The 52,462-nt window shown below is 57.0% G+C and overlaps 1 protein-coding gene and 1 long non-coding RNA gene across 4 annotated transcripts; both read left to right on the top strand.

Annotated features, from left to right (window-relative positions):
* Nucleotides 1-5,570: 5,570 nt before the first annotated feature.
* Nucleotides 5,571-10,516, top strand: LOC131416631 (uncharacterized). The gene is made up of 3 exons (XR_009222624.1): nucleotides 5,571-5,847; nucleotides 7,871-7,947; nucleotides 10,206-10,516. It is a non-coding gene; the product is annotated as an uncharacterized LOC131416631 (long non-coding RNA).
* Nucleotides 10,517-13,988: 3,472 nt separating this feature from the next.
* Nucleotides 13,989-48,310, top strand: ATP2A3 (ATPase sarcoplasmic/endoplasmic reticulum Ca2+ transporting 3). Of its 3 annotated transcripts, XM_058560034.1 has the most exons (22): nucleotides 13,989-14,224; nucleotides 24,450-24,467; nucleotides 24,723-24,805; nucleotides 26,270-26,374; nucleotides 26,556-26,694; nucleotides 26,983-27,063; nucleotides 27,155-27,240; nucleotides 28,855-29,319; nucleotides 30,952-31,040; nucleotides 31,193-31,295; nucleotides 32,126-32,257; nucleotides 32,626-32,751; nucleotides 33,754-33,972; nucleotides 34,141-34,476; nucleotides 36,490-36,710; nucleotides 37,628-37,830; nucleotides 38,439-38,524; nucleotides 42,486-42,619; nucleotides 43,184-43,301; nucleotides 43,738-43,855; nucleotides 44,190-44,289; nucleotides 46,819-48,310. In XM_058560034.1, exons 1-22 carry the CDS (start codon nucleotides 14,107-14,109, stop codon nucleotides 46,880-46,882), a joined length of 3,144 nt encoding a protein of 1,047 aa, XP_058416017.1. In that variant the 5' UTR covers nucleotides 13,989-14,106; the 3' UTR covers nucleotides 46,883-48,310. The 3 variants fall into 3 exon arrangements, with proteins under 3 accessions (XP_058416017.1, XP_058416015.1, XP_058416016.1); XM_058560032.1 differs by lacking the exon at nucleotides 44,190-44,289 and having other exon boundaries at nucleotides 13,991-14,224; XM_058560033.1 differs by lacking the exon at nucleotides 44,190-44,289 and having other exon boundaries at nucleotides 13,991-14,224; nucleotides 46,822-48,310.
* The last annotated feature ends 4,152 nt before the right edge of the window (nucleotides 48,311-52,462 follow it).

The following is a 52,462-nucleotide window of genomic DNA, read 5'->3' on the forward strand; positions in this document are numbered from 1 at the left end:
TAAGGCGTTTGGAGCCACCCTTCCGGGCAGGCCCCGTGCTCTGTGCTGACGCCTCACCGCGCAGAGCCGCACGCACCTTATTCCCATTTCTCAGACAGTGGGATGGACAGCAGAGCCTGTGCCCTTCACCTCCAGGCCACCCTGCCTCCTGTTCAAAACAGAAAACAACCGAGCCAGCCCTGATGGTCTAGTGGCTAAAGTTCGGGGGCTCCGCTTCGGCGGCCCAGGTTCAGTTCCCAGGTGCAGAACCACACCACCTGTCTGTCAGTAGCCATGCTGTGGTGGTGGCTCACAAAGAAGAACTAGAAGAATTCACAACTATACACAGCTATGTACTCGGGCTTTAGGGGAGAAAAGGAAGAAAAAAGGAGGAAGATTGGCAACAGACATTAGCTTAGGGCGAATCTTCCATAAAAAAAAATAATAAATCCAATTCGGAATATTTTCAACTCAGGAAGCTAACCAGAAAGCCTTGGGGCCGAGACCCCGAATGGATTCATCTTGCTTGGGCGCCATGTTGATCACAGGTCCCAGACCCTACCTGTCTGCCCGACAGTCAGTGTATTCCGCGGCCAGCTCCTGAGACGTCGGGTTGTCTCACCCAGGCCCGTGTTAACTCCGGGCTGGGAGGTCCATGAAGTCACAGGCAGGCCTGTTGTGGGGAACCACGTTTGTTCATAAATTAAGGCTGCAATTAATCCCTTGGTTTCTAAGCGAGCTGTGCTTCTCTCTTTTCCTTTCTTTGTTCTCCCTGGGAAACCTCCGGTGGGGGTCAGCCCCTCGGTCTGCTGGCTTCCCTCCAGCTGGGGCAACGGCACCTCCAGCAGTCCTGAGTCAAACACAACGCCCAGGTTTGCTTCTTCCACTATTCCAAAGTCAAAGCAAAAGGCAGAAACTGAGGATGAGCAAAATTACCCTCGAAAGCCTCCAGGAAGGGGTGGGGAGCCAGAAGCCATCACCTGTCGGTGGTTCCAGCCAGGCCTGGGGCAGCCTTGGTTTCTCCAGTGGAGCCTGCACGCAAGGCCGTCTTTACACCTTGAGGCCCTGAGAGATGCTCAGGGACGGCAGATTCACCCATTGAGTGGAAAGGCAAGTGGAGTCACCCACACCACATACACCCTTCCTTCCTCTTTCCCTCTCCGTCTACATGGCACATGTAGATGAATGTGGAATGTGCTGTGACTTCTCTGTAAGGTCATAGCCTGCATTTACTGAGCACTTACTGTGTGCTAAGCATGGTGCTAAGGGCCTGTATCACGGGGTGCATTCAGCTGAAAGGGGGAGACAATCCATCTCCTAGTTGCTTTGAATAAAGGCTCTTAAAATCATGTCTCAGAACAAGAAGTCTGGATGTAGGTAATCTCAGGCTGTCCCGCAGCTCAGCAATGCCTCCCTGCCCCAACCTCCTTCCACTCGGCCGTCCTCAGTATGTGGGCTTCATATCCTTAAGTTGGATGCCATGTGGCCACAAAATAGCTGCTGCAGCTCCAGACATCATAACTCTTCATGGGCAGGAAGCAAGGAAAGCAAAGGCTTCATCCCCTGTATGTTAGTCAGGCAACCCCCAGCAGACTTCCCCTTACACCTCATTGGCCATAAGTGGTCACATGGCTGTTCTCAGCTGCCAGGGAACTAGGAAAGCCAGTATCTGGCAAAGAAGAAGGACATCGCCGAGACTGGCTTAAACCATTCAGGATTCACGCACTGGGCTGGGGCCCTTTGCTACCTGGAGCAAAGTCAGGGCTCTGTTAGCAAAACGGGGGCAGCTTTGTCGTGTAGCCAGCTAACAATGCCATGTATTTTCTCAAATAAACTCACAGCAGTCACTGAGGTGGGCTTGTTATTATTCCTGTTTCACAAATGATGAAACCGGAACTCAGGGCCATTTAGTAACTTGCCCAAGATCACAGACCGGTAACTAGTAGGGGTTTAATCCCAGGTCTGTCTCCCGAGAGTGTATCTTAACCACCATATACCCTTGGGTCCCTGCTTCCTGGGTACAGCTGCCCCAGGCTGCGACCCTCTCGCGGGAAGGGCCACATCTTCTTCATCTTTGTATTTCACCAATTCACAGAAGCCCAATCAAATTGATTTAAACACAAAATCATTTTGTTCTGTTACTTGCTGCTTTGTAATATGTTTTAAAACCAAGAGTGCAAACTTGCCAACGCTATCTTTAAAAAATACACCTCTCTCTTCTTCTGTATTGTTTTCCACTTACCCGTGCTGGGTTCCTGCAGTCCTGGGATGAATTCCAATGTAAATATCACCAATGAAGGAAATTCGGGGGAAGGAGAGGAGGGTGAAAGGCTAATTGAGGCCCCAAAGACTGTCAGTTTCTCGTTAACTGTGGAGCCATGGAAAATTCTTTGTTCCCGCCTATTGGCTTCTTGCCTCCAGGATCTGGGTGGATATTGCCCTTGGCCAGCTTCCTGGTCAGGTCACAGACAGTCTAACAGAGGGGGAGTGTCCTGGCGAACAGAGGGCAGAACCAGGCTGGGGCTTTGGAAGTGGGTGCAAGAAAAAGACGGGCCTTGCACATCTGCCACCCAGTAGGCCCATGCTGGCCACTCTACACGCACTAGCTCATTTAGCACTCATAATGACCTGTGGGATTGGGACTACTGTGTTTCCCATTTTACAGCTGAGAAAACTGAGGCTCAGAGAGGTGAAGTCACTTGTCCAAGGTCACACAGCAGAGCTAAGATGAAAACTAAAGCCACGGACTTCTCCAGTGGGGCTCTTTCCCCAGTCAGGGGTGACTACTATCTCAGTGACCTTGAAGAGGGTGCTGAGGGCATGTTGGGGGCCAGGGAGTTCCCTGGCCCATCCTCAGAGCTTTCACCGGGCTGTATAACTCAGTGGTCACGGGCAGGGGCTTTGTGTCAGAGCCAGGTTAGGAGCCCAGCCCTGCACTTCCTAGGGACCCAGGACAAGCCATGTAGCTCTCTTGTCTTGTTGCCCACAGCACAGTGGGCTCTGGGGTTAGATGGCCTGGGTCTGACGGTCCAGACAGTCAGGAGGCGGACCCCCCTTCTGGCCCCCAACCTTCCCTCCCCGCCAGCAGCTGGCTTTGTGAATGAAGGACCCGGGAGGGCCCGTGATGATTTGGGTACCCAAACCAGGGGGGTGTGACTCCAGGGAATTAAAGGCAAATGGAACCCAACTTGCAAATCTGGGCATTTTCATGGAGTGTGGTGTTGGAGGCCAGGAGACGGAGCCCAACTGAACTCCACCTCCCACCGTGGTACAGGGGGGCCCGCCTGCCTGCCCGCTCACCCGAGGGCCTGCAAGTGCAGCCAGCATACCCGGCCATTCGGGAGTGACCACACTCACCGATCATACAAATTTCCTTGGTCTGCTGGGCCTGGGCTGGGACTGCCATAGGTCATGGCCTGAGAGAGGGAGCCCAGAGAAGTAGGGGACACACCAAGGTCACTCACAGGGCCAGTGACAGGGCAGAGAGCCCTGCCCGTGCGTCTGCCCAGAGGCTGGCCACAGCCCAGGCGTCAGGTGTCTTGGGCATAGGGCCCGGCCCTGCCACGCTGGGGATCTGGGTGCCTCTGCCAACTTCCCTAACCTCCCTGGGCTCCGGGCCCCACCTGGGGACCTGGAAAGGACCCGGAGCACTGGGGCCAACCTGGCAAGAGGCAGCGCCTCGGCTCTGGGCCACAACGACAGGATATCCCCGGAGAGCTGGGCTGGCAGCCACGCAGGGAACACCGGGGCGGAGACCTGGCACCGCCGATGAGAAGCCCAAAAGGCACCGAGGAGGGAAAATCAGGACAGCCAGGACCTGAGAGGGTGAGGAACAGGCCAGGGTTGTCCTGGAAACCACGACCACAAGCAGTGAGGGGCCCACAAGCAGAGACCTGAGTTTTTTCCTCTGCCCCCAGCCTGGGAGCCAAGGGCAGGCCTGCGTCTCCTGTCACTTTGTCCTGATTTTGCTCCTGGGTGGGGAGTGTGAGCAGGTTCCCCACCAGGGATCCTGTGAGCCCCAGATACCATCTGTCCCACCCCCACTGCACAGAGACCCTGCATCCAGAGGGGAGGGGCTTTCTAAGACTCCCATGGCCAGAGTGGTGCCCAGTAGGGCCCAGCCTTGCTGAGGACTTGACCAGCCCCCCTAGCCCAGCCTCAGGCCGAGGGCCCCCCTCTGGGTGAGGCTTAACCAGCAGTCCCTGCTCTCCACACACAAGAGGGAGGGGTGGCCCTCCAGGCTCAGGAACTGACCAAGACAAGCCCTGCCCTCAGGTACCTCCAGGCCAAGGGGCTTTCCCCATAGCAGGGAGCGAGTCCCAGGTTTCAAATTCCATTTCAAGTTGTGTCTCGGGCTTACAGGCCTGGTCAGGTGTAACAATTTACAAGGCAAATAGGGGTTTTGTATTTTATCTTCTTACAACCCACTACCAGCTGAGGCCCGACAGGTAGGCTGGTCATGCATGGCCTGGAACGGCGCCACCTCCCTGCCAGGCAGGGCCTCTCGCCTCACTGGCCAAGGTGCTGATAGGCACAGCCCAAGACCAGCTGAGAGTATGCATTCCTGCCAGACACTGTGGCAGAGAAAGCAGCACAGAGCTAGGAGGGCAACCTGCTGTGTGACCCTGGGCAAATTCCAGCCCTTGCTGGGCCTCAAATCCCTGTCCATACAATGGGAGTGCTAGCTCTGTTGTATCCCACAGCGAGAATGTCACAGCTCATGGACGTGGGTATACTCATTCATTCTTTCACTTTACAGTGTTGGCACCTCATTTCCTTTTCTTCTCTCACTGCATTGGCTAGAACCTTGTTCATTGAACCAATATCCTTGAGAGCCTAGCAAGTGCCAGATCAGGTGTTCGGCACCCAGAAGCAGTGAGGATTTCTATGGACACGGTTTTGGCCTAGGAGGTTCCCAATCTAGGGGGCAACTTTATAATGACCTTCACACACGGGGCCACCCTGTAGAGACCTTGCAGTGATTCAGAGGCAGCTCCTGTCCTGGAAGGACACACAGCCTGCATGCTGCAGACGAGAATTCAGGCAAATATGGAGGAGCACACTAACGCTGGGCCGCTCAGGAGGCACAGGTCACGGGCTCCCAAGGGGTCAAGGAGGACTTCTTGGAGAAAGCAGCATTTGAGCTCAGCTTTGAAGAGGGAGGAGGGTTTAGACAGGTAAAGATGAGAAGAACTAATTTCCCAGCACAAGGCAGAGGCAGGGAAGGAGGAAATCTTGGAGTAGGGATGGAGAAGACAGGCCAAAGTGATCACAGTCTAAGGTGCTGAGGGAGCAGGGGCACCAGATAAGGCTGGCAAGCTGAGGAGTTTATCTTAATTGGGGAGGACATAGAGAGCCATGGAAGGCACTTGAGCAGGAGAATAGCAGCATGGCTGCTTTGGGAAGAGGAATCTGGTAGCAGCAGCATAGGAGGCAGGTCTGGAAGGAGCAGGCACAGCCTCACATGATACGCTCCCCCTTCCTGAGGTCTAGGGGGTGGGAAGAAGAGGACAACTTTCTCTCCTCTGCCTGGTCGGGGAGATAAGGGGGCAAGGACAGGAAGTTGCCTCAAGTTGCTGAGGAGCGAGCAGCCTGGCCCAAGGCCCCCACCCCCACCCTGTGCAGGCACTCTTGTAGAGGTGGATGCACGGGAAGGAGGCCAGGCCCCTCGGGTCAAAATGCAATGATCCAGGTGTCCTGGGCCAGTCGAGGGGCCCTGGGTGCCTGCTCTGTCCTGCTGCTGACAAATCCCCACTTCCCCAGGTCCTGGAAGGCCAGGTGTGCTCCCTTCCCAGGAAGAGGCTCCGGAGTTTTCCTGCCTTAACTCAGTCATTCAAACACCCTCCCTGATACGTCCTGGGAACCGAGGTGAGTCCGACCAGGTGCCTGCCCTCAAGGGTGTCTGCAGACAGGTGAGCAGAGCAGGGAAGCCCAGGGGGCTGTGAGCTTGATGGGGTCATGCAGGCTACGGGAGCCCTGTTGGCCTCGGGGATGAGGGGCGGCTTCCGGGCCTTAAGGACTAGCAGGAATGAGCACTGAAAGATGGAGGGTGTTTCAAGCAGAGGGAACAGCATGAGCAAAGATCCAGAGGCAAGAACCTTCCTATTGTGTGCAGGGAACTAGACATAGCCCCAGTGTGGCAACCATGGGGGCAGGAAGTGGGGAGGATGAACGGCAGGCTTAAGCAGCGGGGCACCCTGAGGCGCAGGGCTGAGGGGAGGTGAGAGGGTGGGGGTCCCCATCTTAGAGCTGAGGGAGAGGCTGGAGGCGCAGGGTGTGCGGGTGGTTCCAGGACATGTGGGGCCCCGGACCCAGGGGACTGGTGGGGGTGCAGCAGGGACTTGCACAGGGGTCCCTAAGCCCTAAAGATGGAAATAAAAGAACTTGGGATCAGGGAGAGGTACAGACAGGAGGGTCTCCCACTCTGAACAGCTGGGAGTCAGTCTTCCCTGCCCCTCTGCAGAGGGGCCTGTCCAAGTGGGCTGGGGCGGAGGGGCTAAGGCAGTGAACTTGTGTCGATGGTCAGAGCAGGGTCTTAGGGAGCCTGGGACACCTGCCTGCTGGACCCCGTGACCCTGGGAAGAGGAAGCGAGGTTCCCAGGTCTCCAGGGCTGTCTGCATTTCCAGTCAAACCCATTTACAAAGCAAAGTGGGGCAGTGCCAGGGAAACCCCAGCCTCCGCCTTCTCTAAGCACAGCCACTGCCTCAGCCACTCCACTGCCAGCAGTGATGCCACAGCCAGGGAGACTGAGGCCCAGAAACGGGCATGGACCTCCAAGTCCTCATGGCCAAGTCACTTTTGCACAGGCTGTTCCCTAGGCCTGGAACACCTTTCCCTCCCCTGATCCTTCAGATTTCAGCAGAAGTGTCACTTCCTCCAGATCGCCCCTGATCTCCCTGACTGGGAGAAATGCCTCTCCCCGCCATGTTCTCAAGGCCCCACTGGCCCCCCTGCGTCTGCTTCTGTGTGTGGTTACTTGGCATTAGTGACTTGCTCCCTCCTCGCGTGTGAGCTCAGAGAGAACAAGGACCGTCTCTCCAGGGCCTGGCTCTGTGCCTGGTGCATGCTGCGTCCTTGAAAAATATTAGCAAGGAAGGAGGGAAAGAAGGAAGGAGGGAAGGGAGGGAGAGAGGAAAGAAAGGCAGGAGGAGGGAGAGAGCAAGCTGGGACGACAGCAAGGTCAGAACCCAGTCCCCCTGCCTCCATCCCTCCAGAACTCTGGCCCGGCACCTTCCCCTGAACTATTGCTCCAGACCCTTCCCCAGGGCGGTGTGGACCCCTCATGAGGCCAGGCTGTCCCAGGGTCACCGCCTGGCCTTGGAGGAGACCTCCTTGGCGCTGGCCCAGCAGAAGCATCCCAGTGGCTGAACGCTGAGGACAGCCATCAGCACGTGAAGGACAGCATGCCTGGCCTGGGGGCTCCAGCTGAGGCTCTGCCTTGGCCTCCCGGGCTCCATGTCCGTGTTTGAGTCCCATCCTCTCCCTGGGCCTCAGTGTCCCTTGTACACAACGGGGAAATAGGCGTTGGTCTGTGGGGCCTGGCTCACAGCTAGTCGAAGTGTGCAGGGAAGAGTGTGAACACACAGGGTTGGGTCAGCCAAGGAAATGAGTTTCCAAAGTGGGGAGAGATTTTAGGGAGGGGAGCTGGAAGACCAGTCCAGGCCAGGGAACAGCACGAACAAAGGGGCAGAGATAGAAAGGGCAAGGCCAGTTTGGGGAATTTTGAGGAAACCAGTTTGCCTGGATATGAGTGGGGCCATAAGGGGCTGTGATTGCAGGGTTGAAGAGTTTGGACTTTATCCCATCAGCAATAGGGAGCTAAGGAAAGTTTTTGAGCAGAGGGATGACATAATGAAAGCACCAGCTCAATCAGACAATCTTAATACACAGGTAACTCTGGAGGCAGGGAGGCCAGGGAGCAGGCTACTGGAGAGGTCCAGCTTGAGAGAAGCTGGGGCCTGAGCTTGGTAAGTGATAATAAGGTGGGTGCAGGGAGGCAGAGGGCACGGAGCATGCGGGGGAACACCGTTCTCCACTCAGGCAAATCTCCGTTGACCCAGTCCTCTGGGAGGTGGCTCCGGGCAGGCAGGCTGGTGGGGGCGCTTAGGAGCCTGGGCTCCAGAGCCAGACTAGTCCAGGTCTAAATCCCAGCTGAGTGCCCTTGGGCAAGTCACCGAGGCTGTCAGAGCCTCTCAGAGCCTTTCTTCATCTATGAAATGAGAACAGGGCTGGCTACATAATTTGCAGGGCCCAGTGCAAAATGAAATGAAAATGTGTCCCTATCTTAAAAAAGAGGGAAAAAAGAAGTGCCATTCAAGGTGCTAGAATACAAAGCTTTTCCTTTCCTCTGCAGTCTCTCCTTTACTGGCACGGTGTATTTTTTTGTTTGTTTGTTTGCTATTTAATCTTCTAAGTAAAGAAAAATTCAAAATCTGAATTATTAGCATGTATTTTACCATTCACTTCATTTTGTGCAATGCCAGTTTTAAACGCAAAATTAGGTGCATGTCACTCATACGTGTAATCGCCAAAATTACACACACTGCACTTCAGTGCTCATACGCACATGTATAGTTAGGTTTGACCAGGACAATGGGAAGGCTACACGGCTGCTTTGATTTCCCTTCTTGACGTGCGCACATTCTCCTCCACTCTCTGCCCTGGGCTCCCTGATGAGTAAGGAAGGACTGAGAGGAAGGGGGACCCTGGGCCGCCCTGTCTGTCCCTTTCCTCCCAGGGCACGAATTTTAATATGAGTGGTTGGCGAATGCAGGAAAATAATGTGAGTGAGAAAGATATGAAAGGGTTCCTTGATCTTTGTCTTTCTTAGAACACTACGGCCTTCCTTCTGCATTTGAAGCAAGTTCTGGCGCAAAGGGAAAGCACGGCCTCTCCAGGCTGTCAGCACCCCCACTCACTCAGTTGTAGACAAGAAACATCTTGAACTCGATTTGAGAATCACTGAACTCCCACACTTCAGGAGTCCACCAGAATTCTATGCTCATGGAGCATTGCCAACTCTGAACTTGAGTGTGACAGCATATCACGCATGTCCCTTCTGCTCACACGCATGCTCCGTTGACTTCACTTACGAGCACAAGTTCAGAGATAAAACTATGAAGAGTTTCAAGACAGTGATAGCAGAGCAATAAACCGAGCGCAGGGCCCTTCTGACCACTGGGCCCTGTGTGACTGCACAGTCTGGGCGCCCACGACGCCAGCCCTGCTTGGGGGTAATAGCAGAACTGACCCCAGCACCATCATGAGGATTCAATGAGACGATGTGTGAAAAGAACCTAGCACAAGGCCTGGAACACGGCAAGTGCTCAACCCAGGGGACAGGCAGATCAGGGTGCATGGCCCTTGTGCCAGCCAGTGGGGCTCTGGGACGAGGCCCAGAGCAGAGATATCTGGGAAACCTTCCTCTCTTGGCCCCACATCCTCCCCACTCCTCTCTGGCTGCTCCTCCTCGCTCTCCACTGCAGGTCCCTGCCCCAGTCCCATAATGATAAGAACAATACCAGAAACCATTAGTGAGCATCTACTACTTCCAGACACTATGCTTCACCAACACCAATCAGTTAGTTCCCACAACAGCTCTTTAAGGCCCAACTCTCATTTTCAAATGGCAGAAACCCAACTAAAAAGGGAATTTACTGAAAAAAATTTTCATATAACTGAAAAAACTAGGGATGGACTGATTTCAGGTAGGTAGTGTCAGAAACCTGCCTCTCTCTCTCTCTCTCTCGGCTTCTCTTTGTGGTAGCTTCATTGGCAGTCAAATTCTACCCTCAAGGTGGCAAGATGGCTGCCAGCAGCACCAAGTTTACACTGCACTGGTTTCACCACCACTTTAGAGACAGAGTAAGAATATTTTCCCCAATATTCTAACAAAAATCCAAGTTGATGGCTCTGATTGGCTGATTTCTGGTCACATGCTCATCCTGAACCAATCCATCTCTATGGCAAGGGAGTTGTAGACCCCTCATTGGCTGGGAAAGAGTCATAGGCCCACCCCTGGATCTAGGAGATAGGATCCATTCTATGGGAACCACAAGGATTGAGAGAGGGGCAGGGAAGATTCTCATCAAGAAAACCAAGCAACGAGGATGGATGCTGGCTGTGTGACCCACTTCATCAACCCTGAAAGCAGACTATTATTATCTCCATATATGGCTAAGATTACCTGTTCACCAAACCTGTTTCCTCTTCTTTCTGAGCACAGCTAGACTACATTTCCCAGCTTCCCTTGCAGTTAGATGTGGCCATGTGACTGAATTCTAACCAATGGAATTTGAGAGGAAATGATGTCATCACCTCCTGGACTGGCTGCTATACCAATGGCTGCTCTCCATGCTCTTTCTCCTTCTGCTGGCTTGATGCAGACCAGTGTGGTGACCTTGGAACCATGTTGAAGATGGCAGAGCCACAAAACGGAAGGAGCCTGGGTCTCAGCATCACCACTCCACCATGTAGAACACCTGCTTCAGAATTTCCGTGACCAAGAAATAAACTTCTATGATGCTTAAGTCCTTACACATTTTTGGGTGACCTTGTTACAGCAATTGGCTTACCCTAACGAATAACTACAGATGAGCAAGGTGAGGCTCAGAGGGGTGAAGTGCCCTGCCAGAGGCCACATAGCCTGTAAGAGGCAGAGACCAGACTCAAAGCTGGGCCTGACTGACTCTTCCTAGTCACAGCCCCTTGGCTGCAAAAGACAGGAAACAGCTCAAACTGTAACCAATAAAGGCAGGTCTATGGGAAGGATGGAATTGTGCCCTGTAGAATCCTGGGAGCTGAGGGCAGAAGTACAGTAGAGGCTCTGAGGACCTTGGGCACCGTTAGGCAGTCTCTGTCTTGGCCTCTCTCTCTGTCTCTCTGTCTCTCTCTGACACCACGTGGTATTTTGTCTCAATTTCTTGCTTCACGTGGACTTGGTTTCCCCTCTGCACTCCCACTGCTGTACTTTAGATGATGTCAACTTGGGTCCAGCATCCATGGACCTCTGGATACAATCTCTGGCTCAACACTTAAACTCTCCAGAGAGTTTGATTGGCTTAGCTCACCTGCCAATGGCTGAGCGGCTCCTGGGCCAGGGCCCTCCCCCATCCACTCAGCTGGGGCAGGGGCTACCTCTCAGGTATCCCCCTTCAGCCCCAAACGTGTGGTTGCCCTTAGTCCCCTCCCCCTGGCATCCCCCAGGCCCCTCATGCCCCACTTGGCCCCACAATGCACTCCTTGACTCCTCTCCCCACCTCAGCCTGCTGCTCCCCACTCGGAGCTGAACCTCCCACCCGCCCAGCTGCTAAAGCCAGACACTTGGCAGATCGCGGTGGCTCTGCACTCTCTCTCCCCCCTGAATCTAATCCATCACCAGGTCCTGTCCAGTGCAGCCCCACTCTGCCTCGGTCCAGACCTCCTCATTTTTCTTCAGAATGATTCAGCCTCTGCTCTCCTCTTCGATTCCTTCCCCACACAAGCTTCCAGGGGGAAGCTCTTCTAGAAGGCAAATCTGACCCCATTTCTTCATTGCTTAAAAATACTTCGGTACAAAATCCAGGCCATTATATGGGCAGTTAAGGTTCTCAGTATCCTAGCCCTGCCTCTCTCATCTACCCTCCTGATCCTGGGGCTCATGCTTTTTATGATCCATCCATGCTAAGGGATTGCATTACTGTCCCTGGCACACCTTCAACTCAGGCTGTTTTTTCTGCCTGCAATACGCTCTTCTTCATGTGTCCAAATCCTGCCAGGGAAGACCCACCTTTCCCCCATGCTCCAGCCTGGCCCCCTCAGGTGAGGCGGGAAGGCATGCCTCCTGCCAGAGAGGTGGTAAGTTCTGCCATCACCTGTCTGGGGAGGAGTTAGAAAGAGCTGGGACTGGGTGCCAGGCCTGGAGCTCTCAGTACATGGGAGCTGGGCAGTGGGGAGACCTGCCCTTTGGACAGCATTCCTGTGACCATGTAACCCTGGCCACCAGCTGCTTGTCTAGGTGCAGATAGAGGGTATAATGAGGGGCACATAAGCAACTGGACAGGCAGTTGGAGTGGAAATGACCGTGTGTGATTCTGTGGGAGCCTGGAGGGAGGCCTGGAAGTCATCATGCGGGCAACCGAGCAGCTGGGCATGCTGACAGGTATGTGAGCCTGCCAGGTGGAGGCCACAGTTGCTGGCAGCTGTTTGCCCTGCCTGGGGCAGTTTGGACCCAGGGTGGGGTGGGGTGGGCTGGAGAAAAGGAACATAGGCCAGGCTGCCAGAGCAAACAGGGAGGCCTTCTAGCCCTACCTTCTAGCAAACACCAACTGACAGCTGAGGGCGTGGTGGAGTGGGAGAAGCTTAGGCTTAAAGTGCCTGGGGCTGGCAAAGGGGAGTCAGACCCCAGGATGTGTATGTGGGCCAGAGGAGTAGGGGTTACCAGCTGCTTGAAGGCCTAGGGCTTCAGGTCTCTGGGAGAGAGGTCTCTAGAAGGAAGCTGTAGGGCTCTGTCCCCCACCTAGCCCTGGCTAACATTTTTCCTGGCAACTTAGGGATACAGGTGGGGCTGTCTTTGTGGACAGTAGTGGTGGGGGAAGAAAGGGACAGGGTGGACATACCACGGATATTGGACTTGAGATCTAAAATGTCAGGCTGGAAGGAGCCACAGACAGAAAACCAGCATTCCCCTACCTCCACAGCAGCAGGCTGAGCCCAGCTGATGCCCCGGGAGTCAGTCTGGATGACCCATCAAAAGCAGAGAAGCACTGGACCATTCGGTCCAGCCAGTCCTTACTGAGGGTCTCTATGCTCCAGGAGGCATAGCGAAGGGGAGACAGAGGAGGGCCACAGCACTGTCCTGGGAAGAGAAGATCAGGAGCTGAGGGTACACATGGTCTCGCTAGGGGTCAGTAGGCCGGGGCCAGGCTGGAAGCTGGGGCTGATGTGTGTTGGCGGGTGTGCGTGCAGGGCAGTATCTGGGAAGGCTTTCTGGCTTCAGAGGCACTGGAGGGACCGGAGTTTGAACAGCCTGCTGGGTGGGCTCAATCCTGGAATCTGTGACCCTGTACAGCCAAGGTAGATCCCAGAGGCTGAAGCTCTGGACAGCAGAGTCCAGCTTGGTGGGGGTAAGATGGTGGGTGGAGTATCCGACCGGGTCTCTCCAGCTGGAGGGGGACCCCAGCAGACTGTTCTTTTGGCGAGGTGCCTGGCTTCTGCCCTCCCACAGCTCGCTTCCCTGACCTGCGGCCTCTTCTGGCACCCCTGGCGCGGCTGGAGCTACCCCCTCCCTGGGCCTGAGCTGCTCTCCCTGCGTGCCCTGGCCAGAGGCCTCCACCCCACCCCTGAGGCCTCTCTAGGGAGCCCCACCCCCGCCCCGGCAGTTACATTTCCTGCTGGGGTGAGGGTGTGAGTCTCTGGTAACGAGACTGGTTTACTTTCTCACATACTGCCTCATTGTTAGAGGTTCTGGTTGTATGCGGAATAACTGCTCATCGCTGGACGTCTGGAAAGGAATAAAGAAAGCACAAACATCAAAAGAAAAAACATCGAGTAATCTCTGGAGGAGACACCTATTCTCAGGCTTTTGGGTTCCCTCTAGACCCGGGGTCATACTTTGCAGAATTCGAATTGGGGGTAGGAAGCCCTCCTATGGACACCTCCATTTCGCAACTTTCCAGGACCCAGGAGGCTCAAAAGAAGGCAACTCAGAGACCCGTGCTCCGCAGCCCTCCCCAGCTCTCGGCCCCTGGGGGCGCCCCGAGCTCCAGGCCCCACGCCTTCGGCTCCCCCAGGCTCGGCGCGCGCCCCGCAGGCAGCCTCAGTTCCTCCTTCTGCAGAATGGGCGGGCAGCCCGGCCTCTGCGCCCCGGGGCGCTGCGGGGGCGGGGCGGCGGCGGGCTCCGAGGGCGGCCGGAAGGGGTGTGAGTGCGGGGGCGGGCCCCGCGCCGCCCCGCCCCGGGGAGGGAGCCCGGGGCGCAGCATCCTGGCGCGGGCCTCGGCCGCCGCCGCCACTGCCGTCGGGGAAGGTCCCAGCGCGGACATGGCCTCGCGCGGCGCCCGCCCGGGCCCGAGCACCCCGCGCCCCGCGCAGTAGCCCCGCGAAGAGGCGGCCTTGACGGTGCCGACGGCGCAGACGGCCGGGCGGGCGGCATGGAGGCGGCGCACCTGCTCCCGGCCGCCGACGTGCTGCGCGGCTTCTCGGTGACGGCCGAGGGCGGTCTGAGCCCGGAGCAGGTGACCGGCGCGCGGGAGCGCTACGGCCTCAACGGTGAGAGCGCGGGCCGGGCCGGGGAAGCGGGGGCCGCGCGCGCCGCAGTCTCAGTTTCCCCTCCTGCACCGCGGCCGCGGAGCCGTCCTCTCCTCCCAGCTCTCGGCCCCCGCGGGCGGGCAGGAAGCGAGGGCTCCGGAAACCTCTGCAGATGCTCTTGGGGCACCCGGCGGGGCTGCGGGGCCACCTTCGCGGGCGGGGAGGCGGGGCCCGTGTTCCGGGTTCGGAGACCGGACGCCTGGTTCCCCCTCCCCGCTCTCCTTCCTCCTGGCCCAGGGACCTGTGCGGTCCTTCCGGGCTTCCCACCTCCACCCCCGTCCCCATCCACTCATGCAAGCCTTAGCCCACCCCATCAGCGGTCAGCGCCGGATCCCCGCGCCGCGCTGCAACCTGCCCGCATCATCGTGCAGGTGCGCGCTCTGAGATGGCTGGCAAGGGACCAGCCAGGGACTCTGAGGCCCAGCCTCCCAGCTGGCCCCGAGGACTCAATAAAACGCCCAGAAGATGCAGCTTGTCAGCTGGCAGCCTTGGTGCCCCCACCCCCACCCCCACCCCCAGGTCTTCCTCTTTCTGCAACCCGGGGCGGATGTGGCTGGCCTAGTCGGTGGGGGCTTTGAACTGCTGAGGCGGGAGACCCACCTCCCTGGGGGTGGCAGATTCAAGGCCTCACTCGGGTTGCCTGGGGAGGCCTTTCCCTCCTGGGTGACCTGGAGCAAGGCAGGGAGGGAGCCTTCACGCTGTTGCTGTTTGGGTGGGAGAGGTATCACTTCTTCCTCATCTTCAGAGGAGTCCGGGATTCTCCATCTGCCAAAGGGCACAGCAAGTGCCGGGAACTGTCCAGATGTGGCCCTGGCACATTTGGAGGCCCTGTGAGAGTAGAAGATGTAGAGGTCCCCTCCCCAAGTCGCTTCCAGGCAGGACTTGCCACTCCCTTGCTCCCCAGGGCACTGGGCCCAGTGTTAGGGCCCCGAGAGAAATGTCCCTTCCATCCCCAGAGTGCAGCCTGGACCCGCATCCCTTCAGGACTTGGGGGCTCCCCCTTCAGGGTTCCCAGGCAGCCAGGGGGGAAGGTGCTCTGGCCTGAGTGTCACTGCTCAGGGCTGGCTTGAAAATTACTAAGGGCTGTCAGAAAGGCAGCTTCGGGTTTGCATTGGTTTATGACAACCACCTCTTATATAAATATTATCTTTCTGGAGCAGAAATCCTTTTTTGAAAAAATTAGTTGCTATATTTAGTTGAGCTGTGGGAGGAACTAGGAGATAAATATTATTTAATATCCCCTGTTAGTGACTTGGCAGGGAGGGTGTCGCTGCAGGAGAGCAGGGCAGCGGGGCCTGTCCCCCAACCCTGGGGTGGGGGTCAGGTCAGGGCAGCAGATCTGGGCTTCCACAGGTCCTCTGTGCCACTGTGGCCTCCAGCCTGGGAGTCCTGATTCCCCAGGGAAGATGGAGACCCAGCCCTTGGTTCTGCCTCCGGAATCACACAGATTCTGCCTCGTATGACGCTGGCCAACATCCCATCCTTTCTGGCCCCCATGTCTTCATTGGTCCAGCAGAGGAGGGGCTGAGGGGAAGGAGGGAGGCCCTAGTTCTCCCTCATGTTGTTTTGTCTGGGCAAGGGGGTGTTAGGGTGCCCTGACCACTGAGGATCTCTGTGAGGTGATGGATAAGGATGTCAGTGTGATGTGTAGGTCCACAGAAAGGTGGATGTGCATTGGGGGAGGTGGTAGGAAAAGTTAGGGGGCCACTGATGGGCTCGCCTGGTTCCTCTGTGCTTCGATAGTAGTAATAATAAAAGGTAATGTTCATGGAGCACTCACTATGTGCCAGGCACTGTTCTTAGCGCTTTTCATCTCTTATCTCATTTCTTCCCCAAAACAACTCTGTGGAAACAGCTGTTGTCATCCCCATTTTACAGAGGAGGTAACTGAGGCATCAGCAGGTTAGACAACTTGCCCAAGGTTACACAGTGAGTGGTGGAGCAGGTCCTGGGTGCCTGCCCCTCCCTGGGCCTCGCTTTCCCTGTCTGTACAAGGGGGTCCCAGTTTCTACAGGCTCTGGACCCCGATGTTGGTGCCTGTGCTAGAAGTTGGGGTCAGCTAGGCAGGAGCTATCCCAGCTTTGCCCCCAGCCCCTGCGGGGCCCCAGAGGGCTCCCTTCTCCTGTGAAGGGAGATCACAGATCGGCTTCTTCCTCAGGAAGCATTCCAGGGCTCTGGAAGTCGTCAGGTGAGGAGAGGGGAGCCAGCTGCCCCTTCCTGCCTCAGCTCTCCCCGCCCAGCCCAGCCTGAGGAGGAGACATGGGTCTCCTGCAGTTTCTCCTGGCACAGCCTCTGGTGTGCGGCTGGTGGGGTTTTGAACCCTAGCTCTGCCCCTTCATAGCTGTGTGATCCTGGATAAGCCACTTTGCCTCTCTGTGCCTCAGTTTCTTCATCTTAAGTGCGGCTACGCTAGGACCCATGTCATAGGGTTGTTTGTGAGTGTAGCAGAAGGGGCTGGGCCGTGGTCTGGGACAGAAGCTGGGGGGTGGGGTGGGCGGGACCTGCAGATGGAGGGAACACCCCAGGGACTGGTGCCATCCCCACCCCAGGAGTCTGTGCACCTGCAAGGTCGTTAGCACTAGAAACCACAAGGAAGTCATTTGCTTAAGTCCTGAAGTTTGCAAATTCTGCTGGGGGGAGAGAGGAAGGGAGGCAGGGGCTGGGGATCCCGCCCTCCCCCTTCTCATCCTCCTCCCTACTCAGAGCTGGGGAGAGGACCTCAGCAGTGCCTTCAGTGAGTAAGCCAGCCGGAAGTCCCCCATACACACAAAACACCGGGCGTAGAGATGTGTCCTCTGAGGCCCCAACAGGGCGGTGAGCAGGACGCTCCCGGCCCAGCGTCTCTCGTGAGCCCACCTTTCTCTGCAGGTCCCAGAGGTGCCCGGGACTCAGCTTCCTCAGAGGGCTTTCTACATCCTTTTAATTTATTTTTTGAATAAAAATGTGCACATAGTACAACATTCAAAAGGTACAAAGGTATACAGTAGTATCCCCAGCCCTGTCACCAACCCCCCACTCCGTGTCTCTAGCATCTTGTGTCTCCTTCCCAAGATACTCTGTGCAAATACACATCTGGATCTGGGATCGACGATCTTTTTTACACGAAAGGGAGTGAATTGCCAGTGCTTTTTTGCCCCTGTCTTCCACATGACAATCACTGTTGGAGACGGTGCCATGTGGAGCATCCTTGGGCTTCCTAGTGGCTACGCAGGGTTTCATCCTGTGGCTGTTCCAGCATTTCTTCACCCCGGCTTTTTTTGTTTTGTTTTGTTTTTTTGATGAGGAAGATTAGCCCTGGGCTGACATCTGTTGCCAGTCTTCCTCTTTTTACTGAGGAAGATTGGCCCTGGGCTAACATCCGTGCCCATCCTCCTCTACTTTATATGTAGGATGCCTGCCACAGCATGGCTTGATAAGCGGTGCGTAGGTCCGCGCCCGGGATCCGAACCTGCAAACCCCAGGCTGCTGAAGCGGAGCACACAAATTTAACCACTATGCCACCAGGCCAGCCTGTTTTCACCCCGGCTTTTGATGGACATTCGAGTTGTTCGCAGCCTCTGCTGTCACACACAAGTTACAAGGCGTATCCTTGTCCCCGCACTTGTGCATATCACCAAAGGATAAATTCCTAGAAGTGGAGTTGCTGGGTCAAGGGTGTGTGTGTTTTAAATATTGACGGCTGTTGCTGAATTGTTCTCCGTAAAGTTGCACCAACTGACCTGCCTCTGTCCCCACCACCTCTCCAACGCGGTGCAGTATAGGTCATTTTAATCTGCACCAATCTGATAGGAAAGTGTCCTCTCATAGTTTTACTTTGCATTTCTCTGTTTACAAGTGAGCTTGGGCATTTTTTGGTATATTTAGGAGCCATTTGATTTCCTTGTGTCTGTGTAGGCGCTGCCCATCGCCTTTGCTGGACGTGAGCCAAAGCAGGAGACAGGACTGGGTTGGGCATGTCCTGCCAAGCGGGCCAACACCTAAAGGCCCCGGAGAGCCCCGTGATGTGGGGGTCAGGCGAGATCCCAGGAGGTCTCTGGGGGTGGTCTCTGTTCAGGAGAGCTGGAGCCTGCCTTCCTGGGCCTCATGCTGCCCATCTGTGAAGTGGGTGCAAAGGCCCCAGGGCTGCCAGGTGGGAGGGATGGTCTGGATTTAGATTCCTGCCAGTGGAGTCTTGGCTGTGGCCGTATCTCCTGCCCTCAGCCCAGGCTCCTGGTGGCCGGTGGAACTCAGAAACCCACATGTGTGGCCCATGGAAACCAGGCCAAGAGCGATGGGGCCGGGAGGAGGGGGTGAGATCTGAGTGGCCTGACTCGCTAGGTGGCCTGGGGCAGCTCTCTGCCCTCCTCAGTGGAGCAGAGATGGGACCCTGAGATCCCCTAAGGGCCCTGTGGGTGTGAAATGACTCTTGGATCTGAGTGGGTAATGCTTGCCTGCAGGGGTTTAGAAGCACTGGGTCTTTCAGGCTTCACTCTAGTTTTCCTGCCCTTGTTGGGCAGCCTTAGCGCCCCCTCCCAGGAACAGCATCAGGCCCGCCCCCGCGGAACCCTGTCCCCCTTACACCAGGAGCTCCCTGCGGCAGGACCATGTCTGCCCCCAGCGCGGCTGGGCACACAGGTGCTAAGCAAACCTTTCGCCAGGGATTCTAGTGCCAGGTCAGCCAGGTAGACCGTAGGCCCCTGCAGAGCAGGGAGCCGCTTCCCCAGGTCCCCTGCAGGGCAGGGCCAGGTTGTCCACTCCAGGTGGACCCTGGAGACCCAGGCAGGGCCAGGTGGGCTGGGCGGGGTCTGCCCAGCCTCGGCCTCTGCCTGACTCTGCAAGTGAGGATTTAATTACTTTGTAAATTTACCTTTGAGGAAGACCTTGGTAAGCACTTGCCTCTCCCTGCTGGAACCAACATTTAGAAGCCGAAATACCAGTTTCCAGTGTTGTAGAAGGAAGGAGTCAAGGGGGGGATTAGAGGTACGTGGAGCCTGGGGGCAGCCCTGGCCCTGCACCCACTTCTCTCCAGCTCCGGGCTGTGAGCCCAGGGCCCTGGCCTCAGGGCAACTGAGTAAACAGTTCTGTGTGGACCCAGGGATGACTCAGCCCTTCTCCGCCCTGGAGGTGCTCCAGGCAGGTGGGGGCAGCCCCAGTACTGACGACTGGTAAGAGAAGGGCAGGGTGATAGGGCCAGGGCCCTTTTCCGGGAAGGCTGGGGTGTAGATGAGGAAATGGGGAAGGGTACCCAGCACAGAAGGAAGGGCCCAAGCAAAATCTTGGAGGGGGAAAAGCTTGAGGAAAATGGGAGGTAGCAGCCATCCTGAGGTGTCTTGCTTGGCTGGCAGATGAACGGACGTATGTCTAAGATGTGAGAGTAATTCTGGAAGGGCAGGTTGGGGCAGATCCAGGAAGGCCTTGAAGGCTGTGCTAAGGTTGGTCTTTATTCTGCAGGCCGAGGAGAGCCACTGAAGGTCTGAGCGGGGCAGAGGCAGGCCATTCACTCCTTCACAAGTCTTTATTGAGCATCTATCTACCATGTGCCAGGCACTGTTCCCAGTGCTGGGGACCCTGCACTTCACAAAGTCCTGGAACTTGTGTTCTCGTAACTATTATTACGGCTGACGTTTATGGAGCATTCCCCGTGTGCCACGCATATCCCAAGCGCTTTATGTGTAGCACGTCATTCGATCTTCACAGGAAGTTTAATCTTATGAGGTAGTTACTCTTATTATCCCCATTTTTCAGATGGGGAAACTGAGGCACAGAGGAGATTAAGTGACTTGTCCGTAGCCACAGAATTACCAGGAGATAGAGCAGGATTTGACCTCAAGCCCTGTGGATCAGACTCCTTGCTCTAAGCCACGAAGCTTCTCTGATCACATCCCCTTCTGCCCCCCAGGACCCACAGGCTCCCTCCCAGGCCAGCCCCACGTCGGGTATCTGGGGGCATGGGCCAGCTCAGTCTGGCAATGGTGACCCAGAGCAGGGGTCAGCAGGGAGAGGCCACCATGTGTGAGGTCCAGGGGTCCACCATTCCAGAAGAATAGTGGGGGGCTCCATGCCCCTGGGCCGGCCCAGCTGGGATCCGGGAGGTAGCAGCACCTCGTGTCACTGTCTTTGCCTCTGCTGCCAGGTGGATGGCACCAAGGGTTGGGCAGGGCCAGGGCACTGTCCCCTTTAACAAATGGGGCATCTGGCACTGCTGAGGGCCCAGTGCCACCATTTCAAGGGGAACTGGTCAGCAGCCCCACGTACAGCCTGGGGATCGCAGGGGGGAACCAGCATCTTCCAGGGACGCCTGGGAAATGGAGGGCTCTCCCAGCCCCTGGGACTCAGTTACGTGAGGGGAGAATTAGGTTGTCCAGAGTCTTGGCCGGACTGACGTTTGAAGCAAACCAGGCCTGAGCAGGCAGGGCCTAGTAACCCCCAAAAGACCCCCTGTGAGGACAGCAGAGCCGCTGGACAGGGGTGATCTTGGCTGGTGGCGCTGGGGTCCCAACAGAGGGGCGGGCGGGGGCATGGGATGAGGGCATCCAGTCCAACAATCAGAATGTGAGACACCAGGTTTTTTCAGGCGACCTTGGCTGGGGGAGGCAGGGGGACAGGGGTGGGAAGGCAGGACAGCTCGGGAGTTAGAGCAGGAGGTCCTGAGCCGGTGGTTGAGAGCCAGACGGCCTGAGCTCAAAACCCTTCCCTGCCACTTCCCCATTGTGTGACCACGAGCTAGTCACTCAACCTCTCTGTGCTTCAGTTGTCTACTCTGTAAAATGCGAAGAGAAATTGGATCCTCCCTCTCAGGTTGTTTGAGAATCACCAGCGAGTAATGCACATGAGGAGTTAGCATGGCGTCTGGAACACTCAACACTACTAATCCTGCTGTAATCAGTCTACCTGTGGAGTGCCTTCTCATGTACTCAGCTCACAATGCCTTCCCCTTTATCTCTGGAGACAATGTGGGTAAGGCACCTGGCACGCTGCTTGGTGCACAGTAGATGCTCTGTGTAAATGAGGCTACTATTAATATTGGTAATAATAATGATAATCCTCACAGCAGCCCTTCCATGTGGGGGTGGGCACCCCATCTTCCAAATGAGGCCCAGGACCCCATGGGGAGCCAGCTGCTCAGGCAGGACTAGAATCATGTGCATGTATGTGCAGTGCGTGAGAGGGGATGGGCAGGGACGGGCAGAGCATCTGCTGTGAGCTCACGGCTGGCTGAGCCTACCCAGAGGCAGTGGGTGGGGGAGGAACGGGAGCCGTGCGCCAGAGGCCAGGTCTGGGGAGAAGGGGTATCAGTCAGGATCGGCTAGGTTGTGCTGGAGTAACACCCCCGGATCTCAATGGCTTAAAACAACAGGGGTCATTTCTTGCTCCCACTGTACACATGTATGGCAATGGCGGGTCATCCGAGGGCCCTGCATCTCCTGCACTCTGTGCCTCAGGTTCACAGAGCAGACACCATCCCCCAGGTTGCCGGTTGCCGTAGCAGAGGGACAAAGAGCTCCAGACCTGCGCCATCCAGGATGCAGCCGCTACCCTCGTGTGGCTATTTAAATTTAAATGAATTAAAATTCAGTAAAATTTTGGGGCCAGCCCGGTGGCATAGCGGTTGAGTTCGTGTGCTCTGCTTTGGCAGCCCTGGGTTCGCTGGTTCGGATGCTGGGTGTGGACCTATGCACCGCTCATCAGGCCACGCTGAGGCGATGTCCCACATAGAGCAACTAGAAGGATTACAACTAGGATATACAACTACCTACTGGGGCTTTGGGAGGTAAAAAAGGAGGAAGATTGGCAACAGATGTTAGCTCAGGGCCAATCTTCCTCAAAAAAAAAGGGAAACTATAAAATTAAAAAAAAAATTAAGTAAAATTTAAAATTTAGCTCCTCAGTCACACTAGCCACATTCGCAGTGCTCAATAGCCACATATGGCGAGTGGCTGCTGTATCAGACAGCACGGCTGTAGGACACTTCTGTTATCACAGAAGATTCTATTGGACAGCGCCCTTCTAAAGGCTCCACCAGCAGTTCAATGCCGCAGCCTGGAACTGACACACATCCTTCTTTCTGCCACTCACACGAGGGCCGAGAAGTGCAGTCCTACTGTGTGCCCACAAGGTGGGGAGAATCAGAAGTGTTTGGGCAACAGCGTAATGACCACCAAAGAGTGGATCCTGGGTCAGGTTGTGGGTCAGAGAGCAGAAGGGGAGACCCGGGGAAGAGTAGAGAAAGGAGAACTTGAGAGACCAGGCGAGGTAGGCAGAGGGCAGCGTGCGGGGACTGGAGCTGGTACGTGTGCCCCTTAACATGCTTTCCAATCCCAGGCCTTGCCCCTGCCCAGAAAAAATGCCCTAAGGAATAAGGTGGCCTAGGGGCTATGTGCCTGACAGAGGGAGGAGTTGGGGAGACAGCAGGAGGGATTCAGATGAGACTTAGAGATGAACTTTCCCATTGGTCACGAACCCTGTTGATACCCACAGAGGAGAGGGGTTTAGGAGTCTCCTGGGTAGAGCACGGTAGAAGCAGGCTGATGAGGTTGGCACTGGTCTGTACAGAGGCTGGGGCATGGCCGAGATGACCTCCATAGGACCCTGCTCCATTGGAGAATTGGCCCAGAAACCAGGCCTGGCCCTCCGCCCGCCTTTCCTGTTCGCTTCAGCTAAATAGATCAGAAGGAAAAAGTCTGTTTGATTTTAATCTCAACGCAGGACACTGGAGATTACATTTTCCACGGAAAATGTCAGCCATTGCCTAAAATAGGACTTTGGAGAAAATGCTAGAAAGTGTATTTTTAGGTTATGTTTCCCTCCTGGATTCCTGCAGTCCAATGGGCTGCTTGATACTCTCCGTGGTTCAGCTGCCAGATGCAGACCCCAGACCTTCCCAGCAGGTGGTCAGGGGAGAGTGCTCCCACCGGAAAAAATGCTTGCGGGTACTCAAGCCAAAAACAGGTGGACAGATGCAAGGCCCGTGTCAGGAGGGAGGAGGAGGAGGAGGAAGGGAGAGCCAGCCTGGGGTGGGGACTCAGTCTGCATTGCTAACAAGCTCCCGGGTGATGCCCAGGCTGCTGGCCGGAGACTGTCCTCTGAGCAGCAAGGGACAAGAGGAGACAGGGCTCAGCTGGGCTCGGTCCGGGAGGGCCTCGAGACGGGCTTCAGCAGGACCTGAGCTCGGCCCTAGGAGGGAGAAGCCCGTGGGGGTCCCCGCTCCCGCCCCTTCCACAGACCCACATAGACACGCCTACTTGCTGTGTGACCCTGTTCAAGCTGCTTCTCCACTCTGAACCCCAGTTCTTGCACTTGAGAAACAGGGTCGGAATTCCCGCCCTGCCTGCCCTGTAGGCTGCTGGGGAGATACAGAGACTCCAGGCACCGAGGCCCCCAGCTCCGCCTGGAACAAAGGATGCTTTAGGAAACGTGGGAGGTAAAAATGGAGCCCGTAAAGGGACAGCAGGTCCTGGTGGTGTTGCAAACATCGTTCTTCAGAGTGTTGTGTGGTCTGGGACTGGGCGTGCGAGTGGGGCTGGGGGTCTTCACTGAGCTTGCCTGGAGTGCAGAGCCCGGGAGGGGACACGCTGAGAGTCAGCCTCGAGGAACTGAACCTCGGCAGAGTTCTTCACTGCCTGCGATGCTGGCTGCTGGGGTCATGTCCAGGGGAAGTCCCCGGGCGGGTGGGGCTCAGAGGTCTGGCCCTGCTTCGGACCTTGTCCTGGTGGTCCCAGAGGAGCAGGGGTGTCAGAGGCAGCCTCAGCCAATTTGAGGGAGGGGCTACCTCGCCCTGGGGATGGGGGACATTGAACAGGACTGGGCAGCCATCTGAGACAAAGAGCCATGCAGAGGAGCTGAGAGAACTACTGACTTGCTGTGTGACCTCAGGGGCCCCCTCTCTTCTCCAGGCCTCGGTCTCCCCAAGTGCAATGAGGGAGGGGCTGGCCTGGAGGGTCTGGAAGGGGCCTTCTGGCTCTGGTCTTGTCCCAAGGTGAGCCAGGCCGCACCAGACCTTCCTCAGCCAGAGTGGGCTGGGGGTATGGGGTGGAAGCATCTGGGCTCAGACCATGTATTCTGTGACCCCAGAGAGCTGTGGGGAAAATGTCTAGACCATGTGGTGGTCTGGGTGGGCACAGAGGGGAGGGGCGCTCAGACTCCTCCAGGGCATAACCCAGTTGTCTCTTGTCTCCTCATGGCTCCCGTGGCTGCCTGGATCCTGCAGAGCTCCCGACCGAGGAAGGTGAGGCTTGGGCCAGGGCAGGCGGTGACGTCTTTGGGCCATTCGCTGTCAGGTTGTATCCTCCCCTCCCCAACAGAGGGGGGCCTCGCTGAGCCCCCCAGCATCACCCACCTGTGCCTCTCAGAGCCTTGGGCTCTCCCTCTTCAAACAGGAGGGAGGGAATGGGCCAGGGGGTCTCTGAGGCCATCCCAGCGCTGAATGGGGGCAGGTCAGTCGAGCAGGGGCCCAGGCCTCACACGGTGCTCCCGTTCGCAGGAAAGTCCCTGTGGGAGCTGGTGCTGGAGCAGTTTGAGGACCTCCTGGTGCGCATCCTGCTGCTGGCCGCCCTGGTTTCCTTCGTAAGTAGGGCCCCGCCCGCCATGGCCCGCATCCCTCAGCATCAGGCAACCTGGCAGGGAGAACTAGGTCGGGGCACTGCTCAGAGGCCGAGCCTCCGGACCACAAGGCTGTCCCCTCAGCTGTGGGCATCCCCAGGTCCCTCCCTGCCCCCTGCCCTGCTCAGACTTCAGCTTCCCTTGCCAGAACCCTCAGAGCCCCTCACACTGGCCTCCGGCTCCCATCTGTCGCTCCAGCCATCTCACACCCTGGCTGTCAGAGTGAGCCTGCAGAAGCACAAGTAACCCGCCCCTCCTGTCTTAGCGCAGGGTCTCTAGGCCTCAGCACTACTGATATTTCAGACCAGATGATTCTTTGTCCTGGGGGCTGGCCTATGCGCTGTAGAATATTTAGTGGCATCCCTGGCCTCTACCCACCAGATGCCCGTGGTACTTCCCAGTTGTGACAATCAGAAGTCTCCAGACGTTGCCAAATGCCCCTGGGGGCAAAGTTGCCCTGGTGGAGAGCCGCTGCTGCTCCCCTTTGCTGTCCCCCATTCCCGCTGCCTAGACCCCTCCTGGACCCGCAGGGCTTTGGGGCTGGGGTGAAGCAGTGCGGGGGATGACAGTGGTTGTCATCGGCGGCTGAGCAGCAGAGACCCAAGGGTAATGCAGGGAAACTGGCCACCCTGAGGGTGGATGCAGGGCCTGGTGGGGAGACTTCATCTTGATGACGTGGACTGTGGGACCAACTCTTTCCCTCCAGCCAGCAGGGGTCCAGCTAGCTGTGCCTGGCCCTCCTGGCCACTGTCCTCGTGGAAACTTAAGAGTCCTTGAGGACTCTTACAGAGAAAAAAAGTCTATCCATGCAGGTGCCTAAAACAGCTGAGCTGAAAGGGTGCCGGTACCCTCCATGGTACGGATGAACACACTGAGGCCCATGGAGGGGAGTGACAGGTACCCAGTTGGGCCAAGAGGTGGGAACGGGACCTGACCCGGGTCTCCTGCCTCCGGGCCTGGGCTCTGGCTGGACTCATGCTCTGGCCAGTGGACCGTGAGTGTGAGCCCGAGCAGGACCACCTGGGCTTGTTAAAACAGGCTGCTCGGCCCCACCTTAGAGTTTCTGGCTCAGGAGGTCTGGGAAGGACCCCGAGACTTGCATTTCTCACAAGTTCCTGGGTGCTGCTGCTGCTGGTCGGGGCCCCACCCCTGGAGTGAGGCAGGCAGTGAGACCTCCAGCGGGCAGCTGTACAACTGCCTCATGTCCCTGAAAGCTGGCCGGTGGCACATGGGCTGTGGTGGTCACTGCCTGCAGAGGCTGGGTGTCTTAAGCCATGGCCTTCTCAGAGCAGCCCTCTGTAAGCCCAGGGCTTCCCAGGGGTACCCCCTCCAAAGCAGGGGAGCACACGAGACCCAGGGGACAGAGGAAATGGTGAGCAGACCCTGGCCTGCAGCATAGCCGAATCTCACCTGCTCTGATCCCGGCAGGTCCTGGCCTGGTTCGAGGAGGGCGAGGAGACCACGACAGCCTTCGTGGAGCCCCTGGTCATCATGCTGATTCTTGTGGCCAATGCGATCGTGGGCGTGTGGCAGGTGGGAGGCACGGGGGTGGGGCCGGGCCCTGGGTTCTCCGGCTGCTAGGGGACCTCCACCTGGTGCGAGAGTCCTGCAGGTCTTGCTGCTTCCAGCTCCATCCCAGGCCCCAAGGGTGTCACTCCGAGGGGGTGGCCTGCTGGGGCCAGCAGGGAGAGACCCTCTGCCTCGTGTTCTGCAGGAACGCAACGCCGAGAGTGCCATCGAGGCCCTAAAGGAGTATGAGCCTGAGATGGGCAAGGTGATCCGCTCGGACCGCAAGGGTGTGCAGAGGATCCGTGCCCGGGACATCGTCCCCGGAGACATCGTGGAAGTGGCTGGTACGTTGGGGACCTCCTTCTTTTATTATGTGGCGCTGGCGAGCCCATCCCTCCCTGTGCCCCCATCTTTCTGGCTGTATATGCAGAGGGGGTGGCTATCAGATCCCTCCAAAGCTCTTTGGGCAAAACCCTGTTGGACAGATGAGGAGACCATAGCCCTGTCCACCTGAGGGACCACAGCTCAGGCCTCTGCCTCCCAGACCCAGCCTTGGTTCCTGGGAGCCCTCCTCGCTTTCCCCGGGGGTCGTGCTGAAAGCCACACTCAGCCAAGCCAATCTCCCTCCACAGTGGGAGACAAAGTGCCCGCTGACCTCCGCCTCATCGAGATCAAGTCCACCACGCTGAGGGTGGACCAGTCTATCCTGACAGGTGAGGCCCAGGGGCCAGGGCTGAGCGGGACCTGGGCCAGGGGCTGGGGCTGTCTTCACCTGGGGCTTCTCATGTCCGATTCCACCACTAGGTGAATCCGTGTCCGTGACCAAGCACACGGATGCCATCCCTGATCCCAGAGCTGTGAACCAGGACAAGAAGAACATGGTGTTTTCTGTAAGTCCCTGGGATGGCTGGGGCCTTGGCCTGGACAATGATAAGGAAAACAATAACCTTTAGATGAATCAGTTAAAGCCCTACAGGAAAGAACCTCATCAGTTATTGACAATACATACAAGTTTATAGTAATAATAATAGCTTCTGTTTACTGAAGGCTGTGTGCCAGGCACTGTTCTAAGCTCTTTACATGTATTAATTTATTTAATCCTCACAATGCCTTTGAAATAAGCACTCTTGTTATCTGCATTTTCCCTCAAGGAAACAGGCACAGGGAGATTAAGTAAGTAGCCCAGGGTCACACTGCCAGTGAATGGCAGAGCTGGGATGTGAACTCAGATGTTCCGACTCCAGGGCTTTTCCTCTTACCTGCAGGCTTATCCTGCCTTAATCTAGACAGGGGCAGAGCTTGCCTATATCACTCAACAGAGAATCCTCTGGAGGGAAGTGGTGGAAGATGGCAGGAACAGTCCATTTCTTGGATGGGAAAGCTGATCCCCAAGGCAAGACGCCAGCCCCTCCTGGCTCTTTTCAGGCAGAGTGATGGGTTCGGCCCTGGTGGAGTGATCTGCCCCTGTGGCCTCAGAGGGTCTTAACCAGTGATGCTCACAGGCTGCCCAGAAACAGCCTGAAGCCGAGCACGGAGGCCACAAGGACGGCTCAGGCCAGTTGGCAGTGGCCCAGGGCGCCAAGTTATAAGGGGCTAGAAAACCTCCCAGAAGTGAACAGAAATGGAGAAAGTGACATTCACCCAGGGCCCTGCTTGAGGAGAGCGCCCTGCCTAGATGCATAGAGGCTTTGGACAGGCTGCACCGGAGTGGGGAGGGGACTGAAAGGGACATACATGCTTGGGCATCCGCAGCTATCACTAGCAGCTTTCTAAGGATGCTCTGGCTGACTGCAGGTCGTTTCCTTAGCTGAGGGGCCTGCGAGGGTTGGGGGAAGGAGCTGCGTTGCTCAGGGCAGAAGATAAGAAGCTGAGGCTGCCACCAGCACCCACCTTCTCTCCAACCTCAGCACAGCGCACCTGCCTGAGCGAGTACCTAGTTATTGGCCTCCTCAGAGCAGCTGTGTCTTGGGTCTCTGTTGGACCATTTTACAGAAGGGGACACGGAGCCTCAAGGCTGGCCAGCCATTACACCAGGACTTAGGGATTTTACTGGGGCCTTGGGAATAGATGGACTTAAGCTCAAGAGTTCTGGATTCTTCAGTAAATATTTACAGACTGTTTACCTGGGATCACAGTCAGCCACACAGGAGTGACAGGGGTGTTGGTTGTTTATGACTCGCATTTTGATGGGTTGGTGTTGTGCTGTGCCAGTTGATGACATTGTCAGTATTGGCCCAGTGCTTCCTCTGTGCCAGGCCCCGTGCTAGGCACCGGGGATACGGCGCTGAACCAAGTCCCTGCCTTCATGGAGCTGACACTGTCATGGGGATGAGAGCAATAACTCAATACTGCATAGATGTGTAAGTCTGGGAGCATTAAGTGACACGGAGAAAAAGAAAGCCAAGTAGGGGAATAAGAGCCCGACCCCAGCCTCTTTGAGGCTGGGGTTCTGGGCCCTGGCTGGGGTGCTAAGCAGCCCTTCCCTCATCCCCCGCCTTGGCCAGGGCACCAACATCGCGTCGGGCAAGGCAGTGGGTGTGGTAGTGGCCACGGGCCTGCACACGGAGCTGGGTAAGATCCGGAGCCAGATGGCAGCGGTGGAGCCAGAGCGGACGCCGCTGCAGAACAAGCTGGATGAGTTTGGGCGGCAGCTGTCCCGTGCCATCTCTGTGATCTGCGTGGCCGTGTGGGTCATTAACATCGGCCACTTCGCCGACCCAGCCCACGGCGGCTCCTGGTTCCGTGGTGCCGTCTACTACTTCAAGATTGCCGTGGCCTTGGCTGTGGCCGCCATCCCTGAGGGCCTCCCAGCTGTCATCACTACATGCCTGGCACTGGGCACACGGCGCATGGCACGCAAGAATGCCATCGTGCGGAGTCTGCCCTCTGTGGAGACCCTGGGCTGCACCTCGGTCATCTGCTCCGACAAGACGGGCACGCTCACCACCAATCAGATGTCTGTCTGTCGGGTGAGTGGCTGCAGCCAGCTTGGGGTTCCACTGGTGTTGCTGTGTGATGCTCGGGAGGTTAGGCTCCCTCTCTGGTCTGGGGATGGAGGAGAGAACCTGTGGGCCACCCTATGCTGGGGAGCAGATCCACGTTTTCATGGGGCAGAGCAGTAAGCCTGGCTGGACATGTGTCACTGTAGGGTCCTGGCAGGTCACTGCCCATTACTCAGTTTCTTTATCTGAAGTTTGGGTGTGCAAGCCAGGTAACCATAAAGGACACAGAAGAGGGTCAAACACAGCCTTGGCATCTGAGCCAAGGTGGGCCTGGACCCAGGTTCTATCCTGCTTCACCGTAACTCTCTGCAGTCGATGCCTGTCACCAGATACGCCAGCTCCAGTGACCTGGGAAGGGTCACAGCAGGAATTATTCATTCCCTGGCACCCAATCCCAGATCCTGGGCCTGGTGTCCACATGCTCCCAGGATTCTGGCTGAGACTCCAGCAGGCCCATGGAGCAGAGGGATGGGTGGGGTCATGGTGAAGGTTGTGGGTTTCCCACCCTCCCAGGTTCCCCCGTCACTCCTATCCCTGCTCCCATGATCTGGGAGCAGGCTGGCCCTTGGAAACCCAGGCTCTGTATCTGAGACTTTGAAGCCCTATAGAAGCCCATCTGAGGCTGCCCAGGGGAGGGGGCACCAGCAAGCTTCACTGCCTGCAGCTCCTGACCTGCTCAATTCCCTAGTAGAACTTCATTTGAACAGTGTTCCTTGACTGAAATGAAGATTCGAAAAACAGTGTAGAGGAGTTGTAGAGGCTTAACACGCTGGATGATGGGCTGAGAAACTTGACTTTTCAGGGGCTGTGCCGGCTGGAGGACTGTCCCTCCCGGGCAGGGAGGAGAGTGGGAAGGAAGGGATGGATTTATGGAGCACCTGCTGGGGGCTGGGCTGGCTATTGGCTTGGGAATGTGCAGCAAGGAAGCTTCCAGGGAGCAAGAACTGTCTCCCTGGCAGAGTTGGCTGACAGACAGGGACATGGACTGCCCTGGGAGGGGTGAGCCTCGTGTCCCCGAGGTACACAGGCAGGGCCTGGGTGACCCAGCAGGCTCTGCAGGCAGGAGCACACTCTCTGGGGACACCTTTGGGGAGGAGGGGTCTGTGCCTCAGAGCGGGCAGTGGGTTTCCTCCGTTGCAGGCCAGGAACTCATCCTCTTGAAGGGCAAGGGGGGCAGCTGGACTCGGATCCCACTTTCTCCCCAGGTTACCCATGGAGAAACTGAGGCTCAGGTGCTCAGCCAGGGGTCGCACAACGAGATGGGCAAGGACCCAGGCTTCCCGCCCCAGCTCAGGGCTCTGTCAAGCCTTGAGGACTTGACCATGCCCCTAGGACATTGAAGAATCTGCCATAAACCCTTCAGGGGTCCAGAGCAAATGGACAAGCCCGAGCTGGACACACCTGGGCAGAGCAGAGGCCCCGCTTCAGCCCGGACTCAGTTTTCTGGACTGCACCTTCCAGACCCCGCGGGGAGGGAAGGCCAGGGGCTCCTCTAGGGGCCCACAGGACCCCACGCTGGGGTCAGGCTTTAGTCAGACTGGCTGCCCGGGAGGAGGGAGGGAGGGCGGGCCCGCCTGAGCATGCCCCTGCGCTCCCCAGATGTTCGTGGTAGCCGAGGCCGAAGCGGGCTCCTGCCGTTTGCACGAGTTCACCATCTCTGGCACCACGTACGCCCCTGAGGGCGAAGTGTGAGTGCTGGGCGAGGGGGCGCGGGTGGGCGGGGCTACTCAGGACTGCGCTGAGAGTTGTCAGTGGGCGAGGCTTCCTGGGGGCGGGACCAAGAGGCTGGGTTCCTCGGGGGCGGGGCCCGGGCCCTTGTATTGACCGCATGGCTCCGCAGGCGGCAGGGGGAACAGCGTGTGCGCTGCGGGCAGTTCGACGGGCTGGTGGAGCTGGCGACTATCTGTGCCCTGTGCAACGACTCGGCCCTGGACTACAACGAGGTGGGCCCCAACTCCCTTTCATGACCTCCCTAGTATCCAGGCGCCCGGGACAGACCCTTCTCCCAGAGTGTCAAAGCTTCCAGGTTGGCAGTCCCTGCCTCCTTGGAATGCCACACCTCAGGAGCACTGCCACTCCTCCTTCTCCAGAGCCAGGGAGCACTGTGGGGTCATCCAGGTTAAGTCCTGGCTGGGGCCTCAGGGAGAGGGGAGAAGGCATAGGTTGGAGGAAGATTTAGGAGCTGAAGATCCTGGGACTTGGGGACTGTTTAGGCGAAAGAGAGGGAGGCGGTCAGGGTAGCTTCTGGTTGCTGTCCTGGCTGGGACTGTCATTGCAGTGGCAAATATAGGAAGAGTAGGAGGTGGCCTGAGGGTCCCCAGGGAATACAGTCCACCAGGCAACAATTGGACATGTGGGCTTGAAACTTAGGAGAGAGCTCACAGCTGGGCTGGGCACTGGCAGTCGAGGGCACCTGAAAGGTGGTAAAGGCGGGGCATGTGAGCCCTCGGAGAGGAGGTGGGAGGGAAGGAGCAGGGCCCAGACAGCAGGGTTTAGAAAGAGGAGTCTGGTGAAGGAGGCTGAGAAGGAGCAGGCAGAGAGTGAGGCAGAGGGCAGGGAGGGTGCGTGGCCATTGATGTCAGGGGAGAAGGGAGGGTTGGAAGGGAGGGTGAGCATCAGTGCCAGACCCCAGGTCAGCTGGGCCAGTGCAAAGGAGGTTACAGGTAACTCTGGCAAAGGGAGCTCCAGGGGGCAGGGAGTGAGTGGGAGGCGAGGCCAGGGGCCCAGTGGGGGCTGCCCTGCTCCTCACTCCCTGTACCCTGGGCCCCACTAGGCCAAGGGCGTGTATGAGAAGGTGGGAGAGGCCACGGAGACGGCCCTGACTTGCCTGGTGGAGAAGATGAATGTGTTCGACACTGACCTGCAGGCCTTGTCCCGGGTGGAGCGAGCCAGCGCCTGCAACACGGTGAGCAGGGTGGGGGACTCAGGCCACAGCCGAATGGCTGGGGCTCCTGAGGTGTCGGAGCAGGGAGCGAGGAGAATGAAGTCTTGGGAGGCTTCTGGGAGGGGGAGGGACCTCAGACCCTAGTAAGACCTGGCTAGAGAGGAAAAGGCCGAGTGTAGGCAAGGACTGGGGCTGGGGAGGGCACAGCTTGGTCAGGAAATGGCACCTTTTTGGCATTTCTGGGGCTGGAAAGGGAGATGGAGGCCTCAAATTCCAGGGTCAGAGCAGGACAGACACCATCCCCCAGGGAGCAAGCGGCTCTTCACGGGACTGAGCAGCGGGAGTTGCTGCCTCTACCCCTCACGCCCTGACCCGCCCCGGCCCCGCAGGTCATCAAGCAGCTGATGCGGAAGGAGTTCACACTGGAGTTCTCCCGAGACCGGAAGTCCATGTCGGTGTATTGCACGCCCACCCGCCCTAGCGCCGCGGCCCAGGGCAGCAAGATGTTCGTGAAGGTGGGACCTGCCTACCAGTCTGGGGCCCCTGCAGCTGTGGGAAGTGTGAGACAAGGGAGGTGTGAGGCCCACTGTCAAAGCGATGAATCCATAACGAGGGTGGGCAGCCTGCCCTGGGGACCTGGGAGCAGGCTCCAGGCTTGGTGGAGATAAAGCCAGGGCCAGGCACTGAGCCCTGCCCCTCGCCGTGGTCCTAGCTCTGGGCTGAGAGGCACTGACTTGTCACATGGCCTTGGAGTCGACTATGTGCTTCCATGGGCCTCGGTCTCCCCATCTGAATGGTAGGGTCAGGCTGGAAGGTCCTGGAAGCCCTTTTGCCTCTGACGGGCGGTGTTGAGGTGCTTGGTGCCCATCTTTGGTGCTTTGTATTTTGGAAACAGTCCCAGGGAGGGAAGGAACCAGCTCCTGTCCAGTCCTCTGCCCACGGCACCCCCTGTTGCTGCTTTTGAACCTGAAGTAGGAATCACAGACCTGACTTCACCCCTCACTGGAGGTTTTAGCCCCTTTTGAAATGAAAAGGTTTCAGGGTGAACCTGTCACCCCCAAGACCCCCCTCCCAGAGCCACACCCACCATACCCTCAGCGTGGCTCTATTTCTGGTCCCCAGGCGGGGCTCAGCCTGCCTCCCACTGCTGAGCTCCCTGCAGAATTGGGATCCTGGCAGCACCAGGCTGACAGGGAGGCGGGGCCTGCAGGAGGCCTGCCATTCCCACCCCCACCCCCAAAATGCTGCAGCAGGCCTTCTCAGCTGCAGGCTGGTTGGGGGAGGGTGCTACCTCATGGGTGGCTGTAATCCACCCCCATTCCCTTTAGGGTTTCTCACAGTGAGGCCCACCTGGTTCCCACTCTGAGCTTTCAAAGAACAGATTCTGGTCCATGCCGTGTTGTGTGTTCCCTTGGGTGGCCTTTCCCCGTATCTAGGTCTCAATTTCCTCAGTTGGGCAGGAGGGAGGGGAGGAGTCCTGACTGTTGGAGTTACATCCCCCCTCCCCCACACTGCAGGGGGCCCCTGAGAGTGTGATGGAGCGCTGCAGCTCAGTGCGCGTGGGGAGCCGCACGGTACCCCTGAACCCCGCCTCCCGGGAGCACATCCTGGCCAAGATCCGCGACTGGGGCTCAGGCTCGGACACGCTGCGCTGCCTGGCACTGGCCACCCGAGATGCACCCCCGAGGAAGGAGGACATGCAGCTGGACGACTGCAGCAAGTTTGTGGAGTACGAGGTGGGTGTGGGGGCAGGGCCCAGGGCTGGGAGCCAGGGTGTGCCCGCAGTGGCCGGGCAGGCAGCAGGTTGAGGATGGGCCCAGGGCTGGGAGCCAGGGTCTGCCCACAGTGGCTGGGCAGGCAGCAGGCTGGGCCCAGGCCCCACTTGCATCTGCCCCCTCCTACAGACGGACCTGACTTTCGTGGGCTGCGTGGGCATGCTGGACCCTCCGAGGCCCGAGGTGGCTGCCTGCATCGCACGCTGCTACCGGGCGGGCATCCGTGTGGTCATGATCACAGGGGACAACAAAGGCACAGCCGTGGCCATCTGCCACCGGCTTGGCATCTTCGAGGACACGGAGGACGTGACAGGCAAGGCCTACACAGGCCGCGAATTCGATGACCTCAGCCCCGAGCAGCAGCGCCACGCCTGCCGCACGGCCCGCTGCTTTGCCCGTGTGGAACCTGCACACAAGTCCCGAATCGTGGAGAACTTACAGTCCTTTCACGAGATCACTGCTATGGTGAGGCCACAGGACGGGAGGCTGGGGGCGGAGTGGGGGAGCGCTTGCCGCAGGGCTCGGAAAGAGCAACCTTTGTGCCCTGCCTCGGCTTCATTCTTATTTTGTCCAACATTTTATTACAAAAATTTTTTTTTTTTTTGTGAGGAAGATCAGCCCCGAGCTAACATCCATGCTAATCCTCCTCTTTTTGCTGAGGAAGACCAGCTCTGAGCTAACATCTATTGCCAATCCTCCTCCTTTTTTTCCCCCAAAGCCCCAGTAGATAGTTGTATGTCATAGTTGCACATCCTTCTAGTTGCTGCATGTGGGATGCGGCCTCAGCATGGCCGGAGAAACGGTGCGTTGGTGCGCGCCCGGGATCCAAACCCGGGTCGCCAGTAGCAGAGCCCGCACACTTAACTGCTAAGCCACGGGGCCGGCCCCTATTACAAAAAATTTTAAACACGGATTTTGAAATAATTTTATAGTGAACGCCTATATATCCACGATCTGGGTTCTACAAATAAGATTTTGTTATATTTGGTTTATCACATACTTATGTGTCTGTCCATCCTTAATCCAAATGCATTTCAAAGTAAGTTGCACTTCACCCTCACATACTTTAGGATGCATACTCTAGAGAGCAGTATTTGTTTGTGGTTCTGTTTTTCCTTTTTGAGGTAAAACTTGCATGTAATGAAATGCACAAGTCTTAAGCGTACCACTCATTTGATGAGTTTTGGTAAATGCACACACCTGTGTCAGGCAAACCCCTATCTACATAGAGGAACATCGCCATTGACCCGTGAAGTTCCCTCCCACTGCCTCCCCATCAGGCCCCTCTCCCACAACAGGCAACCACCATTCTGATTGTTTAGGTTAGTTTTGCCTGTCCTAGATTTTCATATGAATGGAATCATAGAGTATGTATTCTTTTGTGTCTGGCTTCTTTCTTCTGAGATTTATCCCTGTTGTTGTGGTATCAGTAGATGATTGCGTGTTTATTGTTGAGTAAGTTGGGTGAGTATATCGCAGTTTATCCGTTCACCTTTGAGTGGACATCTGGCTTGGGCCCAGTTTTTTTCTGTGTCATTCTTGATTGCTGACCTATTTATCAACACGGATCTGATCCTTGACCTTGACCTCCCCTCTGACCTGGCCTCTGTTGACCTCCAGTCCTTTACCATGACCTTAATCCTGACCTGCGGCCCGGTCTTGACCTGGATACTGAGCTGGGCACCAAGCTTGACGTGACTACAAGTGTAACCTGGTTCTGGAACTTATTTTTGACTTTCCTGCTGCCTTGGTCCATGATGTTGACCGTGACCATCTTAATCTGATTCTTTACTTTGAGCTCAATCCTCATATGGGTTCCAGTCTTGACTTGGACCCTGACCTGATCCTTGACATCACCTTGACACCCCCCAACCCGGTACTTGATAGCGACCTCAACTGATCTGGCCTCCAGTCTTGACCTTGACTGCAGCTCCAACCCCGACTGTAACATCACTGCTGCTGTGGACAGTAACCTTGACTTGGCCTCTGACTTTGACTTGACCTCTTTCTTAATCTAATTTTTAATCTTGAGCCTGAGTCCGGTCTTGACCCTGACCTTCACCTTGACTTCAACCTTCACCTTGACTACAGCACCTGCCTTGTTCTTGACTTGGGCTGCAGCCTTGATTTGACCTTAACTTTGCCCCTAACCTCAATTTCATCTTCTACACGACATCCAACCTGAATTCCATCCCCGCCCTCATCGCTGGCCCACCCTCATCCCCCTCCCCACCTCACCATCCTCTCTGACCTTAGACTTGATCTTCTCCCCAACTTTGTCCTGTTTGCACCTCTTGCCTCATCCTCAGCCTCACCCCCATCCCAATTTCTAAGCTCATTCCTGACTTCGCCATTTGTTCTGTCCAGCTGTCTGTTTCCTGGGGACATTTCCTGAGCTTGCGATAGGCTGAGGTGAGGGGGGTCAGAGAGGTGAAAGGGAAGTTTCTCATATGTGATCCTACCTGACCTGGCCCCTAGACTGGAGACGGGGTGAATGATGCCCCAGCCCTGAAGAAAGCAGAGATCGGCATTGCCATGGGCTCTGGCACAGCCGTGGCCAAGTCGGCGGCAGAGATGGTGCTCTCAGACGACAACTTTGCCTCCATCGTGGCTGCGGTGGAGGAGGGCCGGGCCATCTATAGCAACATGAAGCAATTCATCCGCTACCTCATCTCCTCCAATGTCGGCGAGGTCGTCTGGTGAGGCCCTGCGTTCCCTCCTCCCAGCCCTCTGGACCAGCTCTGAGTCCCTGAGACGGGGGAGATGCTTGTTCCTGGGGCTGCAGGGATGGAGGGACATGGGCACTGCCCTGGCTGGAGCCTTCCAGGGTCCCACCTCAGGGTGGGCAGGGGCGAGGACACCTCATCATTCTCCAGAGGCCATGGTGCACCCCAGTCCCCAAGGAGGTGCCTGAAAAGTCCCCTACATCCCTCCAACCATAACCTTCTTCCCACTTTCAGAGTCAGGCCAGGCGGGAAAACTGTCCCCACCTTTGGGCAGTAATGTGTTTGTGTGTGCACATGTATGTGTGCACACAGTTGTGTTACGCATGGTGTGCATGCCTGAGTGAGGTGTGTGTACACGTGTGCATGTGTGCTCTTCGGCATCTTTGGGCGTGGATACAAGTGCAGAGGATTTGTGCCAGCATGTAACTGTGTACACATTCAGGTTCACATGTGAGAGATGCCTGTGTGGACCAGTGAGCACTTTTCTGCCGGACGTGTCTGAGTTCTGCATCTCTGCACGTCAGGGCAAGCGTGTAGGTGTCTGCTTGTGTTTGTGGGATTGTGTGGCCTGTGCTAGGTTTTTGCACGTCTGTGAGCAAATGTGTGTATGCTTGGGCGTGCGCTGTCCACGTGTGTGTGCGCATGCCCTAGAGAGGAGAGGCCTGAAGAGCACATATGTCCTGGCTCCAGGGCTGGGACTGGGGGAGACAGGGTGGCCCAATGTAAGGCAGAGCCGTGTACACACACCTTTCACTCGTGCACACACGTCAGAACTAGCAGAGCGAGGTGGGGCTGCTGCGGAGACAGTGGGTGAGCTCCCTGGCTGGGGGTCTGAGTAGGAGCTGGACCTTCCATTTTCTGAGGGCTAGAGCCCATAACTCTGGTTCCAGCATCTTCCTCACAGCCATTCTGGGCCTGCCCGAAGCCCTGATCCCTGTGCAGCTGCTCTGGGTGAATCTGGTGACGGACGGCCTACCTGCCACGGCCCTGGGCTTCAACCCCCCAGACCTGGACATTATGGAGAAGCTGCCCCGGAACCCTCGTGAGGCCCTCATCAGTGGCTGGCTCTTCTTCCGATATCTGGCTATTGGAGGTGAGTGGGGTCCCAGCCCTCAGTGGGGTTCCAGGAGCTTCCTAAGACCCGTATATCAGTTAGGCTTGCAAACTGTAGACGGTATGATTCAGCCTGGCTTATGCAAAAAGAAACTATATGGGCTTATGTAACAGAAAAGACTAGGGCATGCCTCAGGCATGGCTGGATCCAGGATACAGACAGTATCACTGGCATGTTTTTGCTCTGCCTCAGTCTATCCTTAGGTAAAGTGCCCCTTGGGGTGGCAGAATGGCTGCTGCAGCTCCAGCCCTCATGCTCGCTCCATTACAACCTCAAACTCAGTAGAAAAGAGAGCCTTTTATCATACTACTCCCTCAGTAGTATGATAAAAGTCTGAGGCCTGTTCTTGGCCCACATGGGTCACCTGCTTATCTCCTAGCCAATTGCTGTGATCAGAAGTGTGGCAGATGCTGATTGCCTGTCAGGGCCCACTGCTGGCACTGAGGGCGGGTGCTGCAAACCACATGGCTTGGAGAGGGAGAAGGTGATTCCCTGACGGAAATTCAGGGCATTATTAGGAAGGAGAAATGGATGCCAGAAAACCACAGCTGCCTAGTACAGCTGGTTTCCTCCTGCCCTCCCTACAGTGTACGTTGGCCTGGCCACAGTGGCTGCCGCCACCTGGTGGTTCCTGTATGATGCCGAAGGACCTCACGTCACCTTCTACCAGCTGGTGAGCAAGTGGCGGCCGGGGAGCCTGTTGGGGTTGTTTCTGAGGTAGCTCTCAGCTCGGGTTGTTGCTGGAGTTCCAGGGGAAAGGGGCCCAGAACCCCGTGGTTGGCCCACGCTGTCCCTCCCCATCCCCATGCACACATATGGGTATCCATCACTAAGAGCCAACCGCCAAAGCCACAGGAAACCTAGAGATGGCAGCCCAGCTCCTGGGCCGGGGAAGACACTACTTCCTCTCCCAGTCACTTATTAGGGGGGACCAAGGGGTATCACTGCCCAGGAGTGCCTTTATTGGGAAACCCCCAAACGTTGAAGGTTCCAAGATATGAGCCCCTAAATGGTGGGACTTCAGGCAGAGGGTCGAGAGGAGATCAAGGGTGGAGGGAAGGAATCTTCCAAGCTCCCCCACTTCCCATAGCGAACATGTTCCTTGGGGAAGGGACCCATGGACCTCCTGAAGTCTCCTGGCTGGCAGGTGCTCACCACCGGGCTGGCTTAGCTCAGCTCTGGAAGCAAGCAAGGAGCCCCCTCAGCTGCTGTCTGTCAGTCTGTTCCTCTGTCTGAGCAGCCAGTGCATCTCCTTTCCTTGAAAGAGCCTTCACGGTGATGCCTGCAAAGCCAGTTGTTGTTTTCTCGTTTAAAGCCGAGAGCTGCAGGGATGCAGAATTTTCTTCCTCTGAGGTGCCTGCTTTTGCTGCTTTCTTGTAGATAGGAGAGCTCGAGGGAGGGACCCTGACTTGCTGCCCATCCCTGGGAGTGTCAGGGGAGCAGATCAGGTGGCTTCTCCCCTGCACAGTGTTCCCCACCCTGAGGGCAATGTGAGGGCTCTCTCAGGGGTTCTGCAGGTTCACATCCAGGTAGAGGCAGCACAGGGGCACTTTCCTGGCACCCACCAGCCCTCAAGTACAAGGGGCTCTCCCTTCTGGCTACAGTGCAGAGCATGGGCCCAGGCTCCCATCCCAAGGCTGGTGCCCTCAGCACTTGGCAGAGGTCAGGCCAGCCTCAGGTGCCTCTGCTCAGTTAGCTCTTGTGGGAGCAGCATGGTGCAGAGTGGGGATGCTCATTGCCCAGCTGCTGCCTTCTCCAGGCCTGTCTCTGTTACCATTCTGTATATTGTGGACTCCAAACCTCCAAGGACCTTCTCCCTGACCTTTCTTTTGAGCCCAGTCCCATGTATCCAGCTGGAGCCTCCTCTAGGATGTCCCACAGGCCCGCTGCACTCACCAAGTCCAAAATCAACCCTATCATCTTTCCCCCAAACAGTCCTCTCCTCCATCCCCATCTCGGTTCTGCTTCCTGCGTGGTCACCCAAGCCAGGCACCTGGGGGTCGTGCTAGACAACCCACCCCACACCCACTACTCATCAGTCCCCAGTCCCCTTGGTGTCACCTTCCCAACTCCTCAGGTCGTTCCCTTTCTCATTTATCTACTTGGTCAAGAAATGGCTATTAGGCACCAACTGTGTGCCAGGCACAAGTTACCAGAGCTGTGACAGTGACCGAGCAGGTGGTCCCTGCAAATAGCTTACTGTCTGGTGGGGGAGAGAGCCACGGAAACGGGCAGTCACATTTCGAGGTGAGAAGTGCTTCCGTGGAGAAAAGGCAGGGGGCTGTGGGACTCGGAGGTGGTCAAGGTTAGACCTGAGGTAGAACTTTCATCTCCAGTTGTTGGAATTTCAGGAGAGGAGCCCAGAGCCCCGTGGTTCCTGGAGGAAGCTGCCAAAGGGCGGAGAGTGGTTACGAGCAGAGAGCATGGAGCCTGGATCCAGGCTGCCTGGGTTCAGACCCTAGTTCCACCACACACTAGCTGTGTGACTTTGGACAGGCTACTTAACCTCTCTGTTGGTTTCCTCATCTGTAAAATGGTTCATAATAGTCCTTACCTCCTAGGGTTATGGAGAGGATTAAGTGAGTCAGTACTTATAAAGTGCTTAGACCAAACCCTGCCACGTAGCAAGAGCTATGTAAGTGTTAATTAAGTGAATGAAACCCAGAGGAGGCCTTGCTCCCAGGATAAGGTAAATAAGAAATAGTGGGGGGCCGGCCCGGTGGCTGGTTAAGTTCGCGCACTCTGCTGTAGCGGCCCTGGGTGCCCGGGTTCAGATCCAGGGCGGGGACCTATGCACCACTCATCAAGCCATGCTGTGGCAGCATCCCACATGCAAAATAGAGGAAGATGGGCACAGATGTTAGCTCATGGCCAATCTTCCTCACCAAAAGAAAAAAAGAAAAAAGGAAGTAGCCAGGGAGGCAAAGGGAAGGAGTAGGCAGAGCAGCGGCTTCACCCAAAGAAACAGGCCCCCACCCCCACAGGGGCTCCTGATGAACCTATGAGACAGAAGTGCCAGCCCTGAGCACCTTCTAATAAACAATCGGGAGGCTGCACTGTGACCCATGACCTGGGGCATAATGCACGTGTGGCAGGTGCTCACTGGTGAGACCCAGGAGGTCTGAACTGGGCCGGGTGTCTATCTATTGAAACTTCTTGATATGATCCTGTTTATATTGCCTTCCTGTGCACGTGCATAAGGATCTAAGCATGCACATGCCCGAGCGGGAGGTGTGTGCACTGCGTGTGTGTGTGTGTGTGTACACGCGTAGGCCGTTAAGATCTGGGAGGTGGGGCCTGACGGTGGTGGCACAAGTGACAGGAGCATTTGGTCCTCTAGGTTGTGAGTGGGTTCAAAGTTCAGGACATTTCCTCTACTCTGTGATCAGCTCCAAATAAAAACGTGCACTTGACCCAAATACTGTAGCTTGGCTTTTGGAGAAAAATCTCACTGTTGATTTAGATGAGATGAGATTCTCCACCTCTTTGTTAAACTAAGAAATCTAGCCAAGCCATATTCTTCTATAATTTTTCCTCCTGCATGAGCAAGAGGGAAGTGCCAGCGGCCCCTTCTGGCTGACAGTCGCCTTACCGGCATTTACACAGTGTGGGAAAACAGGGATGTGTTTACTGGACAGGAGATCAGACAGCCGGTCATTTTGCAGCTTTCTCTTTGAGAGTTATTTTTACAGCACGTGGCCCCAGTTTCTAAACCCTTAGCTTAAAAGATCTCTGTGTTCTTGCCTTAAAAGAGCTTAAAACATGAGACTCCAGAGGACAGATTTATCTTTTTGGAGAGCGGAGCTGTTTAACGGTTATGCACATTCGCACTCGTCCCCGTGATGCGGAAGAGAACAAGACAGAAGTTCTCACGCATGTCCTCAGTTCGGCATGTTATCACAGCAGATTCTGTGAGCAAGGTTTCTAAGCAGGAAGAAAACTGTCCCCTGGGGCTGCAGGGGCGAGGGCCACTTCCGTTATCCAGCCCCGAGAGCTTCTTGTTATGATGAAGCTGTGTAGCAAGACTGCACCTGGCAGTTCATGCTCCATGTCAGAAGCAAAAAGCAGGTCTGGTAGAGGTCGATTTCAGTGCAGAGATGGAGGCAGGTGTGAATGGGATCTTCTTTATTAATAGTGAGTAGGGCACGTGTAGCCTTCATTGTCTACCAACCACAGGTGAATTCTGTTCAAGCATAATTTTGCTTATTGGTTTTCCTATGCATTTCCTTATTCAGTGGTCTCAGTTAATCACCACCCCCACTCCTGCACCTCTGTTGCTCAGGGCCCCCGTGCACCTTCAGGGTAAAGCCTAGACCCTCCCCTGATCCCAGGGTCCCCTGCCGTCCTCCCCAGCCTAATGCCAACTGCTCTCCCTCTGTCCCTCCATTCCCCTGCCCCAGAACAGTCTGCCCATTGGTGCAAATGCTTCTCGCTGGCCAGTGCAGCCCCTCTGCCCACATCCTGGGTGAGCACCCCTCCCTGGAGCCTCCCATGGCACTGCTTTGCCCACTGGTTGTTCTGAGTCCTCAGATGTGGGCTGCAGGCGGAGTGAGGCTTCCCTCTCCTCACACACCGGCCCCTCCCCTGACCACCGTTCTCCCCGACCCCACCCAACTCCACCGCGGTGCCCTCAGAGGAACTTCCTGAAGTGCTCCGAGGACAACCCGCTCTTTGCTGACATCGACTGCAAGGTCTTCGAGTCACGCTTCCCCACAACCATGGCCTTGTCTGTGCTGGTGACCATTGAAATGTGCAACGCCCTCAACAGGTGGGCCTGGCAGAGGGGCCTGGAGCTGGGGTGAGGGGTGGGGCTGAGGCTTAGGAGTCGGGGCTGAGGGTCAGGCAGGGCCCAGAATTGGGGTCAGAGGGTCCAGGATTGGGGTCTGAGGGTCAGAGGTGTCCAGGATTGGGGTCTGAGGGTCAGAAGTGTCCAGGATTTTGGGCTGAGGGTCAGGGAGCCCAGGATTGGAGTCGGAAGGGCAGAGGCGTCCAGAAGAAGGTTCTGAGAGTCAATGGGGCCCAGAATTGGGATCCAGGGGACAAAGTGGGCCAAGATTGGGGTCTGGAGAAATAGAGGGGCCAGGATTGGGTCTGAGGGATGGAGAAAGGGGGTCCAAGCCCTAGGAGACGGCCCTGGGGACTGAGCAGGCCGCAGTGACACACCCCTCTGGGCTGCACTGGCCTCCCAGAAGCGTTCTGGTCCGTAGGCCCAATTAAGGAAATGCTGAGGCTCAGGCCACCCCCTGCACCTCCACATGGGGGGGTGGATGGGTGCCCACAGCAGGGCCTGCCCGCAGCCTGGCCCGAGGTGAGCGCCCTGTGCCCTTGGCAGCGTCTCAGAGAACCAGTCGTTGCTGCGGATGCCGCCCTGGCTGAACCCCTGGCTGCTGGCAGCCGTGGCCATGTCCATGGCCCTGCACTTCCTCATCCTGCTGGTGCCGCCCCTGCCCGTGAGTCGCCGCCCTACCCCACTCCCCGGCTCTGGGGTGACAGCGTCCTAATCCTCTGGCCTTTCTGGGCCCCTTTGCGATGGAAACTGCCTGGAGGACTGGGAGAGGGGAGGCCAGCCACCGTCCTCCAGACGTGTCCTATCCTTCAGGAGCCCCCAGACTTGAGGAAAGAAGAGGTAGAGAGTCTCCCAAGGCTGGGGCAGGAGGAAAGACTGAGCTCTTTCCCATTCTCAGCAGGACCCATGGGATTTGGTCCTGAGGGCGAGGGCAGAGGAAGGCACTTCACGCAGAGGGAACAGGGTGGACAGAGATCAGAGGTGGGACCTCGAGGGACATCTTGGACTTGCTCTTGAAGAGCCCCTGTAGCTGGGTATGTGAAGTGGGTGAATGCAGGGGCACTGGGCAGTCCTTCCTTTAACCAAACTGCCCCCTCCAGCTCATTTTCCAGGTGACCCCACTGAGCGGGCGCCAGTGGGTAGTGGTGCTCCAGATATCCCTGCCGGTCATCCTGCTGGACGAGGCCCTCAAGTACCTGTCCCGGAACCACATGGACGGTGAGTGGGAGGCCCCAGACCCTCCCCGCCCTACTCGCCTTTGGCCTGCCTCCCCACCCAGCTCTGCTCTTGGGCTGCAGTGGGCCGGTGCCAGCTTTAGCCTCGGGGAGGTGTTCTTGGATTGCCAAACAGAGGACATGCAGGGGCTCTGGGGGCTGTGACCCATGGTGCCTGCAGGGTCTTGTGCTGCAGGGGTCAGGGTCCTGGGCTCACTGGGCAGCCAGCATGAGCACCGCGTAGGGCCACGCCGCCTCACTCTCCTCACTTGCCACCATCCCTGCATGGCTGGCGCATCCCTCCTCTGGGCCTTGGCCTTTGACCTCTCTGAACTCAGCCTGTCTTTATCCATGCATTCTCAGGACAGTCTCCCAGGCATGGAGTGGGCAGCCGCTGACCACCTCCCAGACCCCAGACCACACGGGTTGGCCTCTGGTGTCACCTCGTGGATGGGTGGAAGAGGGGTTCTCTGTTTCTGAGTTCACAGCTCTGGGTCTGCTTTAACTCAGGAGTGGAGGACAGAAGGGCAGGAGTTGGGAGTGGGGGCAGTGTGTAGAGGAGCAGGCTAGGACCTGGCGTCCATCTGCCTGCCTCTGCCAGGGGACCTCCGAGAGTGGGTGCTTCTGAACCTCCCGGGGGCAAGGGAAGCACACCGTTCTCGCTGTCAGAGCTGCCCAGAGTGGGAGGAAGCTGGGGCAAGAGACTCTGCTTCGTGGGAGTTTGACCAAGGCAGCAGCCCACAGCCAGGCTGCTACGGAGGACCCGGGTTAGGCCAGCAATGGCTAAGGCCTGTGCTGGAGCAGCTGGGTCCTTGAGGGCCACTTCTGGCAGGAATGTGTCCTGGCCCCAGGGGAGGGTGCCTGAGGGGCGCTATAAATAGATCACGTGCCTGTCATACCACAGGGGCCAAGGCAATCAATCGGCCACCATCTCCCACACTCGCCAGCCCTCAAGGGCACAGCGAGTATTTCATCTTATTCAAAAGGCCAAAACAAGTTGGCCTTCTCTCTCTGGAGAAGCTGGCCCACCACAGGTCTGTCCTGTCCAGAGGGTGACCACACACATGGGGGGGCTTCCCCGAGGGTAGAGGTGGGTGCTCAGCCACAGCAAGGCCCCTTGGACCCATGGGTGGGGTGGGGGGAGCCGGACAAGACATTCTGCCCCCTGCATGGTTCTGTGTGGCCCACCCTTTGTGGACACTCCAGGGACGTGAAGAGGGGGAAATGGAAATGGGTCTGTCACCTAAAACTCCACCACGAGAGCCAAGGAAATCTGCTGGCCAGCCTTGCCCACACTAACTCACCTGCAAAGCCAGGCCTCCTGGGGATATGGGCAGCTTCTCTGTCTTCCTCGAGAGCCTTCGCTCATGACCACAACTGCCAAGGGGTTCAGCACATTTTCTTGAGAAAACTTAAAAGTGAGAAAACTTCTCAGCCAGTGGGGAAATGCCTGTCTTGGGCACTGTCCAGCACTGCTGGACAGTAGAGGATTCCAGGCCTGGGTGGAGGGAGCAGACCCTAGCAGAGTGGGGCAGGTCGGAAGGGCTGGCCGGAGTTGGGGTGGCTTCTAGAAGAGGTGGGGTTTGAGCAGAGGTTTGAAAGGGGAGGATGGAACCTGGTGGAGGCGGGCTGGGTGAGCATGGCTTGGCGTCTCTAGTGGGACTAGGGCTCAGAGTGCAGGGGAGAGAGGTGAGGCCAGAACATGCTGGGCCTCAAATGCCGAGGTAAGGACCCTGGACTTTCTCCTCAGGACAGTGGGAGCTGCAGAAGGGTGGAAGCATGACGGGGGGCTGGGTGCCCATGGAGGACAGACAGGAGGGGGTGAGACTAAAGGCAGGGAGGCTGGGAAGCTGTGTTGAGCTGGTCTGGGGAGAGACACTGAGTCCCAGCCCAGGGTGAGCTGGTCCCGGGCAACCCCTCTACCTCCACCATTGACCTGAGATGTTGACCATGGTTCTGGAGAGGTTTGGCTTGAAAGGGTGGTGCCCTGCTGTCAGGAGTGGCTATGGAGCCCACAGGACAGACTCAGACTGGACCTCTGTGGCCACATCTGAGAGGTGGGGTGGAGTATGCCCACTGGAAGCCCAGACAGCTCTGCCCGTGTGGCCACAGTCCCTTGGGCCTCCTAAAGCTGGATGGGGCGTTATGTTCCCAAGCTAGCCTAGTGGCCTTGTAGGGAAGTTTTGCTGAGGCCTGATGCTCATGGCTCCCCCATGATTTACGAGGGATGTGTCGTGGGGAGAATTGTGGATGCCGGGTCAGCCCCAGGGGGTTGTGGGGGGGCCTCCTGCCCCACCTCCTGGCTCTGCCCAGGTGTGGCTGAGCAGCTGTCAGGCAGAGGCCTGCAGACCGGGCTGAGGGGAGGGGAGGCCTGGAGAGGCTAAGTGGGGACAGATCCGGGAGAGCCCAGGATACAGGGGGAGGTGGGCTTGGAATTTATTCTAAGGGCAGTGGGGAGCCATCAAAGGAGATGATAGGCTGGGTTTCTAACATGATGCCAGGGGCAGGAGGGTGATAGTGAGCTCCGATGGGGCTGAGGGCAGAGCTGAGAAGCCTTGAGGCCTGGGCAGGGAAGGCAGCGGAGGAAGAGATGAGCTCGAGAGATGTAGGTGGTAAAATCAGCAGGCCTGGGTATATGGGATGAGTGAGGAGTCAAGGATGCCCTGGTTTCTGGACCTCCTGATGGTAGGTGGTGGTTCCCAAACTGAAAACCAAGAGAAGAATATGCATAGGGGTGGGCTGGAGGCGTTGATGAAACACGTGGAGTGAAGGAGACCTGGAGGACATCCAGGGGAATGTTACCGGGCGGCAGCTGGGTACCGGGGCTGGGGGCTGACTGAGGGATGCTGTGGGAGAGTGGGGCTGTCCTGGAAGAAATGGAGGTTGGAAGGGGCCGGAAGGAACCAGCCTGGATGTGTGCTATCAGACACACATCTTATCTTAACATGCTCTCGGTTTTTCTTCTAGAAGAAAAGGACCAGAAGTGAGTGCCAGAAGCAGAGTGGAGTCTCCCGTGCGTACCTCAGACTGATGGTGCCCCAGCATCCACCCCCACTCTCTGTGCCGCCACCACGCTCCCCCGCTTGCTCACTGGGCCCTGCCGAGGCCGGACAGCTACCCCCAGGCCCAGGCCCAGGCCCAGGCCCGGGGTCTCTGTCCCTGCTGCCATCTGCCTGGGAGCTCTGTAATTCCTGTCTCTGGGACTCTTCTGGGAAGTTCGCCCCTGAAGCTCTGGCCCAGGAGCTGCAGCTGGAAGGGGCTTGCCCAGAAGCCAGAGCTGGCGGCAGATCCAGAGACGCAGAACCCTCCACCCCCAAATCCACGAGCACGTTCCAGAGCCTACACTCCCTCACTTGGAGGCTGAGCATTTATTTGGTGACTGGCGCCTCTGCACTGACAGAGGACTCCCTGGGGGCCCCTCTGACCTCTCTCTTAGTGTCTGCTCTGGGGCCTGGTCGGCCGGGGGTGGAGGGGGGGAACATCTGGGCCCAGCTGTGCACAGCGAGGGCAGGCAGCCCCCCCACTCTGCTCTGCTTGCACAAAGTCAGCTCATGAGGACTTGAGCCTGTTTCTTTTTATATGTGCAGGGAGTTGAAGGGTCAGAGGGGGACATAGGAGTGGGGAGGGGGGCTGAGCAAGGACCCCCTTCCTGGGAGATGGCCAGCCTTCCTTCCTCAGATCGGCGCGCTCCCACACTCAGGTTTCTCTGTCCTAAGCAAATGAGACATGCAGTCTCCGTGTTGCCTGCTCTGCCAAGCAGAGGCCGGATGTGCCCAAACATCCTTGGGTCTCTGACCACTGTGCCCTCCCACCCCAACCCAGTGTGCGGTCATCTCGCGGTCTGCACAGCTGGGTGATTCTGAGTCCCCTGGACTCTTGACCTCACTCTTTGCCCCCAACTGCACACACCCATGAGCCAAAAAGATGCCACTAAGAATGGCCAGTTACCCAAGGGCACTTCCTCTCCCTCCCTCCTTGCTGGAGGAACGCATGTCCACGTGGATCATGTCAGATCATAGGAAAAGAGCATTTGCTGGACAGAAATGTCCTCTTAACGCAGCTTTTGCCCCTTTGGCAAAAACTAGCTAGGCGTAGAAGAAAACAGTGCATAAATGACTGTGTCCTTGGCCTCCCAGGCAGTGTACAAAGTGATTATTTTATATGTAAATCAAGACCCACGTCCCTGTCCTGGTCCCCAGAATCAAAAGCCCACTTGGCCTGCCTTGCAGACAAATGGGCTTCACGTTCTGTGGCCCCTTCCCCCACGCCTTCTACCCTCTCTCACAGGTTCTAGGGGGGCTGTGAGCGCAGCAGAGTCGGGGTGCTCCTCTTGTGCCCACAGAGATTCTCTGCTTTCCTGCGTGGGAAGGGAGGTCTGGGCGGCGGCAGGGCCCCATCACCCCCCTGACATGCCGTCTGGTAGAGAAATAAAGGTCAAGTGCCTGGGGCAGCGAAAGACCATCGGTGTCTGTTTTCCTGGAAAGCGGTCCCTCATGTGCCCGCTCGTGTCCACCTGGGCCCCACCCCAGGAAACGTGAGCGAAGATGGGGCTCCCACATCGCCAGCCAGGGGTCGTGGTCTTCCTCTGAGACAAGGCTCAGGAGAGGGACTGACTCGCATGGACAAGACTGGACAGTTTGTGCACGTGTTCAAAGCCCTTTACACGTGTTACAGTTCACATGTCTACCCTGAGGAAACAGGCTGGGAGGGGTCCTGACTTGGCCCACGGCAGGGCTGGACCTGGAGCCTGGATATCAGGGGCCCCTTGCACCCCGCAGAGGGGCCCGCAGCCCTGGCTCTTCTATGGCTCCTGTGTCTCCCTGAGGTTTCTCTCTTGCTCTCTCTCTCCCCTCCTCACACCCCAGGACAGCATCCACCTCTTGTCCTTCCAAGCACCACTCTTTTTTTTGTTTGTTTTTTTTGTGAGGAAGATCAGCCCTGAGCTAACATCCGTGCTAATCCTCCTCTTTTTGCTGAGGAAGACTGGCTCTGAGCTAACATCTATTGCCAATCCTCCTCCTTTTTTTTTCCCCCAAAGCCCCAGTAGATAGTTGCATGTCATAGTTGCACATTCTTCTAGTTGCTGTATGTGGGACGTGGCCTCAGCATGGCCGGAGAAGTAGTGCGTCGGTGTGCGCCCAGGATCCGAACCCTGGCCGCCAGTAGCGGAGCGCGCACACTTAACCACTAAGCCACGGGGCCGGCCCCAGGCACCACTCAAATGCACCTCCTGAGGCTTCCCTCAGCTCACACTGTCCAGGGGCCTTTGCGAGGCTGCTTGAGATGAACTCCTGACCTGCCCAGGTGGCCCTCCTGCCCTCTGGGAGCAGGGGCTCTGGGAAGGGACTAGCCACGTCCTGTGTCTCCCTTGTTTCCTGTGAAGGGAAGACTCACTCATGAAGGTTCTGTATCTGATCCTCTCCCCAGCTGCCCCGGGAAGGGGACTCAGGCCCTGCCCATAGGGCCAGAGGCAGGGACCAACCATGTTAAGTCGCGGAGTTCAGTGCAAAATGAAAATGTTGAGCCCTTTGTTCAAAAGTTAAGAATTTCTTGGGGCCAGCCCCAGTTTGCGGGTTCAGATCCCGGACGCAGACCTACACCACTCGTCAAGCCATGCTGGGGCAGCAAGCCATGTACAAAATAGAGGAAGACTGGCACAGATGTTAGCTCAGGGCCAATCTTAAGCAAAAAAAGGGGAAGACTGGCAACAGATATTACCTCAGGGCCAATCTTCCTCACTGAAAAAAAAAGTTAAGAATTTCTTAACAGTGACAGCAGTGCATTAGATCAAGTGCAGGGCCTTCTGAGTGCAGGGCTGTGTGCAACGTCATAGGTCACACGCCCATAAAGCCAGCCATGGCTGGAGGAGACAGGACCAACCCTTAGGAGCACCCAGGTTTTATTTGGGGATGGGGGACAGGACTTGGCACAGAGCTCACAGAGGGAGCCAGGGATGGGCAGAAGGATTCTCCCTCCTGCAAGGTCCATCTATAAGACCTCTCAGATGGCAAAGCCTTTTCATGCTCCTCCCCTCCAAGGGTCCTCACCCAGCTCTGTGAGATGGCACAGGCAGGGGGAAGGGCTCTGTTTTACAGATGCAGAGCCTGAGGCCCTCTGCGGTCTGACTTGGCTGGCAGGCAGGGTGTGGCACTAAGTTGGGCCTGGGGGGGCTTGAGTAGGAGGCAGGTGGGCTCCAGTGCTCCCAGCAGCCTCTGGGGCTCATTGCAGGGCCCGCTTTACCTCCACCCACACCCAGGCCTGCCCAAGTCCAGCCTTGTCCAGCCCACAGCGTGGAGCCCGACAGGCCAAGATGGGGCAGCCAAGGTAAACAGCGGTTTCCTACCTCACAGCCGCTCGCCCAAGAGGGAATTCCGGGGCAAGCCCGGCACACTTCTCCCTGGCTCAGGGGTGGCAGCTGCCCAATGCCCATGGCCTCCTCCTGCCCCCTCCAGAGGCCTGGCCTACGCCCCCCATGCTGCACCCCTCACAGGGGTAGGAGGGACCCCATTGGGGCTGCACTGGGAGAAATGGAGGGGCAAAAAAAGAAAATGAAGACATACATCCTCACAGACCTGAACCTGAGTGTCCATTGCAGCTGTATTCATTGTAGCCCCAAACTGAAAACAACCCAAATGTCCATCAGCAGGGGAAGAATAAACAAACTGTGGTATGTGCATACAACAGAATACTCCTCAGCAGTAAAGAGGAGCACATCCATAGCACAGATAGAGCTTAAAACCCTCATGCTAAGTAAATAAAGCCAGACCCAACAAGAGCTCAAACTGCGATTATTCCACCTAGTGAAGTTTTAGAAAAGGCGAAACAAGTCTATAGCGACAAAGCAGGGCAGTGATTGCCTGGGGCTGGGGGTTGGGGAGAGATTGACAGCAAAGGGGCAGGAGGGAACAATCTAGAGTGATGGATTGGGCGGTGGTTACATGCATGTGTCAGAATTCATCAAACTGTGTGCTTAAAACAGGAACATTTTATTGTATGTAAATTATCCCTCAATACAGGTTGATTTGGAAGAAGAGAAGGAGGTGGGAGCTGGAGGAGGTGTGAGGGCCTGGGGCTGCTGAGTGGGGGGAGTGGTTTCAGCATCATCGGGAGGCGACGGCCTCCCAAGCCGGGGCTCAGTGTTTGAGGGGCAAGGGGCTGGGCCAGCCCGTGGACTCCTCGCATTCCAGAGGCAGAGGGAGGCTGGGGACCAACAGGAAACAGTCCAATAGGATGAGGGACAACCAGGGGGCGTGATGCCTTGGACGCTTAGAAGGAGGGGCTCCAGCTGGGCCATGGCCCATGATGGGGTGAGCAGATAGAAGAGGCGGGAGAAGCAGTACGAGGTCCGGGCAATGGGGAGAAGCCAGCCCTGGGGACCCCTACTGTGACCTCCCCATAGATGCCTGCCCGGCACCTCCCCTTGACAGTCTCTGTCAAGCTGGCCCAGGGCCGTGTTCCAGCCAGCATCTGAGGGCTGCGTGGCATTGGGTGAGTCCCTAGACACCAAGGGAGGCCCAGATGGCGTGGGGGTTGGACTGAACTCTTCCGGCAAGGATGTGACCCCTGCGGCCTTGGGACTCTGAGTGGCCAGGGAGACCCATTGGAGCCTGTGCCGACCCCGTTGAGGGTTCAGACTGGCCTCCAGGACTGGCATGGGCCCCCTCCACGCTCCACAGAGCCGCTAAATTTAGCCAGGCAGGGGAGGCCATCCTGGGGCCGATCGTTTGGCAGCACTGCCTTGTCTCCCTACAAGGCCCGGCCCAGTGCCCGAGCTGGCCACTCAGCCTTTGGGCTTTATAAGGCAGGCCTGGAGGCTCGCAAGTGCTGGAGTCTTGCGGTGGGCTCTGGGCCAAGCTCTTATACCTTGGGGAGCCTCCTTCCCGGCCACCAGCAGATATGGGAGCTACTTATTGTATGACCTTGGGCAAGGTCACAGAGCCTCAGTTTCCTTATCTGTAAAATGGGGATTCTAGTCCCTACCTCAGAGGGCCGCTGTAAAGAAAACCTGCTCAATTCCAGCATGTGAGAGCACTGTCTCTCCTGTAAACTCTGACCCCTGCCCTGCCCACCCCTGTCCCCCAAAATGCCTAGAACAAATGCAAGTGTCTATCCCTGGGAAGCTGGAGTTGGGGCCAAGGGCAGGAAAGCACAGGCCTCAGATGGAAAGATGCAGGTTAGAACCAGTGAAAGAGACATTGTCCCTGTCAGCTGCCTGTCTTAGTGTTGCATAGTTATTTGCAAGACAAGAAGTTTGAGAAGAGAAATGTAATTGCTTTTATTTCTCTTCCTTTGGGGCATGCTTTGGAGGTGACAACATGCCAAATGAGACAGTCCTCCATGCCAGTCTGTTTTCTGAGCGTCAGGGTCAGAACTAAGACTATAACAGAAGCACGTGTGTGCTGCAAGCAAATCCGTCTATCCGTTGGTCCATCTGTCCTGCAGCAAGCCTGGTTCCTTGGAGGAGGAGAAGGAGAAGGAGCATATGGTGATGGTGTGAAAGGGACAGACACAGATTGGAAAATGACTGCCTGACTTCCTTCCCTCCCTCCCTCCTTCCCTCCTCACCCCCCTCCTCTTTTCTTCTCTCCTTTCCTTCCCCCCTCCCCCTTCC

Source organism: Diceros bicornis, chromosome 18 (assembly GCF_020826845.1).
Source record: "Diceros bicornis minor isolate mBicDic1 chromosome 18, mDicBic1.mat.cur, whole genome shotgun sequence".
Taxonomy (NCBI): Eukaryota; Metazoa; Chordata; class Mammalia; order Perissodactyla; family Rhinocerotidae; genus Diceros; species Diceros bicornis.

Bases quoted from the DNA above. Each gene is read 5' to 3' on its own strand.
- ATP2A3 (XM_058560034.1), top strand. From the start codon at position 14,107: ATGGAGGCGGCGCACCTGCTCCCGGCCGCCGACGTGCTGCGCGGCTTC. The intron at 43,856-44,189 runs GTGAGTGGGAGG...CTCTGAACTCAG, and splicing joins GTCCCGGAACCACATGGACG to CCTGTCTTTATCCATGCATT. The intron at 44,290-46,818 runs GTCACCTCGTGG...TTTTTCTTCTAG, and splicing joins CACACGGGTTGGCCTCTGGT to AAGAAAAGGACCAGAAGTGA.